This window comes from Haemaphysalis longicornis, unplaced genomic scaffold (assembly GCF_048455015.1).
Source record: "Haemaphysalis longicornis isolate Haplotype H1 unplaced genomic scaffold, Haemaphysalis longicornis Haplotype H1 scaffold_2, whole genome shotgun sequence".
Taxonomy (NCBI): Eukaryota; Metazoa; Arthropoda; class Arachnida; order Ixodida; family Ixodidae; genus Haemaphysalis; species Haemaphysalis longicornis.
In genome coordinates this window covers 266,604,662-266,660,416 of record NW_027526295.1, presented here as the reverse complement: position 1 = coordinate 266,660,416, position 55,755 = coordinate 266,604,662, and the positions used below count along the sequence as shown (strand labels likewise).

The 55,755-nt window shown below is 46.6% G+C and overlaps 1 protein-coding gene across 2 annotated transcripts; it reads left to right on the top strand.

Annotated features, from left to right (window-relative positions):
• The first annotated feature begins 4,925 nt into the window (after positions 1-4,925).
• On the top strand, positions 4,926-44,205 carry LOC144167773 (polypeptide N-acetylgalactosaminyltransferase 13-like). 2 transcript variants are annotated; one of them, XM_077696953.1, is made up of 9 exons: positions 4,926-5,036; positions 10,368-11,150; positions 12,038-12,207; positions 19,811-19,991; positions 24,664-24,991; positions 28,819-29,004; positions 36,606-36,740; positions 40,407-40,523; positions 43,222-44,205. In XM_077696953.1, exons 2-9 carry the CDS (start codon positions 10,696-10,698, stop codon positions 43,543-43,545), a joined length of 1,896 nt encoding a protein of 631 aa, XP_077553079.1. In that variant the 5' UTR covers positions 4,926-5,036; positions 10,368-10,695; the 3' UTR covers positions 43,546-44,205. The 2 variants fall into 2 exon arrangements, with proteins under 2 accessions (XP_077553079.1, XP_077553080.1); XM_077696954.1 differs by lacking the exon at positions 4,926-5,036 and adding an exon at positions 8,420-8,621 and having other exon boundaries at positions 10,873-11,150.
• Positions 44,206-55,755: the final 11,550 nt, after the last annotated feature.

The following is a 55,755-nucleotide window of genomic DNA, read 5'->3' as shown; positions in this document are numbered from 1 at the left end:
GAGGGGGACTGTCGTGGAGGTAACTAATACCCCTGTCACACGGGCACTTTCAATCGCGATTGAAGTGAATCGCGATCGAGTTTTCGAGCGCGCTCGACGCACTGCCGCTGCTACACGGTCCGTTTCAATCGCGATCGAAAAGTTGCACCGGTTGCACTCGTGTACGCTAGATGGCGCTAACATTGTACTTGCGGCCGGCGTCTGGTAAATTCTCGCGGTCGTAGGTATACGTAACTATGTAAATGTTACCTCACGCTTATTTGTGTCAAGTTATTTGACACAGTTTGTGGCGTTCGTTGAATTTGTCACCTTCTGTGGCAATACTGAGCGGGGACGAGAGTATCGCCGCTTTCTTTCGATCGCTCTTGGAAGCCTCGTTCGCGCTTGAGAAACCAGGATTGAGTTCGAGCGGGATCGAGCTCGATCGCGATTGAAACTGCCTTGTAGCATGCGCCCGATCCGGATTGAGCTCGATCCGGATCGACTCAATCGCGATTGAAAGTGCCCGTGTGACAGGGGTATAAGCAACCCGAAAAACATGGCGCTGTTCTCAGCAGCAGCGAACCAAGTTAAAAGAAGAGATGGAGTTTGATTTTTTTAAAGACGATAGTCTTTCTTGGGCTACTTCAACCCAGAAATTTTGGTCTGTCTCTATGTCTGTCCGTCTGTCTGTCTGTGACCCGATTCAGCCACCCGGCCAAACTGAAACAAGGCCTGCGCAATAGTCTTATATAGTCACAGCTAAATGTGCCCGTCTAAGTCCGGTGTAATGTTCATACTTGTCAACATTGTTGAAGAAGAACAAGACATTACGCAAATGTAAGACAACAAATAAATACAGGAGTGATATTTGCAGTGTTCCTTTATAAAAAATCACACATGCTTGATTTCTTCGAAATTAAATACTTAATCAACTGCAGAAAAAAAATTCACTCCGCCGTCGCCTGCTGTCGCCCGCGCCACTATAGCTTCTGGCGCCATTTTAAGAAATCAACCGGCAACACTTACGAAAGGTTCCACTAGATAGATTCCACGCTCTGCTTGCAACGCACATGGAGTAGAGAAACGCGGTTCTATAAACGTTGAAGTAGGGCGCCTCGATTCACGCGCGTCTTCACAGTACGGCAGCGTTGGCATCGGGACACCCGGTTTGGAGCAGTGGAACGCGGGAAATTTAAAATGATTTCAGCAAACCTTTAGCGTCTTTACCTTGGGAGGAGCGCGACGCAAGAGGAACAACATGAGGTGAGCGGGAAAGCGAATGGAGGCATTTACTTGACAAAAGTCGATAAAGACTATCGTCTTTTGACGACATTTGCAACGAAAGGAGCAGATACGCGGCCAATTTTTTTTTACAGGGAGACGAAGCAGTCGCACAAGAGAATATGTGGGCCAACAAACCACGTGCCTTTGTCGGAATTCCTCGCCTAAAATCGAAATACAGCGATAAGGTTTTTTTTCTTCAGTTTTGTTTCCTACCCTACGCAGTACTTCCTAAACGGACAGCACAGTCACCCTACATAAAGACTGACTTCGCTAAATTTGAAAAGAGTACATGACACCGCGGCAGCTTGAACATGTGTAATAAAGTAGGGCTAGTTTATTAAATCTGTTAGTGTTCACACTGGTGTAACATAGGTTTTAGCTCTGGGTGGGATATTCATCAGGGTGAACAGTAGGCGCGTAAAGAATAATCAGTCATGCTGGTTCCCTCTACAGGCAAATTACGGAAGGTTTCTCAAGGGTTGTCCCCTATGAGCAGGTTAAGGCATGTGGGACATAAGTGTAACCTTTGTTTCATGGCAAAGATGGGAAAAGTGGGGCAGTTGGTGAAAGCCCCCAGGGACGACCCTTACGTTCCTTATTGATTCACTGGCTGCATTCGTCTGAACGAACAAATGAACACGGTAGCGACACAATTCAGGCGAACAGGGAATCGAGCTTACCTGCTGAGCCGGCGCTCTCCAAGTGTCTTGAGCGGAACCCTATCGGAAACGTACGCGTTGAATCCGGCCCTGGAGAACTCCTTGTAAGCCGTCTCATTCTCAGCGCCAGACAAGTAGACTCCCGCACCATTCTGGCCCCAATGAGGAATGAACCTTGCGAAGATCTCGGCCTCGTCCGGGTCATCCACGTGCTCGAGCAGCGGGCTCTCATGGCCGGTGTAGGGCGGTGCATATTAAGTTTAGAAGAAACCAGCTGAACATGGAAACAGGGGACTAAATGTTAACAAAAACTGGCAGGGACAATGCTGGACTAGCAACTGAACGTTTATTACAGAGGTCAAACGTATATACGGGTTGTGAATGCTTATCACATATGCAGATATACATAACTTGCTGCGTCACACATGTCCCTTCAAGGCCGAAAAACGATATCGCGCAAATGGTTCCTTGTCGCCCGATGAACTAAGTATTGGCACATGCCTGCCTAATGTACAACTTTTCCTTTTCGGTCAGCTGTATACTGACGGGCTGCTCACGCACTCGCTGGCTTTTGCGTCTGTCATAATGGCCCGGATCGTTTCGTCTGCAGGCTTATGCATCTCTCCCAAAGTGGACCGCGTTAGCATGCGCTAGAACCCGGGGTAACTGGCTTCTCGAACTCGGCGTTTGTAGCGTGAGCTGTCCTGTGCTCCTCAGTTCGAGCGCGGACACACGTTTACTGTTTTCTTGGCATTTCTTGCGAGCTCCTCACGTGGCACAAGCCCGAAGGACGCAGGGTGCTTCTCCCGAGCCACACGTTCACGTGCTCTCGGTATTTTCTTTTGTATTCTTTATGCGCATAATTGTTAGAACGCCACCTCACCAAGCTCAAGGTTAAGAGCTCTGCTGTTAAAAGCGCAAAAAAACTAACAGTAAAAGCAGTCGATCCCAAATTCCGGAAACAGAAACAGAGTGCAGTTTTGTGTTTATATCTCTTCTCGTTCTTTGTTTTCTCTTGATGCCCAGCAAAACCAAGGTGCCAACAAATTCAGCCCCGCTTCTCAAGACGAATGGGAGGCCACCACAAGTGAAACTAAACAGAACATCGTGTTTAGCTCCAGGCACCCCGCAGGCAGCTCGGGGAGCGTGTTCGCAGTTTGCGGCGTCTGCCGTCGCGTTCCCCGCCGGACTCGTGTCCCGGCGTCCAGACTCCAGATGAGGTAGACTTCTGACGGGAGCGCGGCTACTGGAAGATATTCAAAGCCACCATCGAAATACGCCCCTTCTCATAGCTGTAGCAGGAATCATTAGAGTCAGTGAGTACCACGACGCGCCGCTTCCTCCATCTTCACCGGCCCGGCCACCGCCATCTCTTCCGCCCATAGACCCTGACGGCCGTCTCTACTGTCGCCGCCGTCACCTCGTTCCCACCTCGCTTGACTACGCTCACAGCACGCGCCCTTATTCTCAGGTACTCAGCTACATCATCGAAACTTATTCTGTCGGCATAGCTTCGACTCCTCAGGGTGGCCCTGCCCATTTCAGGGAGTTTTAGATGCTCCGTCTGGCACACCTCGTGCGCCTCCTCCAAATCCTGGCAAGTGTTGTGTACGCCCATCTGGAGCCGCTTCTTGGTCGATGAAGTCAGAGGGAGACCCGTGGCCGATTTATACGTGCTGTGGATGGGTAAACTGAGCTTTTCCTTTTCATTGTTCTTCAGCCCCAAATACGGGATGCCGTACATCATCCTAAACTCGTTATCGAGGCCTTTATCAGCGTCAGCGTGCCCTGCTCCTTTACTTGCAACCTTCTTCACCATGCAGATGGGTGACCTGCTCGACCACTTGCTGCAGCTTTTGGACGGTCCTTTCCCAACCCCGTCCTTTTGCAGCACGAGTGCCATGGCATTCATAGTGTGGACTATGGGTATTTTAGCGCCATTTTTATTTCTATCTGTGTCGTACATCTGTTCTATCTTGTTCATTGTTTTTAATGCGTAGAATTCTTTGCCGAGTACCCCCACGGTCCTGCATTTCCCCAAAAATGCAGACATTGCAGAAGTTCCACCTGTAACCTCTATAATAGCGTAAATAGAGATAACTGGTCGCACAAAATTTTGAAAAACTAAAAAATAAGAGGAATGCAAAAAAAAATTTCCGGAAAACGGCGAAACGTGTAACGGCCTACATTTCCACAATCATTCAGATTTCGAGAAAGTTCCACCTCTAATAGTTATCATAGCGTCAATGGAATTAATTAGTTGCACTGAATTTTGAAAAAGAAAAAAAAAGAAAAAAGTCAAATAAAAAAAACTGGCGAACCGTGCAACGCCCTGCATTCCACAATAATGCAGATTTCGGCAAAGTTCCAAATCTAATCGTTATAATGGCGTAAATGGAGACAATCGGTCAAACAAAATTTTGAAAAACTAAAAAATAAGAAAAATATAAAATAATTACGGAAAATATCAAAACATTTAACGCGTGGCATTTGCCCAATAAAAAAAGAATTCCTTTCACAGTCCGGCATGTACCATTCTTTATTTTCGTCTCAACTAAATTAGGGGGCACTAATCTGGGGAAAAGTGCACACCGTTACTTGTACTTTGGAGGAAACGTGTCGCGATTTAGCTAAATGTGGTTTCGTCGAACGGTTAATACTAGCGTTTTGGAAGCATTCGGCCGCACTCCAGTGCAGGACAAGGACCTTCTTTTCTTTTGATTGAGACGTCGTCACGCCGATCTCGGTTACACGTGGCTGGCAAGAACGTTTGTCTGGCAAAAGAGGCACTTACGCAGCTATTGTTTAATAAGAACAAAATAGGTTGTTATACTTTTTCTGCTCAGAAATTCACGAAGTACATTCAAATCAATAAAATACAGAAAGGAAAACCCCGACATTATCACGTTTAGTTGCTTCAAAGAGCAGCTGCACATTTATAAAGCAGCTGCTCTAGCCCATAGCTTGCCGTTGCACTTGAGTTTAGTTCAAAAATTGCGACAAATGTTCTCACACGCACACAGACTTCGCTCTTTAAGCAATATTCTTAACGTGAGAAGTTGTTCATGCTGCCGTAAAAAACTAAGCACCGATACAATGTTCTGTATGTATGTAAGTAGGATAACCTATCTTTTTCTTCTTCTGTAGCGCGAGTGCTGCGACGCTATATCCTCTTGCACTCTAAGACACCGTGTGGTTCAGCTCCACCACACTGCGCTTGAGCGTCCTATCCATGCCGCCAACAAAGCAAATTCGGCAGATGCAAAGAGCACTCATACGATTTGAATGAATAACGTAATCTGCGCTTTCGCAGCATGATCGGTGTGCTCGCATTGTGTGATGCCACAGCGCGGACGGAACTCTTGAGTCAACTTATGTGCTCGAAATCTTCATTCGGTGAAATTTTATTGTTAGCTGTATGTGTTGGTAAATCGAACGCATTGTGGTGAAGGTGAACCATAGCATTGTTTTTTTGTTGATTGAAAAGCGTGAGATTTGCAAACACACGTGCGAAAATAACGTGGCATGAATCATAAAATGTGAAAGTATGCGAAAGACTACTAAATACCGAAACTCAGACCCACAATCACGGACTTCCCGGTCACTTTGGAGGTGCACGTAACCCATTCAATGCTCATTGGAGAGAACCTCTCTTGTCAAAAGCGGATATTCCTACAGCCGAGCCTTAGGTAGATTTTTCGTGTTTCGGTCAGAAAACTTGCGAGCGCCAATATCACTTCTTCGGATGGCTTTCAGGGAATATTTCGGACGGCGTCTATCACTTCTAAGCACGCGCACATGACCGGTTGCCGGTTTATGCGTGCGCAGGTTTGTAGCGGAGAATAGTGGGGGGGAGGAGGAGAGCCTTGCCCGCGCAGCCATAGGTTTCATGCCCGTACTGACGGATGGAATGTTCGTTGTGCTGGTGCGAGGTTTCGCTTGGCTGAGACGTGAAATGACGTCATTCTTTAAAGTTATTACGACAGTTGCGGCAGCAGTCTGAACCCGGCCTTAAACAAACAGTAAGATGCTTTCGACGCGGGAGGGACAAAGGCAGTTCCATCTTTATCCACAAGAACAAAGCTTGGATCCTTAAGAGGTTCATTTAGCTAATTGGCTAGGAAGTATGCTGCATCGCAAATTACGATAAACGTGTTTTGTTTCGTGCATTCCGTGGACTGCGTCCAGCTTTGCAGGTCATCCATCTTCGCAGAGGAAGGGCACTAATATTTTTGTCTGCGTTCCAACGACTTCCGGAAAGCTGATTATGTCAAGGTGATGCCGTGATGGTTACTGGCTGGCCAAGCGGCGCACCTGAATGGATCAGGGAGAACGGCGTCAAGCTCGCTCCCGCAATAAGTACACGTCATTTCGCGGGCCCTGCAGGACCTTAGAAAGAAACGGCCGTACCCTGCACGAGACATCGGTAGCGGTGCTTCGCTTTTAAACGCTGTCGAACCGCATCGGCCATGGTTGAATGAGCGCAGTGGCCTTGGACGTAGGCGACGACCTTCAGCGTCATTGACCTCATATCCGAAGGCGAGACACCAAACGAAAATCGTCAGACAGTTCCCGATATTCATCTCGCCAATTGTATGGTGCGGATCGATCGATCGATCGATCGATCCGTCAGTCAGTCAGTCAGTCAGTCAGTCAGTCAGTCAGTCAGTCAGTCTGTCTGTCTGTCTGTCTGTCTACCTATCTATCTACCTATAAATCAATCAATCAAGTAACAAATAAATAAATCAATTAATCAATTAATTATTTGTCAAAAATTTAGCAAACCAATCAGGTATCTATAAATCAGCCAATAATAACGTTGTAATTTTTATTTATTTGTTTATTAATAAAATTGCTTTTGGAATTAGACAATAATCGATTATTAATTAAGTGTTGCAATAATTAAATAATTGTTATTTATTTGGACGATTATTGAAACAATCATTTAATAATGATAATGATAAATTATTCAATTAATTAATATTTCAGTAGTTCAGTCAGTCAATCAAAAAAACAATCAATCAACGTATCTAAAAGCATCCAGGCGCAGCCGAATCCATTTTTAGGCTTACCGAGAGAAACAAATTGCCGCGTATCTGCTCCTTTCGTTGCAAATGTCAGCAAAAGACGATAGTCGACTGGCGCCCCTGCCAAGTAAACGCCTCCCTTGTCTTTCCGGCTCTCCTTTCATGCTCTTCATCTTCAGTACCGTTACTCCCAAGATAACACGCTAGAGGTTTGCTCAAGTCAGCTTAAATTTACCGTGTTCGTGTGCACGACGCCGGTTGCCTCGATGCCAGCGCTGCCATACTGCGGAGACGCGCGTGAGTCGAAGCACCCTACCACAACGTTTATGGAACCACGTTGCCCTGCTCCACGAGCATTTCAAGCGGAACGTGAACACCATCTAGTGGAAGCTTTCGTTGTTGTTGGCGTTTGGTTTCTTAACAGCCGCCAGGAGCTTATAGTAGCGTGGGCAACAGCGGGCAACGGTTTTCTGCAGTTGATGTAGTATTTCAGTTGCTATGGCAAAAACCAATCATCCGTGAATTTTTTTAATAAGGCAACTCTGAAAATATTTCTTCTATATTGATTTTCTCCCTTATGTTTGCGTAATTTATTGTTTTTGTTAATCATGTAGACAAGTATGAACATTAACACCGAACTTAGATGTTTAGCTTTGACTGTGGGTATATAAGACTAATGCGTGGCTTCTGTTTTACTTTCGCCGGGTGGCTGATGAATCGAGTCACAGAACCAAAAAAAAAAAAAAAAACGTAGAATGGCCATAGAGCACCTGGCTGAGCATGCCTTTATGTACGGACATAGCCGTTAGTACTGAGTAGAACTGATGTGTGTGAACTGTTGTGGCTTTTATGTTGACTCCCACGAGTGAACTCTGGTGTCTGGACCTTGTTCCATGGATATGAATGTAAAGAGCCTTTGGTGCGGTGGACCTTTTTTTGTGAATTTATGGGATGTTCACTTCGTTTCCTCTGTAGCACATTGCGTATACCCTGTGCCCTGTCGACCCGTGTAGTAGCTAACTACAGCGGTTCCTATCTGTAACTAGTTTTAATAAATTATCTTTTCCACAGACAGAAAAACAGACAGACAGACCAAAATTTCTGCGCTTAAGTAGCCCAAGAAAGACTATCGTCTTTAAAAACAATCCACACTGAAATGCAGCATGCATCAGCAGTCAACAAAAAAATCTTTGCGAATAAACACTGACCTCGACTAGTGGCATTAAGTAGAAACTACGATTTTGATCCACCACAAAAAATCTCCTGCCTTAACTGACGAGCTCAGCTTTCCATTTCTTAGTTTGCAAGACAAGCTTCAAACTGGTGGTCTAGTTGACATGACACCCTTTTAGAATATGCCACAATACTCCTGTAGGGAGGAGCCCGCATTTGTCATAATTCTCATCAACCGCGCATGCGCACTGAGCGAAGAACAGTTTGAGCGACCGCTTCCTCATCATTCCGCGCAGGCATAATCTGAGGGTTGTTCGTGCATTTGCTGTTGGCGCATATGTTTAGAGTGGGTGGCCTTTGCCTGCAATGTGAGCATTTTGGAGTGCCTGTTAGCCCACCCACGTACTTTCGGGTGTGCTGCGTTGGAATAGCGCCTGTTCGTGCTCGACGAAAGAGTAGTAGTGTCAGGAGACGGGCGAATCATCCTGTGGGGCAGGTGAGTGTGGTTATTCGATTTCGGATGCCTAGTAAATATAGGCTGCGAGTGTCATGCATATATCTCTGCGGTGCTCATCTGACTCATATAAGTTCGCCATGGCATTGTGATTCCTGTATCCTGAAGAGCAGCTCAGACTGAAGAATAGGCCTCCGCATTCCCCTCTGCCCCCTTCCGGATCAGATTATGGGGTTTAACGCGTCGGAGCTACACCTAGGAAATGAGGCGCGCCGCAGTAAAGGGCTCCTCATTAATTTTGATCCCCTTGGGATCTTTAACCTGCGGCGGCGCCGGAATACTGACACAGGGGTGTTTTCGCTTTTCGCCTTCATCTGAAAAGCAGCAACCGTGGCCAGGATCGAGCCAGCGTCCTTTGGCTGAGCAGCCTTAGCCACAGAGCCACCGCGGCGGGTTTCGCGTCATTCCGTTTCCCGTGTAGGTAAGAGTGCGGCATTTTATGTATACACCTGGCGTCATCTACTGGTTCGTTTTGAACAATTTTGCTGTGCTGTTGAGCAACTGCTGAAAGGAGCTCGTTGAGCACGAGGTCGCGGGTTCGATTCCCGGCCACGGCGGCCGCTTTTCTGATGGAGGCGAAAAGCAACAACGCCCGTGTGTACGAGATTTCGGCGCACGATAAAGATCCCCAGGTGGTCAAAATTAATCCGTAGCCCTCCACTACAGCGCGCCTCATCGCCTGCGTTGCGTCGGCGCGTTAAACCCTACAATCAATTAAAGGAGCTCGTTCAGAATCCTTAGAATTTATACATAGTGTGTTTGGCTCCTTGCACCAACCGCATGACTCGTTCGCTCTTGTGGATAGTTGTGTGTGTTTGCCCCAACATTGACGCATTTCTTTCGTAGGCTGTTTTTCCATGTGATCTCCGCGAACTGTCCTTGTTTTTGTGTGGGTTATTTTCTTTTGCTTTAAGAGAAAAAAAATCAGTCCAGTGGTTTAAGAGGGTTTAAGGGTTCTGACGCTAATGAGGGTTCTGACGCTAAAGACCTGTCTCCGAGTCGCGGCAAATGCAATATTTCTCTTGCCAAATCCCGTAAAATTAATTATACATAATGTCCTTTTGGATGACTTTCGCGCATTCTTTTTGTATATAAGTGTGGTTTAGCAGGTGTCTGATAGGTTTACATGTGGGGATAAGCATATCATGGCGTTCGATTATCAATGTGCGTCGCACGCGACGTGCCGTAGTTGTGCTATACATGGAAATAAACGTCAACTCTGCTTCAACTTCAGCGCTTCAACTGTAGTACGAAGACTATGATACTTGGCTGTACTATTGCCTCATGTGCAAAGCATGTCGAAATACATATGGTCATTTCAGAGATAACGACGTGTTTGGGTTGACATCAAAACTGCCGAACTATGTTTATTCGCCGACCTATATTCAGGTTTTCTACTTGTATAAGCCGCTATAGAAAATAAATTACTGCCATTGGCTTTCATGCCTTTATTTCCTTTTTACGTCACCTGTGAGTTGCTTGTTTGTTTATTCTACACCACATCACGAAAAGTAGCGCCTGAAGTAGCACCTTTCTACAGTATAGGAGGAGTGTCGTCTTTGGATTCTATTATTTGTCAGGTTTTATTGAAGGCTTATTCACCGGTTTTCAATGTGTGTCTGTCTGTCTGTCACAGCGTTGCGTGCGTATTAACATTCCCTTTTTCGCGCACCCTTCTGTTCATTGTCTGTTTTTCATTTTGTTACAATAATTTCTTTATTATTTCAGATATGATTGACGGCTGGTAAGCCACTCTTCAATAATTTTTGAACTACCTGTGTAAGGGACTTCTTTTGCTGGTGAAGAAGACGAGGAACGCAGTGACATTCATTAAGAGAATCCTCGCCGTCACAACCACCCTCATCATCACTAGAAACCAATGCCCGTCCATTTATTCAGAGCGTTCCGGGTGACGAGCCCTCTCAGAATATTTCTGTGGTGTTTACCTTACGACACTAACCGTTTATGCGAGAAATAAACGGTTGTCGCCCACTTCAGCGCACCCTCCTAATGTTCAGCCTGGCTGTTTACTGTCCCATAAGTAACGGCCAAGCCAATGGCCTTTAGGTTTTTCAAGCGCAGCCGTTCCAGCGTCGCTCGCCTCTTTATCGCCTTGACAATCGCCGGAGGGATCGTGATATTTCTGCAAACTCACAGTATAACAGTGAAGAATTTGCCCTTGTGGGGGATCTTTGTACAGAAGCACAATGCCGTCGTTACCCTCGGTGACAAGTCAGCTGCAGGGGCTGCTAAAGGCGTCGTGGTCATTGGCGCCGACGCACCGCCCTACACCGGCCACGAGAGCCCGCTGCTCGAGGACGTGGATGATCCGGATGAGGCCGAGTTCTTCGCAAGGTTCATCCCTCACTGGGGCCAGAATGGTGCGGGAGTCTACTTGTCTGGCGCCGAGAATGAGACGGCTTACAAGGAGTTCTCCAGGGCCGGATTCAACGCATACGTTTCCGATAGGGTTCCGCTCAACAGGACGCTTGGAGAGCGGCGGCTCAGCAGGTAAGCTCGATTCGCTATTCGCCTTAATTGTGTCGCCACCATGTTCATTTGTTCGTTCACAGAAATGCAGCCAGTGAATCAATAAGGAACTTAAGGGTTATCCCTGGGGGCTTTCACCAACCGCCCCCCCCCTTTCCCATCTTTGCCATGAAACAAAGGTCCCAGGTCCCAGGTCCCACATGCCTTAATCTGCTCATAGGGGACAACCCTTGAGAAACCTTCTGTAATTGGCCTCTGGAGGGAACCAGCATGACCGGTTCTTCTTTACCCGCCCACTGTTCGCCCTATCCTCACTTCCCTCTTCCTGAAACGCGTTTAGCATAGGAGTGCCAGATGTTGGGGGAAGGGTGGCTGGCTTGAGTGGGATGGGTTCAAATCCTGACCACTAAAGTGCTTATGCGACAGGCGTATATGTATAGGTTCCTAGATATAAAAATATGACCACCTCCCCCTCACCCCCCTCGTAGTGTTATAACCCTCCAGATCTAATACCTCGGTTACAGCTGTGTGAACACGAACAGATTTAATAAACTAGCTTCGCTTTACTACACATGTTCAAGCTGTCGGGGTGTCATGCACTGTGTTTCAATTTTAGCGAAATCAGTCTTTCAATGGTGTGACTCTGTTGTCCTTTTAGGAAGTACTTCATAGGGTTGGAGACGCAACGGACAAACAAATCATACCGCTGTATCGCGATTTTAGGCGGTTAAGTCCGTCAAGAAAGGCACGTGGTTTGGCCACACTGATTCTCTTTTGGAACTGCTTCGTCTTTCTACAAAAGTAAAAAGAAAAATTCCAGGTCTTCGTTACCTAGCTCGTTGCTCCGCCAATTTTTTCAGCTTGCTTAGTTACCTCCGCGACAGCCCCCTCTCCCATTTCTTGTGCAGTTGCCTGAATGTGAATTACGACGTCGAGAAGCTCCCCACCGTGTCCGTGGTGATCATATACTGCGATGAAATCTTCTCGGTGATTCTGAGAACCATGTACAGCGTGATAAAGCGCTCCCCGCGTCGCCTCCTGAGGGAAATCATCCTCGTCGACGACCACAGTCAGATAGGTGAGTGCATTACATTAGACTACATGTAGCACTGGAATCGGTGACAGCATTGCTTACTGTAGTAACAGTAATAGTTGCAAGGTATTTGCTGAAAGGCTATATATAACTTATCGCGTTTTGGTGCAGGCATAGTGCAGCATGTGGGATTCCGATAAAAAATGGCTCAGGTTTGATACTCCTCAACCCAGTTATCACGAGAGAAAGCAAATACTATTCACACATTTCTTCTTGCGTAAGTTTGTTTTGCTTGAGATTTCATAACCTACCGTCTATCTATATCGACTGCATGAATGGATTCATCTTTTCGCTTGCAATGAAGGGCACACCCAGGTAACCCAGACGGCGCGCCATAGATGGCGCAACTGAGGAACCAGGAGGCGGCAATACCGCGCTTTCCTGTTCGTGCATCCCATGTTTTTCTCTTCGTTTTTGTAAACTCAGTCAGGAGAGTATCAGTCGTTAAACCCTCGCCTAGTCACGTGATGCCCTTGCGCTGAACCGCAAGAACAGGCGGCCGATCGGCCGCTGGGCGATAATGCGCAGGCGATGCACCCTTTTCACCCTCGACTAGTCCCGCGGTACCGCAGCGGGGAAGCGGCGACCAAGCTAAGGCATAACAAAGAAAGGCGCGCATTGCACATCGGTGGCTGAAGATCAATGCGACGCCATGAATGACTTTGAAAGATGTAGCGTAGTCGAAGAGCTTTTGCTCTAATAAGGCGTCGACGCACCGGCTGGTGCGTGCATGTTTAAGTGTGCTGCGTCGTTACATATTGAGATGCATGCCATGCCTGCGTTCTGTGAGAAATAAAATGTGGACAGCTGCATCATTAGCACACCCATGGTGTTGAAGCAACTGCACTAGTTATCTAAATGCGACGAACTCATTGCGTCTTGCAAATCATTGCCCGCCGTACATTTGAACCAGCCGTGGGAGAACACATAAGCAACCGTGTACATGTGCCATTATTACGTCCGGATCACTCCTGGGCCCGGATTGTCGTCGCAGCTCCTCCGCGGTCACGCTATCTAGGTACTGCAGTTACGCCGCGTAACGCACCCAAACAGCGCCCCGCTACGTCCCGGACCCCAACAGAGGATTCGAAAGGATACCCGCTTGTCCCTCGGTTCATCCTCCCACCCGAAAGTTAATAGGGTACTTGAACATGATGTTTATACATGCAGAACCGTTCGAAACTCCTGGAACTGCTGGCACTAGTAATAAATGTCCCCATTATTCAGCGCAAAAAAACTAAACGTACGTTTGAGGCAAAATATGTGCACTCAACCAGCAGTTCCCGCGTTCATGTAGTTATTAGTGCTCATTGGGTTGGTTTTTACGATAGTAAGCGTGGAAAAAGTGGCCGCGGAAGAGAAACAAAATCGACGTATTCAAAATGGCGCTGAAAGGCAGCACGTGCAAGATGTTGTTGTTGTAAAATTTATTATAAATAGGACGGCACTAGGCCTGTTGCGGTGGGAGGGGGAAAAGGGAAGGGGGTTACGTGCGTCGCGCTATGGAGGCTTCACACGCAAATGTCCACAGTGAGAGTAGAATTCTCTTGTGGTCGTGTGTTGGCCGGATCCAGTCCTCGTATGTTGATACAGATGGCGGGCGATGTTTGTCACGTGCGTCCTTCAGTCCTTCACAGTCCCACACCAGGTGACGCATGTTGGCCGGCTGGGCGGCCAAGCACACACTACACTGGGGCGGCGAGAAAGGTGGCGGGTTCGGCTGCTTGGAGTACTTCTGTGCGTGGTTCCACCTTGCCACCACGTCCTCCGTGACGGCAAAGCCACTTCGCGCTTTCACCACGAACACTTGGGCGCCCCGGGGAAGACCCTTAGGTAGGGGATCCTCAAGGGGTGGTACGTGGGTCAGGAGCTCTTTGGACCTTTCAAGCTTGTTCCTTCTTCGCTTCTCTTCAGGGCTATGACTCAGGGCTTTGAGAGGAGTGAGCTCAAGCTGCGAGTGGTGGGGAGAGCGAGCCTCACTGGCCAGCTTGTGCACAGTCTCATTGCCCGTTGTCCAGAGTGTCCGGGTACCCAGAAGACCCTGACATCAATATTTTTGTTCCGTTGTAGTTCGCGGCAAGTCTGCTTTATGGCATATTCCGTGGAGGTCACTCGCGGGGGTCCAACCAGGTTTTTGAGTGCCGTAGCACTGTCCGTTAAAACCCTGATCTGTCGTACTTGCTTGGTGCCAACTGTAGACAAGAATTCAAGCACCCAGAGGAGGCTAAGGTGAATGGCTCGGAGTTCGAGTTCTGTGGTTGAGGGGGTCTCTTCTAGAAGGAACCTTTCTGAGCGGTGGGCCCCGTCCTCTCTTCTCGCTGCCATAGCTGCGATTCGGGTCTCGGGGTCCCATGAGCAGTCTGTATGGATGCGTAGCTCCTCCGGGTCAGGTTTATGTGCGTTAAGGGCCTGTGCTATTGTTTTTCGCTGCTGGGCGTATTTCTGTACGTTTGTCTTGCGCGATAGTGGCTTGAGATCTGTTATTTGGATGTCTTGCCACGGAGGAATGTGGGGTGGAACATCTTCTAGTACGGCTTGCATCTGAGGGTCTTGATGTAGTAGGAGCCGCTGTCCTTGGAGAGTGTTCTGACGGCGGTCAGCCGCACCTTTCCGTCGATCGTTTATTAGCTCCCGCAAAGGTGGGAGTCGCGCATAACGGTACAGTTCGTCGATGCGCGTGTGCCGTGGCAGGCCGGTCACTACTCGCAGAGCAGCTCTATACATCGTTTCGAGCTTTTCAGTTTGTGCTTTCGTCAGGCGGTAGCACAGAGCACCATACGTGGCGCGTGAGACGAGCACGGCCTGAACTAGAGTGCGGGCTACCTCCGACGTGGCTCCTCCAAATTTGCTTGCGAGTCGTTTGATCAGGTGGAGGAGTTTTTTCCATGTAGGCGCCAGTTGTCTTAACCATTCGGTTGCACCTCCCCGCTCCGCGATGGGTATACCGAGGATCCTGATCCAGCCTGCGTCTGGTCGCTTGAGTGGTCTCCCCTCTAGCGAAAGGGATACCTTGGCTCGTTCTTCAGGAGTGCCTCCGATCAGGATATACTGTGTCTTCTCGACCGACAGCTGCATGCCGGTATGCTCGAGGTATCGCTCCAGGGCGGAGAGTGCCTCCTGCAGTGCGGCCACAGCCAACTCCATCTTTTTGTGGTCAGGGGCTTCAGTCCAGATGGTAATATCATCTGCGTACAGAGTAAAATGCACACCTGGAATTTTTGAGAGTTCTTGGGTGAGCCCACGCATAACCACATTGAAGAGCAAGGGCGAGAGAATCGACCCCTGTGGAACCCCAACGCAGTTCGTGAAGCTGGTTGGTTCTGTATGCCCAGAGCGAATCTCAAAGGTTCGATTTGCAAGGAAGCTTCTGATGAAGTTTAACATCCTCTTGCCGGGATACGCCTCATGAAGTTCCCGTAGAAGGGCCTGGTGAGTCACGGAATCAAACGCTTTCTTGAGGTCCACCGCAACGAGAATGCTCGGCTGGGAAAACCGGCGAGGGCTCAAGATTCTCCTTAAAAGAAAGAGGCTATCATGAGTGCAAAGATTTGGACGGAATCCAGTCTGATTTGGGTGAAAGTATTCTGACACTTCTTCCAGGTAGTGATTGAGCCTGTTTGTGCACATTCGTTCTATGAGTTTGCACACTGTGGAAGTCAAGGAAATCGGACGTAGATTAGGAGTCTCAGTGGGACGCTTACCCGACTTCGGTATTGGCGCCACTACGGCGTGTTTCATTGAAGGGGGCAGTTCACCAGTAATCCAAATTGCATTGATGTCGTCAAGTAGGGCTTCCTTTTGAGCTGCGGGTAGGTTACGGAGCATTGTCCATGTGACCCCGTCTTTACCTGGGGCACTTTGGATCCGCACCTGTTCTAGGGCGGTGTAAAGTTCGGCGAGGGTGAAGGGCGTTTCCATCTCGTTCTTTTCATCGACTGGCTCATTCTCGTATATATCGGGTGATGGAGGTTGTACGGGCTGTGGGAAAAATACGTTCGCTGCCTGTTTTTCAAACTCCTTCTGGGAGATCCCCTGAGTGAGGAGCACTGTTTCGACGACACCTTGCGTTTTACGTTTGTCACTGAGGGCGTGAAATGTACTCCAGAGTCTGCGGAGTCCCGTGTCCTTTCCGAAGGACGCACAGTGCTCCTCCCACCGTTGCCGAGTTAACTGTTTCGTGTGCCTTCTAATTTGAGCCGTTTTGTGTCTTATGCGGAGGAGGTCTTTGTATGCCTTGCCCCCTTGATTGTATTGGACTTGAAGTTGTTCTCGCGTTGCCCATAAGTTGAGTAGGTGCTTGTCTGGCGAGGGGGTCTCCACGTCCACAGTGACCGTAGTCGCTGCCGCCTTTGCTGCGTCGAGGATTCGAGTGACGAGGGAGCTCTCGTGAGCCTCCTCGACAAGCTCACGGAACTTATTCCAGTCTATGCAGGTCACTTGTCGGCGTTTCTCTCGAACGAGGCCACGAAGTTCCAGCCAAATTGGGTAGTGATCGCTGCTCCAGGGATCGCTATTGCAGCGCCACTGGCGAATCGTATTTTCAGTCGCCCACGTTAGGTCAGGGATAGTGTTTCTTTGCCTTGAGTGAAGGGCGATGCGGGTTGGGTAGTCCAAGTCGTTAATGAGGTAAAGGTCGGCTTCATTTGCTTCGTCCTCGAGGTTCTGGCCACGAACCGTAGTGTTCTTATACCCCCAGGTGGTGCTCGCAGCATTGAAGTCTCCCCCTATTACAATTTCGTCGTTTGGAAACAAGGTCCTAATTTTGCTCATCCACTCGAAGCTGACTCGGCACCGCCGCCCAGTATCAGGGCGGACGTAGACGGAGATAATCAGCAACGTGCGCCCCTGCGCTATTCGAGTGCGCACGGCCACCACTTCTATAAATTCGGTACAGAACTCTTTCGTGTCTATTTGACAGTGCCTGACATCATTTCGGACATAGACCCCTGCCTGTGCGATAATTTCCTTTCTGCCTTCAACTGGTTCGTGTACAATGCTTGGAGTGAAGTACCCTTTGTATCCACACAATCCTGGCCCTGTGCCACGCGTCTCCTGCAGGAGTATTGCGTAGGGTTTCTCTTCAGCTGTACGTAATCTTTCACTGAGTTCGGCAGCGTTAGCTTGGAGGCTTCTGCAGTTCCACTGTAACAGTTGGATATTATTCGAAGCCATGCTGAATGGAAGAGGCTGTGGAAGCAGGGCCTGTTGGCGGGGTCAGTTGAGTGAGTTGGCAATATTCGGCCATCAATGTGGGTAGTTGCGTGCGTAGTGTTTTAATCACTATCTCCTCGATTTCACTCTTGACGCCGGAAGCATCTGGGGTAGCTTGAGTTACGGGTGTGGATAGCCTTATGGACGCCGGTGACTGGGACTGACGCCGCCGCTGTGCTAGCAGTGTTTGCCTGCGCCGCCGCTGTTCTTCAGCCTGGCGTTGCCGTTGGCATGCCTCTTCCTTTTCAGCTTCTTCATTGTCTCGTAGTTCTAACTTTAGGCAGTCGAGCTCACGCTGGAGGTCCTGTATGCGCTGACGAAGCTCAGCCGATGTTGCTTTCTTCTTCTTTGACTTGACACTGTCGTTCTTTGTGGCACCTATGTCAGGTTGGTTACCACGAGGCGGCGCTTTGAAGCTAACGGTCTTGACCGGGCCGGGGCTGACGCCTCTGACGGCAGTATCAGCAGTTGCGGGTGCAGGCAACGGGGGAAATTCGTTGAGGTCGTTCAGTTGTGTGTTTATGGTGCGCTTGCGGGAACGGCTGCGTGACTTCCTTTTGACTCGTTCCTTGTTACGCTGCAGTCTTCGTTCCCGTTCTGGGCACTTCAGGTCAGTGGCGAGATGACCAACCTCTTTGCACAACGTGCAGAATGTAGCAGAGGGCACACAAGCACCCTCTGCGTGGGTCCCTCCGCAAGTCTTGCACACGCCCTCATTGGGGCAGTGGCGTTGCAGGTGTCCAACACGGTGGCATCTGTAGCACACCAGCGTTCGGGGTATGTACGGCGCCACTTTGCACAGTTCCTTGTAATTTCTCACTATTTTTGGCGCATGAGTAGTGTCAAAAGTCACAAGGGCGAAATGACTACGTCCCATTCGCTTAACATCCAATATGGTAGCAGTTTCACAGGTTAGATGTTGTTTGAGCTCGACGTCCGTGTCGCTGGGATCAACCTGGATAACACCGCGGGAGGTACCTCGGGGATGAAGTAGCTGGGCTTCAATTTCGAAGGGAGAGCCATTCAGTTGAATATGAGTAAGCTGACTTACTCGTTCAGCATGTATCTTGTCATAAAGGGTAACGGTTATGGCGTTACTCCTCACATCGAGTTTGGTTGAAACGTACGCGTTCAAGTCAGCTTGCGACGAGAGTTGGTCAAGCACGTCACTGAGAACCTTGCGAGGAATATCTTTCATCGACTTCTGCCCTCGAGGGCGGAGAAGAACAAAATACCTTTCTTTCGTGAGTCGTTCAGCAGCAGCGGCCGATCGCTTCGGTGGAGCTCGGCGAGACCGCCGAGAACGCTTCGTTGTCCAATTTTCTTGGTCGTCGTCGTTGTCACTTTCGCAGGTCGCATAGGCCGCTTCATCGTCATCTACCTGATGTTTCCGCTTCTTGGCGTCCGTTGAGGCAGTCCTCCGTGGATGGAGAGCGTCGGTCTCCATGGCCGAGGCCATGCCGGCCGGCGCGGCGGCCGTAGTCGACGTTAGGCCTAACCGGACTCCGCTAAGCCTGTGTTCACAATAGAACGTCGTAACTCGGGCAGATTCAACGCTAGCGAAACCAACTTTTCAACAGAGGTTCCCAAACCTCTTAGAAGCAATTACGTAGCATTTAAAGGCCCTACCGTGGCGCGTTCAGTCAGTGGGGATAACAAAAACGGAGCTCTGCGTACCCACGTCTGGACTCGAGGCCCCCTGGTGGCCAAGCCCCACCGAGGGAGAGAAAGCAAGCACAAAAACAACAGAACTCCCGCTCGTGTTGTTCTAGGCAGGACAAGAAACAAAAAATAAGAAAAAAATATGCAAGCTGCCTGAGGAGAAGGCGCGCGAGCACAGCGAAGGCAGGAAAATTGAAGTGCATTGAACAACTCTCTGTTCAATTCACCGAGAAAGGAGAGAGACGGAGAGGTGATGAGTGTAGCAGTAAGCGGAGAATGACGCCACAGCCCCTACGGCGAATCACTGCTCTGCAGTTCCGACAGATTTCACGTTGAATGGAACTGCTTTAATTTTCTTTTCTGCTTGTGTTCTGGACACTGCTTTTTGAAAAGGGCACAAGCTAAGCTCGTTCATTACGAAGCAGAGGGAGCAGGAAAATTATCTATAGGGAGGGAAGGAAAATGCACCTTTATTTATCTGGGTAGAAGTTTGTAATTTGCTGTATGGTATTTTTTTTTCTTCACGTCTTTCAGCTACCCGTTTTCCTAAGAACTAAAACCCGTGTTATACAAAGCTACAATATAAACTATTTTCATTTTATAAAGTTGAATTTGGTTTGAAAGCGTTCAGCTGAACTTTCACGCCTGCGGACGTGCTAATTCCATCAAATGCTGCTGAAGTTCAAGTGACGTTGTCTGATTGATATCGAAACAGACGAGATGGCCGGCGGGCGCATGGAGCGCTTCGTGAAGAGGCACTTCCGGCCGGGCTTCGTGAAGCTCATCGTGCTTCCGGTTCGCGGAGGCCTGATCCGGGCCCGGCTCACGGGAGCCAAGGTTGCGTCCGGAAACGTCCTCGTCTTCCTCGACGCCCACTGCGAGGCCGCCGACGGCTGGTGAGACTGCAGAAGCGCCCTGATTTCTCTCCTTGTTGACCATCTTGTGATTTTTAACGTGCGCCGAAATCTCACACATATGGGAGTTTTTGCTCTTGGCCTCCATCACAAAGCGGTTGCCACGGCCGCAATATTATGAGTTCTTGATTGGCCCGTTTTTATCATTTTTTTCGTTGGTGTTTCCGTTGTTCTTTTTAGGACTTCTTTATTTTTGTATTCCATTTGTGGGGCAAGTGTATAAATTATTTTATTTCATTATTTTTACAGTTTCTTAACATTTCATTCAAACAATTTTCTAAATATACGTTATCAAAACAATTTAATGATATGACTCTACAAATTCTGCATACTGGTAAATATGCCGTAATCGCAATATTTATTTGCGTTTCCGTCGTTCAGTTCAGTGCTTTTGTATTTTCTTCCGTGGTTTGGAGCAGGGATAAGGGTTGTGTTAGGATGTATATATTTTATGTTGCTTTTTCAGTAAAATATTTTATTCCTTCTATTTGTCTATTTCTTGTTTTTTGTCTGTTAAAGCAATTGCCTGCACTTACGCTGTCACAATAATTAAATACATTTACTCCGGCAATTATGAATTTTTGTACGAACGAAGGGCGTTGCACTGCTGGAGCCGTGTGTGCATGTGTGTTTGGGGAGGACGTACTTGGCAAAGAATGCTACACTTTAAAAATGCGTGCATATCTGCCAGCAAAACATCGCAGCATATGCTTCGCACTATAAACCATTTTCTCTAAGAGCCGGGAAAGCAGGAATATACTCGCAAACCAGTTCCCTCGGCGCTCCGCACGCGTTTCGTTACTGGTGAACCAGCGCTGGCTGTGTGCGGTAGGCTGTTAAACTTGCTCGGCGTGGTGTGCTCCTGGGCGTAGTTGTGCAGTGTTTGTCACCGTCTGCTCAGTTTTGGGGGAGCTTTGAACTTTTTTGGCCTATGCTGCCATGCCTTTCAATGCGCAAACTTCGCTCTGCAGGCACTGTGAAGTTGTAGGTTGTGGTAACAACCAGAGAAAACAAATCACGGAGTGCATATGCGCTGGACATGGATGGCGAAAATACATTGCGGTTGCGACATGTCTTTGCTACTTCGGTTACTTGATTGATGCTTGATTGTGGGGTTTAACGCGCCGACGCAACGCAGGCGATGAGGCGCGCCGTAGTGGAGGGCTCCGGATTAATTTTGACCACCTGGGGATCTTTATCGTGCGCCGAAATCTCGTACACACGGGCGTTTTTGCTTTTCGCCTCCATCAGAAAAGCGGCCGCCGCAGCCGGGAATCGAACCCGCGACCTCGTGCTCAGCAGCGCAACGCCTTAGCCACTGAGCCACCGCGGCGGGTACTACTTCGGTTACCTGTGGGCTCCGAGTTGAGATGTCGATCAACAAAGGCTTCGTACCAAGGACAAACTCTCGAGCCAGATCGATGCACTTGGGCGGCAGCGTACGGTGCAAAATCCATTGTTCCCACACAAAGCTGCGACAAGGGCGAAAAACTGTGGCTCCAATCCATGCTGTAAAGGTGGTTAGACTTCGCAGCTGTAAACGACACCCACAAGGATTACCCATGCGACATCACTCGATTTCTCACATGTGGCTCTCCAAAGAGTGAAACCAGAGACAAGTGAAGTGTATTTAACCACACTTTGTATTTCTGCACAACGACATTCACGACTGCTTTATGTTCTCCTCCTACTGGCGTCTCTACATACTGTGGTCTACCCAGTGTAGCCTGGAATGAACTGGAGAAGGTGCTATACCGGTCTCCCTTTTTATATATGAAAACGTGGTGAGTTAGCTTATGCGGTTAGCTTATTACGGTTAGCTTATGCAACCGTAATCTTTACCGGTGCGGCCAGCCCCTCTGGGTAGGTATTCACGACTGGTTCATGTTCTTCTTCTGGCTGGTCTTCTGCCGTCTTTACTTACCGTGGTCTACCGAAGGTAGCCTGGAATGAACTGAAGGAGACGCTATAGCTGTGTTCCGTCTTATGTATGAAAAGTTGGTGACGTCACTACGCGATTTCTATGCTGTTGGGTACTTCTGCACTCGTAGTAGCTTACGCAACCGTAATCTTTACCAATATAAACGGTCCTTCTGCTGTCAGTGAGTATGTGGACGCCTTCTTAATGATGATAGGTTTCTGCTGACATCGCTGCAACTATTTGCTTGGGTGGTAGAGGTATGGTATACCGGTCTCCCTTTTTATAAATGAAAGCCTGGTGACGTCACTACGTGATGTCTGTGCTGTTGGGTACTTTTGCACTCGCAGTAGCTTTCGCAACCATAATCTTTACCGGCATTGCCCAGTCCTCTGGGTAGGTATGTGCCTGCCATGTTAATGATGATAATTTTCTGCTGACAACACCACGAAAATTTGCTTGGATGGTGAAGGTATACTGCTTCGCAGTAAAATCTTGACCCCCTTAAAAGCTAGAAGTAACTATATGCTTAACAATGTTATGTTGTAATCACTTCTGTTTTCTTTTAACCAATTTCAAATCGCGTACATTGCTTAGTCATTACAGCCGGTTAGCCTTAAACAATCCCCTTTTTATCCGATCGAACGTTTAAAAATTACAGCGTCTTATTCACCTTTTTAGGCAAACAAGTCAAACTCAAAAATACGAATGGAAAAATTTCTCCATCGTACACTGCTGGTAGATCCAAGGAAAACCAGGCAGCACAATGTGGAAACCCAGCTCGAGATATGCGAACGTTTTATTTCCGAAATAGTTCCACCGGGACGCAAGCGAAAAAAGACAAGTTTCTCACCCTTGCGCGTTTTCACGGAATCTTGGGCACTAGAATTACAAGGCAGCCATTGCTGTCGGCTTAAAGCACTTATAGTACAAGTGAAAGGTCGACAAACATCGGCTCCGAGCGAGAGTGCGCATGCGATGCGCGGAGTTAGGCCAATCACAATCACAACCTTCCTTGGAAGAGTAGTTTACTGGTTGTGCAGTCGTGTTTTTTTTTTTTTGCCAGTCAATTTGTACTCAGCAACAGTCATGAGTCCAGTTCAGAAGTACCATATTGTATTGAGATGCCAACGGGGCGCTCATCGCCTCGACGATTGGCCATCGCGAGCGCGGGACAGCGAGACATACGCTGTGCTTTCCCCGCGTTCGCCTTCCGCGCTTCCGTAGACATGACTAATAAGTGAATATCAAGAGCAGGAAGCCATTAAAAAACGTGTTTACTCCCCAATACTGATTGTCACGTCAGTAGGTGCCATACCAGTAGCGTTCGCGTCGCGGAACTGCCGAGTGCGCCTGGCACCACCACCACCGGCTGCTCCCAAATGCCGGGGTCGTCGCCATCGCCTACGCTAGCAAAAAATTAGGACCTCAAATCAATTGTTTTGTTTTTTCACAGGTGCTAAAAGCAAAACAGAACACACAAACGAGCACTGCAACTGCTAACTTCCGCCAAACCACAACACCTAACTGAGGAACGCACAGACCCCGAACAGAGGCACGCAGCGAACGGATCACTTAAAGGGATCCTGCAACACTTTTTCAACTTTTTTTCACACTCTTAACTGCTTACAGAACGTAGTAATTAACCAACACATTCATAACATATATTACGGTGTCGCAAAGTACCTCGGCCAAACATTGGTGCTTTGTACCCAGACTCTGTACCCAGACTTACTCAAAAGAATGCTTTCTCTTACCTGGTGTTGGCGTTCTTCGACCGCTGGAGTTTGATCATTGCAGCGGTCTAGCGGCTACTGGCCGGCTTTTCTTCAGTTACAGCAATGAATGCCTTTTATAGCTACTTTAAGAAGAAAGCCACGAAAGCAAAGCAGAAACGGAGTTCGTATTCGAAGGGAAGAGTAAGAGCGTTTATCGGAAGTGTTGCAGAGTCCCTTTAGCAGCCCAACATGGCGGTAGCAGCGGTCGCTTCATAAATGCAGCTGGCATCCATTTAAAAAATGCAGAACGGAGGCGCCCACGCCTCAAAAGAAGAATGGTGTATATAGGCTTCATTCCGGTAATGTATTTCGGCAATGTCCCTTCAAGGCACCACAGCAGCTTTTCGGGCAGGGCCACCTCACTATTTCTGTACTAGTTTAGTTTGCATGCATGAATAGGGGCATCAAGATAATTGTATTGCATTTTTCAGTTCAGATGATTGATTTTTGTAACGTGAGCTATTATAACGTGCAACTTTCCACTATCGAGGTTTGGGAGACCGCCTCGGCGAGCACCGTCCTGAACGACCAGCTTCGGCTGGCACATAGGGGTATCGATACCGCCCGCGCTCTGGGCATCTTAGACTGCAGGGCGCATCCTTAAAGCTTTAGTACAAGCCCATCTCTGGCCATCAATAAAAGTTTATTATCAGTATCTCTGTCTTTCTCTTTCTCTGCCGCCGATGAGTGGACGGTCGTGCCGAGCAGTGCAGGGTGCAACCGGAGCTCTAGTGTAGTAACAAATAGACACATGCTGCACTGCTTGCACAGGGTGCAGCCGGTGCGAGAAAAAAAGCTTCTGTGCATGTACCTGAACAGTACCGCTACATTGACGTTACTCTCTTTTGCACGGCAGGAAAAAACGTAACTCAGAACTTTCGCCAGCACTTAAGAGTCCAGCAAAACGTGCTCTAATGTGATTTCGTCGCGCTTTTTCTCATTTCATTTCTCCTCACAGGCTGGAACCAATTCTCGACATAATTCGGCAGAACCGTTCAACGATGGTGTGCCCCATCATCGACGCGATCCAAGGCGAGTCGCTGGAGTTCATGGGTTCCCCCGACGACATCTTTCAGATCGGGGGCTTCAACTGGAAAGGCGACTTCATATGGTTCTACGCACCCAAGGAGTGGCAAAATTCCCGCAAGAACCCCATCGAACCGGTGCTCTCACCGACCATGGCTGGCGGACTGTTCGCCGTCGACCGGAAGTACTTCTTCGAGATTGGTGCTTACGACGATGCCATGGAAGGCTGGGGTGGTGAGAACCTGGAAATATCTTTTCGGGTAAGCCTTACGACCAGGAAGTTAAGGAATGTTAAGGTGTGCGTTAAGGTATACGCAATGCCTAATGACCGCAATGGTACCGGAATCTTGGAAGAACGCGAACATCATCCTAATCCATAAGAAAGGCGACATGAAGGACTTGAAAAATTACAGGCCGATCAGCTTACTGTCAGTCGTCTACAAGGTATTTACCAAGGTAATCGCTAACCGAATCTCTGCAACCTTAGATTTCAGTCAACCTAAAGAACAAGCAGGGTTCCGTAAAGGTTATTCAACAATGAACCATATTCACACGATCAATCAGGTGATAGAGAAGTGCGCTGAGTATACTGAACCCCTATATATAGCCTTCATAGATTATGAGAAAGCATTTGACTCGGTCGAAACCCTAGCAGTCATTCAGGCATTACGGAACCAGGGGGTAGATGAGTATTATGTAAGAATACTAGAGGATATCTACAGTGGGTCTACAGCTACCATCATCCTCCATAGGGAGAGCAGTAAAATACCTATAAGGAAGGGTGTCAGACAAGGAGACACAATCTCTCCAATGTTATTCACAGCATGCTTACAAGAAGTATTCAGAACGTTGGATTGGGAACAGGTGGGAGTAAGGGTTAATGGAGAATACCTCAGTAACCTCAGATTTGCTGATGACGTTGCCTTGCTAAGTAACTCGGTGGACGAATTGCAAAGCATGCTTTCCGCACTGGGCGAACAGAGTAGAACTGTGGGCCTGAAAATTAATATGCAGAAAACTAAAGTAATGATCAATAACCTCGGGACAGCACAGCGGTTTGAGATAGGTGGCGAGGCAGTGGAAGTGGTAAGCGAATATATCTACTTAGGCCAAGTTGTGACCCCAGATACCAACCATGAGGCAGAGATAATTAGAAGGATCAGAATGGGGTGGGGTGCATATGGCAGACATTCTCAGATAATGAATAGCAGCCTACCATTGTCGCTGAAGAAGAAAGTGTATGAGAGCTGCATCTTACCGGTACTCACTTACGGGGCAGAAACTTGGAGGCTCACTAAGAGGGTTCAACTTAAATTGAGAACGACTCAGCGGGCAATGGAGCGGAAAATTATAGGTGCAACATTAAGGGACAAGAAGAGAGCGGAATGGGTCAGAGAGCAAACTGGTGTTAAAGACATATTAGTAGAAATTAAGAAGAAGAAATGGACGTGGGCAGGGCATGTAATGCGAAGGCAAGATAACCGCTGGTCATTAAGGGTAACAGAGTGGATCCCTAGAGAAGGCAAGCGTTGCAGGGGGTGGCAGAAAGTTAGATGGGCAGATGAGATCAAGAAGTTTGCGGGGATAAATTGGTCACAGTTGGCACAGGACCGAGGTAATTGGAGAATAATGGGAGAGGCCTTTGCCCTGCAGTGGGCGTAGATAGGCTGGTGATGATGATGATGATGATGAAGGTGTGCCTCAGGAAAAAAAAATTCCTCGGAAACTTAAATCTACCCTTGTGCTTTATTAACGGAAACTCAGCGATTATCGGAGACATATTTTTGCTACATCTGGTTCGCGTTTCTTGCTCCGCTTTCGTTTCTTCGCCTTTTGACGCGAATTACTTGGGCGGGCAGACTGGGCTCCGTTTCAGGGACAGCTACCCCAGAATCAGAGCTCTCCGTTGGTGGCGTGCGACTGTTCTGCTCACGTGCTGGCACGTTCTCCTGTATCGCTGCACTCACCAGGATAAGACTTGTGTCTTGTACCCCCTCTGATAGGGCACCCAGTTGACGCAGTGGTACGCCAAACAAAGACAAGATTCAGTGCAGTGTTACAATTAAGAAACAATAAGTTCGCGCAGAGCTAACGCACACACGTTATTTTCTAGAGGCTTCGGCTTAAATCCCGCATGAACCCAAATGTTCTTTATGCAGTTTAGAGCGCCGCTAAGGCGCCTTTAGAGCGGCGGCAACTTTGGTACCATCCCTATCGACCCCGAGGACGACGACAACGACGGTCACTTTTCACCTATTTTACTACATATAAAGCTTCCTCCTTCGTAATTAAATGCCGCTCCTACGCCTCATGAGAGAAATGATCGAATAATTTGGTTTAAGAGCAGAACGTTGCGTTGTTTTTGCGGGAGAGGAAAAAGGGCCCCCTTTTCGAAATATTTTCTTTCGAGAATAATGTTGTCACAATTGTCACAAGAAGAACGTGAGAGGTGTACCTTAATGAAACTCCCCAAACATGGCGCACATGCATGTTCATAAACCCGGAAGAGGAGCGTTTTTCGGCCCACTACGCTAATTCCCTATTTTCATCCACCCGATGTCCTTGCCTTCCTATCCTAGTACAGTTTTGGAGGAACTGCAATAGGATAGGGCGCCAGGGAATCCCCCTCCTTTAAGGAAACGAGTGATTAGGGATACAGTTCTGCCTAAGCAATCTCTTCTATCCATCCTGGGCACTAAGTAACAAAAAATCAAAGCGAGCTTGCGCAACGGTGTGAGCCTTATGTCACAGCACAGCTGTGTTTGTCTCACTCAGCTAAACTCGATTAGCGCGATATAAGCCACTAAGAACCATTCAACGAGCCCTTCATTTCCCATTCCAACTCGCTATTTGTATGTATATGTATGTATGTATGTATGTATGTATATATATATATATATATATATATATATATATATATATATATATATATATATATATATATATATATATATATATATATATATATATATATATATATATATACATATAATATATGTGTACCGGGTGTTTCAACTATTTCAGCCAGAGTTTAAAAATATGTCGATGCACTATAAGGCGACGCGACCAAATGCATATTGCCCCCTTTTTGTATATAGTCTCTCGTGCTATTTTTTTGTATTTGGCTTAATTAGATAATTAGTCAATTTTAATTAGCCAACTTTCGAACTACCGAAGCTACACAAAAAATCCCAATCAGAAGTTTCGGAGCGGCTTTCAAAATGTCTGAATAGACAGTTTCTGTCTGTCTATCCATTAAGTATTAGTGTTTTTCAGCTTATTGAAGATTCCCGCGAAATACAAAAAAAAAACACCACGTTGACGAGCCGGCTTGGGCGTCTTGATTGCAGTGCTCGCAAATGTTCATCGCCGTTGTTCCCCGCACAAAGCGCGCTGCCGCTTAAAAGGCGACAGGGCAGCAACGTAGGCGTTGGCTGTGCCATTTACGCCAGCGATGCGCTTCACTCGCGACAGATCGTTAATAGCGATAAGCAGACGCAGCGGTTATCGCTTGTCCTGCCGGAATCAACACGTTCGTCATCTGCCCTGTCACTTTTTAGGCAGCAGCGCGCCTATGGCAGTTTGTGCGCGGAACGTTTGGGCGCACTGAAATCAAGATGCGCAAGACGGCAGGTAACGTGGTGTGTTTTTGAGCCATGACCTCCAGAATACCGGTCTGGTGCGATGACCACTACGCTACCGGCGGGGCTGTTTCCGCACCACTTTCTCGGGTATTTATGTTAAGGTATTTTTTTTTTTGTTTTCTGTACTTGGGGCTGGTAGCCAGCGCCACTCGGACTGCTCGGTGTGAAGGGGACCTCCTTTTTAACCCCCGGACCCCAAGGGCCATGACTCGAGTGTCTACGACATGTCAGAGAATACCGCACAACACGAGAGCTGAGTTGCAACTCCACTTCGCTTGGAATCTCTTGTCGAAATTCCAGTTACTATCACGTTTTGGTAGTAAAGCTTATGCACCACGACAGAATTCATTTTCCCTCCATTTTTTTAGAAACTGTACTGTATGAAAGTGACTTGTTTGCCTTAACCTACGCGAGTTGCATCAGCTTGTTTTCCTTTGCTGCAGGCGTGGATGTGCGGCGGCAGCGTAGTACAGGCGCCGTGCTCGCACGTGGGTCACATCTTCCGCAGCTACCACCCATTCAAGTTCCCGAGCGACAAGAACACGTTCGGCATCAACACTGCCCGGCTCGCCGAGGTCTGGATGGACAGCTACAAAAAATACATCTACGCCAACAACCCGGTCATGAAGGTGCGTTGCAACCTCGGTTCAGGCGGCATGCCCACCTGTGTGGAACGCTGCTCTCGCGGCGAAGGAAACCGGGTGGGGAGCTGGGACCTTGTTGGGCCATGATTCCTTACGTATAATATCTTACTTTAGGTTTTTGAGGGGGCAGATGAAAGTACACATTGTTGCCAACTGTCTTCAGTACTGGCCGTCAATACACACTGTCGGTTAAACGCTTGTCTATAACACAGTTTTTGCACTTCAACTGGTTAACCCGAAAACTGCGGAAACATACTCTTTTTAAACATGTTGGAGACAAAACGGCTGGGCTAAGACTTCTGAACGCCGCAGTAAGAACGAAAGCTGTGTTATGGATGACCGTTTTACCGGTTTTACAGTACGTCAAGATGTGCAGTACTGGAGACAGGTGGCAACAATGTTCCGCAAACATCAAACGCGCAGCAAAAAGTGCGCAGCTCGTGGCATAGATATAGCCTTCACAATGCTAGGATCCCCTTTTAAGGCGAATGCCTTACGCACTCCATTCTGCAAAAAAAAAAAAAAAAAAAAAGCGCCGTTGTTGTTGTCCGGTCAAGAAAACGGCCGCCGCTATTAAGAGTGAACGAATAAAAAAGGCATTTATGGTCCGGTGGAAATTTGAACCACGGCCTCCACAGTAGAAGCCCGATGCTCTATCGACTGTTCTATCCATAGCGATTCTCACTGAATGCGCTACAGAGGAATCTGGCGCTAGCGTCTATGCGGCTCTCATCAAGGCAGTCTGTGTCGTCATGGGCAGCCATTATACAGTGCACTCACCTTAGTTTCATCATTGGCTGCGACTGAAACGTTTTAATGGCCGTAAATTTAAATACAACGCCGCGAAATCGCAAACAAGAGTGTGCAATTATGTAATGATAATATAAAATAAAACACGCTTTTTCAGCAAAAAAAGAAGGCGTGTTCTTTTTACTGAAAGTCTGCCAGAACGGTTATGCCCAATATTCTGCTGATCCAGCTGGCACTAACAATTACGTAAAATTTTCGGAGAAACTTATTAAAGTCTAGTATTTTCCGAACGTTTAAGATAATACACTGTCTGAAATTCTCAAAAAGGTTTTAAAGGCGTACCTATGAAATCATCGCCTTTGCGGTGTTCTCATTCGTGTTTTCGTAACAGACCATCTGCTACAACTTTTGCGGCGGCAAATTTCCCGCCCAGTAAAGATGTCCGGGCGCTATGAACATATTTACTGCTACTGCAACAAAGAACCGAGAAGCGCACTCGCCTTACCACAGACTAACGTGTTTACATTGCGGGTTTGTACTTGTGTAAATATGTACTCATGTTCGCTTGCCTGGAGTAGTCCTCCCACGTGATTACAATGAAGCACGGCTGTCTTAGCATGAACTAACGGAGCGAATTTCGCTTTTCCAAGTGAAGTGAGAGAAGCGAAACAAGTTTCGCCATTACGTCCGGAGCGGCTATCTCGTAGACATAGCAATTCATAGTCAAGAAAGCAAACCCACGAAGACGCTTAAGAATCCGATAAACATGCCAAGCCAGCAGCTGCGGTCTTCCCATAACCCCATAACCGCCCCACGCCGACATGAATTCCCAGGCGCAGTTTCCTCTCCACTATACTTAATAAGAAACTCTATCGTGCTATGCCAACACTCCTATCACTTTATTGCATGGGAGGATGCGCTCAGATATAACGACAGTACCAGGACCTCATATAGTCAAGCGGACAAAAGTGTACACTAAGATTGGGGTGCGCAAAATACATCAGAAAAAGGGGACACACACACAAGTCTTCAAGAGAGGGAACAGCTGGTTGGTCAAGAGTACACAATATATGTACTAACGTCGCTGCTTCTCGGAAATACGACTTTGTTAGTACGATGTCTCAGCATGCCTATCACAGAATCGGCACCGCCACATACTATACAGACCAATTAAAACAAAAATGTCAGAGGGTGGCTCACCAGGACACCCTAATGGAGAAATTGGCTTTGAGAATGGCGTGATATCCAGCATGCTTCAGGCGGTGGAACAAAAGTTCTTGTCGTGGTTGTTCCATTTCTCGATGCACATACCCGCATCGAGGAGCGGCCCGGAATTGGGGTATTTGAGGGGCATTGTGCCCGCTTCCCGAAATTCAGAAAACTCGGACCTGGAAACGTAAAGTAGCAGCGTAGTGCGTGCCGGGTGCACCTGAATGTGAATGCACGTGAGTAGAACAGATGCACATCAGGCGCTCGCAATTCTGATTCTAGGTCGGCTGTAGCGTGTGCGAGAGTGCTTTCTGGCGTAACTCGAGCCCTAAGACAAAGAAATAAACGCGAAGAAACAGACTTAAACACGCGGTATGAGAAAAGAAGCCGGTCTAATCAATTGTTACCAAAAGACAAATAAACGAAAGCGAAGAAGGAGATGCAAATGCAATATAACAGTAAATAAGTTAATAAGGATTCTTTGGGATTCGCTTTCAAAGCACGTGACATGACAAGCTCTAGTGTTTATATTTTTGTATGTGTGTAAATTACTTTTGCACTAATAGAGCTGATATTTGCAGTATTATTCTATAAGGGCCTTATGTTCAAATGTTATATTCCAATCTTTCTACGTGTTGCCTGTGCAAAGTAGCATTTATCTTTTGATCCTTTTTTTTTCTTTTTGCGACCTTTTTTTCGTCTTGATCATTTTTTGGAGAAATTTCAAATGCATCTGTTGTTCGAAATTATTACTATTGGAGAGACCTATTCTTCCTCTATCATTTCGTACCTTACACTTTAGAATCGATAATTTTCTGTTGCAAGAAAAAAATATTTCGTGGAGTGCCCAAATACAATCGATCTTTCCACTGTCACGGAAGTGTTAAGTTTCCCGAAACTTTTTTGAATTGTTTGATGTCTGGTTGGTGAAAAAAAACAAAATTTTATGGCACAGTGATGGAGGAGCGCTAATATTTCATGGAGGCCAAAGCTTTTAAAATATCTCTTGATACATTTAGTTGTTATTTATTTAATGAGTAAGGACTATCTAATGTTTTTGCAATATGCAGGACGGCTAAAGTCGTGACGTCTATAGATAAATTTAAAGACCCACGATGTGCCAAACAATTTTCTGCGAAAAAAGTTATTTTTCTTTCTCACCGCCTCATTTGGTTCATTTGTGTCTTTCCACAGGCCCTAATAGGCCTTCCTTGTTCACATAAACGCGTGTGAATTAAATTCGGCAGACGAAAACCGAAACCGCACGTTTGTTAGAAATTTCGGCGTGCGTTTAAGATCCCCAGGCGGCCAAAATTAATCTGGAGCACTCCGCTACGGCCCACCGGCGTCTGTGCATTAAGACTCACAATCAATCAATCAATCAATCAATTAATCAATCAATCAATCAATCAATCAATCAATCAATCAATCAATCAATCAATCATTCAATTAATTAATTAATTAATTAATTAATTAATTAATTAATTAATTAATTAATTAAACTCGGCAGAAACTGCTGCTTCCCAGTCCTTTTTGTTCTTGGTTTGTGCTTTATGACAGAGCGCCGCCTTCCGGCGACTTCCAATGCGTTCCGCGTCTCTTTCGCTGATTGATTGATTGGTTGATTGATATTGTTGACTGTAGTATCCTGGGGTTTTCAGTTTCGGTTTCGGTTTGACGTCAACTGATTCTACCACCAGGGGGCTAGCCCTGGGTATATATTTCACGTGACTAAATAAATTGCTCTTTTAGGCGCTTTTAAAATGGTTTTCCAATACTCCCAGACGGGTATTGGAGTATTGGAAAACCATTTTAAATACGCCTAATCAATTCAAACGCTACTGGGCATCACAGTACGCGCTCATATTTTTTGAGGGCGGATGATGATGATTATTATGATAACGGCCTTCTAAGCGGCTCGCTATAAAGTAAGTTAGCCTTGTTGTAGGCGATCCCCGGCGTTCAAGATTAAGACTTCTGGCTTTTTCGCGCTGTATCACTTCCCACGTAGACTGCTGCAACATCTAAAAATGCAAAGGTGCGCTGCCTGACACGAAAACGTGCGACGTACGGGAAATAAAAACGGGGGAGCAGACGAGGAGGGGCGCAAATTAGCACCTGTTTTTTATCATAAGAATGGAGCATATATAAAAAATTTCTGCAGATATGCAGACAATTATCTACTAATGCGTAGCATTCTTATGCCGCCTGTCTTAAGTGCGAGTTTTTACACTCCAAGTTTTTGGTTTTCCAAAATCCTGTCCGACAAATTATCTCCATTTACGCTATTATAACGATTCGAAGTGGGACATTCGCTAAATCTGCATTATTGTGGGAATGCAGGGCGTTATACGGATTGCCATTTTCCGTAATTACTTGATATTTTTCTTATTTTTTTAAGTTTTAAAAATTTTGTTTCACCACTTACCTCCATCTACGCTGTTATAACGATTACATTGGTAACTTTCGGTAAATCTGCATTATTGTGGAAATGCTGGGCTTTGCATGTTTAGCCATTTTCAGTAATTTTTCTTATTTTTGTAGTGTTTCAAACTTTCTTTGAACCAGTTATCTAATTTACGCTAAAATAACGACTATAGGTGGAACTTCCGCAAAATTTGCATTATTGTTGAAATGCATGTTATACGTTTTACCATTTTCCGTATTTTTTCATATTTTTGTTTTTTATTATTTTTTCAATTTTTCTTTCGACTGATTATACCCATTTACGTTATTATAATGGCTACAGGCGGAAATTTCAGGAATCTGCATTATTTCGGAAATGCAGGGCGTTACACGGTTGGCCATTTTCAAGAATTATTTTATATTTTTCTTAATATTTATTTCTTCAAAACTTTGTTCGACCAATTATCTCCATTTACGCTATTATAACGATGGCAGGGGAAACTCGCGAAGTCTGCATTATTTTGTAAATGCCATGGGTTATACGTTGTGCTATTTTCCGTAATTTTTCAATTTCCTCTTTTTTTGAGTTTCTTAAAATTTTGTCCGAAAAAATAACTCCATTTACGTTACTATAACGATTACATTGGGAACTTTGCCGAAATCTGCATTATTGTGGAAATGCAGGGCGTTACATGGTTCGGCAGTTTTCGTATTTATTTGATATTTTTCTTGTTTTTTAGTTCTTAAAAATTTTGTTCGAATAATTGTCAGCATTCACGCTATTATAATGATTACAGGTGGAACTATCGCGAAATCTGCATTATTGTGGAAATGCAGGGCGTTACACGTTTCACCATTTCCCGTATTTTTTTTTATTTCTCTTATTTTTAGTTTGCAAAAATTTCTTGAGACCAGTTATCTCTACGCCATTATAGCGATTGCTGGTGGAACTTCCGCGATATCTGCATTTTTTTGAAATGCAGGGCATTACGCGGTCCTGGCGGGGGGAGGGGGGGGGGTAACCGGCAGAGAATGGTACGCATTAAAACCTAAACAACGCAATCTAAAAAAAAACGGACCATCTCCACTTACGTGAAACCTGGGGATTGGCGATGCATGCAGCATATAAGTGTATTTAAAGATTCTAAGTCTCTCTCTCTTGCTATACGGCGCGCGCTAATTGGGCTCCGGAGAAGCGCCGTTGGGAGGAGCGCTCGCGCGCTTGCTAAGGCGGTGGCGCCCTCTCTAGCGTTGAACCGGATTTAAGCATTTTTCATGCTCCATCTGCCTTAGTTTGGGCTCGGGGCAGGGGTCAGTGCAAGCGCAGGGCAATGCCCGTCCTGGAGGCTCATCCTTTGTGTGCCCGACCCGATCAGGACTAGCGTCGAGCTGCTGTGGGTACCTGTGTGTAACATAAATTATAACCCGTCTACAAAGAGCTTCTGCTTGTCCTTGACCATTGATGAAGCGGACAGGGAGCGCTCCACAAATCTTTATATATTACTAGTTTATTTGTAACCGCTTTTATTCTTTATACACTTTTCATTTAGTACTTGTTACGTTCTAGCGCGAGGCGATGGAAAACGAGTGTCGCGGTGTTTTAGTACCGTGACTACGGGAGACGCCGACAGGAGACGGGGATAACCCGAGCCCCTAAGGTGCTTCGCTCTTAGAATACAACTTTTTGATAATTGCAAGACGTTAAAGGATATCTATTCCTTATGCATGAAACCTACTCACGTGTCCAAACTTGTGCGCAACTGGAGATAAATGGAAATTTTGCCGCCAATCTGAACGCTTGTGTTAAGGGTTGTTCGCCAGATTTTAAAATGACAACTATCTTGTTCCGCGCTAAAGACAAGATACCTGTGAAGTCTTCTAAGCATTCGCAATGTTGTCAGGGGCGGAATGGGTTTGCGTTAGGGACCCTTCAATCTGGTTTTCGACACGTGATATAGGTTTCATGCATAAGCAATAAATACCATGTCATGGCTTGCGTTTATCAATAAGTTGCATTGTTTTGAGGGTGCGTTGTTAGGTTTTGCATATATGCTCCCCCCCCCCCCCCCTTCTCGTGACAAAAAACAGTTGTTAGTTTGGGCCTCACCTCGTCTTTTCATGTGTTTTTCTTTCTTGTTCGCTGCACATTTTTGTGTCAGGTAGCGCACCTCTGCGCCGTGTTGAAATATCACCAACTAGCCCACTTCCAAGCCTTAGTGTACTGCTGCAAATTTGCACGTAAATAATTCCGAGAACAAAATTCCTTGAAGGGACATGAATTCTTTACAGCTGCAATACACTTTTTCTTATTTTTCTTAAGAAACAAGAATGAGAAATCCTATACCAAAAATGCAGAATACATACAGTGCTTCAGTGCGCTCGAAAGCGACCGACCCAAAACGACAAAAAGGGGTTTAAAACGGCTTTAACGTATTCCCCGTGGTGTGGTGGTGTGGCTTTGTTGCCTGCAGCAAATGAATGTTAAAAACACATGCACTGTGAAGAAGGTTTCAACTGGCAATACCGAGTTTGAAGTGATGGGTAGGATAATGCACATAGTTCCTCTACTGTCATCCTAGCAATGGCTGAAGTGTCTGGGGGATGAAAAGGTTTAACGTCGAACGAACAGTTGCTTCTAGCATCTCCAGCGCCTCCCCACCTCTTCCCCCCTGCCAACATATCCGCACGGCACTGCACAAACTGAAGGGAGGAGTTTGTAGAGGAATGCGTAAATTGAGCTTTCAATTCCTAACTCCATAACCCCGAGCCTTCTTGGATCATCTGCTGCCATCTCTCCTATTGGGATGCTGTGGGACCCAGCTGTCCCCGGCGCTTTGCGGCGTCTCTATTGGTACGTCGACATGGCCCATGTCCAATACAGCTGATGAACACGTGTTAAATCAATTGGCCCCTATTCGGAAAGACCCCAGAAATCGGTTGAGCGTTGGCATACTGCAAAGCATTTTTATGTTTGGAGCGGTCTAGGCAAGGACAGATGCAATGCAGCTGAGATATGAAGCCGGAGGGAAATGGTTAACTTTTTTTTTACTTATGCGAAAATGTTCTGTTTGTCTGTAATGAAGCGCAAAATGCGAGCATTTAAATATGGGCGTAATAGACGCTTGTTATTACAAGTAAAGTAAATCAGTTATTCTCTAAACAGCGTCATTTTATTGTTATGTCTCTGCGGTGAAACGTTCCTTGCTTCACACTTCACGCAGAACATATCATACGGCGATGTCTCGGAGCGGAAGGCACTGCGTGAAAAGCTGAACTGCAAGTCTTTCAAGTGGTACCTGGATAACGTCTACCCGAAGAAGTTCATCCCAGATGAGAAAGTGTTCGCCTACGGATACGTGAGTGTATTAAAATGTTGATGACTCGACGGCATGGAGACACTATGCATAGAACGTCTTGCGATGAAATAATTTTTAGTAGCTGTTTTAAAGATGACCGTCTTTCTTGGGCTGTCTTCGCCGGAATTCGCCTGTCTGTCTGTCTGTCTGTCTGTCTGTCTGTCTGTCTGTCTGTCTGTCTGTCTGTCTGTCTGTCTGTCTGTCTGTCTGTCTGTTGTCTGTCTGTCTGTCTCTCCCTCGATGAGCCTGCCGGCCAAAGTTGAAAGAATTCTTGAACAAACCTTAATATAGTCAAAACATTTTAATCTAATAAATCCAGAATTATGCTCCGTATTTATAAACACTGCTCACCAAAAGCATAATATTAGGCTTGGTTGAGGAATAACGTCAATGCATAATTAGTATTTGTAGTGTTCTTTTTATATAAAATTACACGCGTGCTGAATTTTTCGGAAAGGAAATGTAGAAACGCGCTGTAAAACGTTTTATACTCATGATACAATTAATTCTGGCGACTGATTCTTGCACTTGATGCTCAAGGGCTAAATCCCAACAGTCCCAAAAGATGTCGCACCAGGTGTTCGGACACAGCAAAAACTAAACTCTGCAAACCTACAATCGGTGAGCTGAAACAGGAGTTTAACAGCGTGAGAGGTGCGCGGATCAGACAGGAAAGGACGGCAGAAGACTAACTTCCTTCCACTGGATGTGCAGCGACGCGAGCAAATGCTGGGCTAATTTTTCACTCCGAGGTGTTGGAGCACTGTCGGCTACTACTACAAAGCGTAAAGTGAGTCTAATAAAAATACATGCCCCAGAGAATGGAAGACCGTGCAGGCAACCAGGTAGCGGAGATCCGGAAGCCGTGTGTGTGGTCTTCTCCTGGGCACGTTGTAATAAGAAGGCACCAATTGTACGTGTTAGTAAAAAATCTGTCTTCCATGGCAGACAAAATATGGACAATGGTTGGAAGGGAAAATTTCCGAAGCACCACACACAAAATACGGCCGACTGCTGAAATGAAGAAAAACGAGTGAATAACTGCTCGAAGTGTCATGCAGAAAACCCCAAACAAGATCATGGGTGAGAAGCCGATCGTAAGCAGACCGGAACGACGGGCAAGACAAGAGGACAACACGCCCTTCCAAACAGGCAGCGTTGCAAAAAAGAGACACAGGTATACCAAACATTATTGCATCAAACGCAGAGTTGTAACGTCAGCAATGAATTCATACGCATTTTTAGCACGCTTGATCGTTCCGGCTACGTGAGGGTCTAGTCCGGGATTGCAAATGTGAAAGACGCTGAATACAGAAGTGGCTTTGGGAGTATCCTGCAGGACGCATTTCCAAACCATTAAGTTATGAGGTGCTTGTTCTCTGCATGCACTGAGCGGTCAAATTCATCTGGTCCAGTGCACAAATTTCAACGTCATCCGTATTGTCTGGACCCCGGCTCGCACCCCGGGGACCACAGGTACCCAGCTGGCGTACACTGCTGCATGAAGGTAAATCTCCAACCCTCCTATGGTATAGGTACCCCTTCGTGCTCAGCAAGTGAAGAGCCTGCCACTCCACATACGTCTCCCTCACGCCATTTACTACATCATTCAAGCTGGTCCCGACAACTTGATTTATGAATAATGTAGTAAATGGCGTGACCGAGCTGTTTGTCAGCTCTACTGAATCGATTAGGTTTACATGGGAGCTGCCAAGCGATAAGTCTGCGGTTCCTAGATTTGAGGCTGAGCTTTCAGAACAGACACGTGGGTTGAAAATACCAGGAACGCGCCAATGAGCAGCTGATTCCCTTTGATAGCGCTCACGAAAAAGTTAATTAAACGGGGTGCAGCAAAGACGTGCATCAAGGCAGCCGTAAATAAGTCGTGAGCACTGCCAGAATTCAGCGCGCCGTTGTGCTGCGAGTTTCGTGAAGTTCTCTTGTGCTTTGTGGCACAGACTACCACTAAGTGCGCCTTACATGTGGGCGCCTCTGTCGGTGACTCAAGCTTGCAGCGACAGCCAACAGATCCCATAATTTCGCAGAACGGAAGGCATAAGGGCGCCTCATTGTCGGCGTGATTTAAGCTCCGGCGGCGGCCGCAGACGCGGCGAGTTGAGAACTGTCCAAAGGACGCACACGCCGTATCGATATCTCCTATCTCCCCTCACTCGGACTCGGCGTGCGCCACTACTACCGACCTCTCACGAACTCTGTAAAGAGCTGTTTGTGTCTGTACCATGGTCGAGCCGTGTGCAAAAAGCAGGGGGAGACCTTGTTTGACCGTTAGCGCTTTGACGTTAGCGTCTTCGGCTTCTGGTCGCCATCTTCAAGGCAGCAATATTTGCTGGCCGCCCACCACCACGCTACCTCACTCATGATGGAGGCGACTGAGCTCGGTGTTGGTACGCCTGCCCGAATGCAACTGGTTGCCAGCGGGGGGATAGCTACTTCGGCATTCACACACAACAGCACACATGTTGCAAGATATGATTTCAACGAGCGGATAGCCTGACTAAGCAAGGCAGGATTTCCTTCTGAGTTGTTTCTGGTGAAGAACTGCGGCAAAAATTAAACAAAACCCGAAGAAACATGATGTTAAAAAAAACAAAATCAAACTTCATGTTATTCCGTATTGCACAGAACCTCAAAAAAGTTGCAAAAATGGCTAAGGTACGATATTGTTTTCAGCGCGCCCTGCAAATTGACGAAAGTTTGTGATAGGACGAAGAAAAGGACGCCGCAATCTTAATACAAGAAGCCCGCTGAATTTTACGCAGATCGCACCATGGGAGTTGTGTATGAGATTCCCATGAGTTATAATATAATGACCAGGCAGGTAGATGTTTTAATGTCAGGGTGCACGAGTATGGTTCGCCAGTGAAGAACAACGCCGGTGGCCAAATGGCTGAACATTGAAAAAGGTGCGTCCTGCAAGGTGCCAACTGCACTTTAATCTTTAAACGTGCCAGATTCTTGAAATGTCCCAGAGATACGCAAGGAATACATTGTAAAGGTGTACTTCATTCATAAGGCGGGAGTTAAGTGCATCAGTGCTCGGTCAGTTGCATTGTCGGTCAAGGAAATCGCGTTCTCAGATGGTCACGTGTAGGTTTGCACACGTTGTTGGTGTGACAACTTGATGAGGCAAAGGGTTTTCACAAATAAAGTTTTGTTGAAAGTGCACCTTGTCTATTTCTACGTGTTTCTTCTGGCCCCGTTGTTTAGCGTCTTAGTCTACAGTTTCCTCAGTGTGTTTTTATGAACTCAAGCACGGCGTACAATGGCAGAATATGGCTTTTCAATCATCAATTAGTTTTTCCCCACGCCCTTTTACTTCCCCTTTCCCATTCTTTTCTCACCAGGGCGTCTTGTTTCTTTCTCATTAAAGCCTACCAATCCACCTGCGGCAAACACCAACTTTCTCACGCTTACTTGTACCCCGACGGGCCGCTCACTTGCCCACGCTCAATATGGTGCGAAAGCGGCTAGTCATGCCGTGCACTTCCGAAAATAGATGGCATGTTAGATGTACGGGAGGCCAAAGATCCGTGGTTCTCCGTAGTCAAACCGGTTCCCGGAGCGGGAGCCTCGTGCGTAGACGCATCCTTTTCCGTTCCCATGTTTCGCCATCCAGGGGATGTTGTCGACGTACTCTGTTTGCAGGTGAAAAATACGGCTACGGGCATGTGCATTGACTCCATGCATCACAACCTAGAAAAGCACAGGGAGTCTCTTGGAATCTATCCATGCCACCCGGAAAACGACGTTGGATTCACCCAGGCGAGTTCAAACGACAATGTGGGCAACTGTTCCTTTTTTGATTATTGATAAAAAATGGCGACATTTCTACCCAGTGTTTGTGTGACAATTTGAACAAAGCAAGTTTTCGGTTCTTTTTTTATACGTGGAGCATTTATAAGAAAAGTTATTGCGTTTGGTGGAGGTTGACCGGTCAGTTCGCAAACAATATCCCCGGATTGCGCGTCGGTACAATATTGGAAAGAAAAAATATAATAGAAAGAGCAAAGGAGAACTACAATAATAAGTAAAGAAACGTCTTTGTAGTTATAACTAAAAAGGAGAAAATGACAGCTAAAAGAGAATAGAAACAGGAATGAATGAATGAATGAATGAATGAATGAATGAATGAATGAATGAATGAATGAAGTGTTTACTCTACAACAAGGGCTGCGGTTAGGGCACCCGCATGGTGGAGGGGATATTCAGCCCGGGATCCCCTGGCAGTCGCTGGCTGCGCGGGTCCATTAGCATGCATGAAGCAAAAGTTAGGCAACCACTGCGAGCCGACCGGTGATGTCTACCAAGATCAACCGCATTTCATTGGCAGAGTGCCCATGAGTACGACCTGGAACCCACTGTCACTTTTGTGGACACCTCACATCGATATAGCACCCCTCCTGCCTTTATGTTTGCTTACATCTACTGTTGGTGGAGCCACCTAGCACCCCTCCCTGCTCATTGTCAAGTCGCATCTTGGCATTCGTCTATATATGCTTCATCTTACCTGTAAGGCATGTCTAACTCGACCGTCTAAAGCTTTGGCGCGCTCCATTTATTCAAAAAGAAGCGTTGTTCCCGGTTGCCACCATTCTGTACTACTAGGCGTTCACTCAGTGCCCACACTTGCACGCTGTTTTGGAACGAATGGATACGCTTCCACGAATATATCATGCCATAACCCAACGTCGCACTATATACATGGTGACGACAATGGGCGACTTGCTTTCCGTAAGTCATTGCTACAATCTTTGCTGCAATCATATTTGCACAGAAGAACACAGTTTGTTTCTATAGGCAGCCGTATGTCAACTCCTTATCCGGTTCCATGTGGCGTACCGCAGGGCAGCTTCTTAGGGCCCTTGCTTTTTAACATCTATATCAAGACATCATTAGAATCGAGAAAACGGTGAAGTTTATCATATATGCTGACGATAGCTCTCTATTGCTCTCAGGACCTGACCCAGACGTCCTAATTCAAAGTTGTAATGACATTCTTCATAATCTCTTTGTATGGTCAAACTCAAATCTGATCAGGATCAACCCCTCAAAAACAAAAGTAATTATTTTTCGTGCAAAAAATAAGGCGTGTCAAATACAAAATGTCATTACGTATGAAGGACGGGACATGGCAATTGTTGAATCACATAAAATTTCGGGTGTGACATTTTCGTCAAGTCTCAGCTAGGACTCACATTTCAATCTTCTGTAAAAACGTTTCTCGGCAACCGCAGCGTTATCAAGACTTCAGTCATTTGTTCCTATTCAAGTTAAACTTCACGTATATCACGCTGTTTGCTTCGCATCTTGATTATTGCAGCTTAGTTTGGTCAACAACTTCTCAAGAAAATCTGACAAATTATCACGTTGCAGAAAAAAATTTATCCGCCACATTGCAAAAGTTCCATATTTATTCCCAACACTAAATTTATTTCGCACTTTTAATGTTATTGCTGCTTATAAAGTGTACTATTTCCGCTTACTACGCTGATAGTATTTCTGATCTGGCATATCGCGGGATTTTGTGACTATGAGATCCTTAAAATAACACACTCATCCTGTACACACACGAAAGGCAGATTTCTGTTGATACCTCGCTTTCGAACAAACTATAAATTATAAAAGCTTCAGTATAATCTTCCGTTCATTTTAAATGCATACAAGTGCGTTGATAATTTTGAACTTAGGAGTCTGCGCGAATAATTTGTGAACTTGTCGGACTTCATTCGTTGAGGCCTGTGCTGTCGTGTTTGTACAAATGTATCGCGTGTATGTTTACTCGTGCGAAATTGTGATTACTTTCAACATGTTTTGTATTGTTACAATGTAGGTGTTTGGTTCAACTGGAGTATCAGTATTAATTGCTGTGTTTCGTGCTGTATCAATCTCTATCGTCGCGTACATGCCTTGTAATGTCAGGCTGCGTAACGCAGCTTTTATCCCTGGAAGCTTTTCCACTTTGTTTCTAGAATAAAGATTTTTTGATCGATTGAAAAAAAATAGAGTTCCAGTATCAGGAACCAGCAACAAGTGTTCCTGCATATCGTTAAAGTAAGTTTGGGATTTCGAACAGGGATGAAATTAGTAAGTGGTGCATGATGTAAATCGGTTTGGCGCGACATGCAGGAGCACGAAGCCAGGTCCTCCACCGATGCAAACAATTTTCCTTTTGTTAACATGACAACACCTTGTAGGGAGGGCCCGTATTTTCCTCTCACAATATAAATTATAGAGTCTAGCATAATATAGGCTAGTATTATAGAGGCTAGTATTATAGAGGCTCACAGTATATATATAGAGGCTTGCCATTTACAATTTTACGCACTCCACAAAATCAAAACTTTTGAATATTATAAGCTGCCACGTTCATTCTTCAAGAAACGATGTGCCTGTTAGAAAAACATAGCACAATCTCCGATAGCACAGGCAGAACTGTAACGGGGTTTATTTTCATACGCAGTTCACGTCGTACACTTGGGGGAGCGAGATACGCAAGGAGGACCAGTGCGCGGAGCTGGGCCCCCAGTCAACTGTGGATGGCAAAGTCCAGGCGAAAGTGATGACGGCAGCTTGCGGCGAAGTTTTGGTTTCCCACGAGCATCACCGCTGGGATCACACTCGAGGCGGACCCATCCGGCACCGGGTGTCGGGGCTGTGCATTGAATCCAACGACACCGAACAGGAAGCCGTGCTCGTCGTACCCTGCACCGGCGCCCAAAACCAGATGTGGACGTTCCAGCACTATATTGAAGCCCGGCCACCAGACGCCCCGGAAAAAAAATAGGCCTGGGCCCTGGACTCATTCAGCCGCTCCGGGAAGCGTATTACAAACCTGGCCGCCTGGACTCACTCCACGCGCTCCTCTTTTTCGCGTCTTACTAGACAAATGGAACAGCTAATTAAAGTGGTAATAGGCTCACCTCACCTTAAAGATACCAAATTTTTGCTATTTTAAAAAATTAAGGCCTAAAATTAGCCCAAGGGAATATGTGACAGTAAAAAACTGCTTACATTTCAACATCTCAGCACCTCAGGCTGGCTATGTGGACATTTCCCATGACCTGACATCATAATGCACCGTCCTTGTCGCTCTCAACTCTGCAGGGCAAATTTAAACTGCGGCTACACACCGCTCATGCAAAGTCTACACTGCCGAAGCCCTACCAATCGCCAACACGCCATAACTCATTCAAGCCTTCCCTTCGTAACCATCACCTCCGACTCCCAGCAGGCTTGCCAGCTCTACCAAGCAGGCATCGCCCCATTTCAGGCAATCTACTCCTGCAACAACTGTCCGAAGGTCTCACCATAACACTTATCTGGACACCTGGCCTCGCCGGAGCCCCAGGGAATGAAGCGCCGCATGTTGCTACCCGAGGCCTCCACTCTCGGGCAGTCTCATCCGAGGAACCGGCGAGCTGGACGCCTCAGTTACCCCCTCCGACCCCCCCCCCCCCCCCCCTTCTGACTCTCTAGCGCCCCTCGACACCAGTTCCAATGCCCTTCCATCTCACTACTCCTGCACATGAAGAGCATACCCTTCCGCTCGTCACACCCTCACCAACTATGGATCTTACGTCTACCGCCGACTGCAAACGGCCACATTAGCTACGTTTACATTGACCCGACGAGGGCGCGTTGAGTTGAAATAAACAGGTTTTTTGGGCTCGACGCACTCATGTATAAGCGGAAGCGGTGAGTCGAAAAGCCGTTGGGGCGAGTCCGTTCGACTCGCAGGCAGGGGCTGGGTTGACGCGGGCTGAGTGGCGGGCCGAGTCCGCAGGCAGGGGCTGGGTTGTCGGGCTGAGTCGGCGACCGTGGGGAGCTGAATACCGTATTTTCACGATTATAACGCGCCACTGATTGTACCGCACGGGTATGTTCGCGCAGGAAAATCCGAAAAATTATTTGGACGTCGGCTTTACCGCGCAGGTGTAAAATACATGACACTACTTACCTAGAAGGAGATTTTATTTTACGCGTGCAACTGTGGCAGCAAAAAATAAATTGTGCTTCGTAAACTTGCTTATCTAGCTCCTGCAGGGAATAAAACTATAGTGGGAAACATTGAAGCTGTTAGCGATTTCAAGTGTCTTGACCTCTATAATTCTACGTGTGACAGGCTAATTGCAATAGTAGAAAAATGTGTAACAGCTGACCAAGGTATGTCATTCAGGAATGAGTGCGCCGAAATTCACTCACGTGATATTGACGATTTTTTTTTATTGGATTGAGTTAGAGTTTGGGAGGACCTCGTGCCTATGGCAGTGTTGTTGGACGATTTAAAACCTGTTTCGGTTTTGAGGCCGATTGTAACACGCACACAAATTTTAAGGTTAGCTTTTAGCAAAAGAAGGTGCACGCTAGAATCGTAAAAATACGGTAGCTCCTTCTCCCGCAATTCCCGGCCCCCTCGCCTCAACTTTTTGAATGGAGCTCATATATACGCGTCAGGGGTCGAGGTATAGCTGAACCCGCCAGTCGACTCGACCCTCCCTCGTCGGGTCCATGTATCCGGGGCTACTGTTCAAACACGCCATCCCGGATCCATCGCCCCCACAGCATACCCTTTTCGCTGCGAGTACTTCTACACTCCTCTTATCGCTTGCCATCTATTTTCCTTCTGCTCATACTCACCTAACCCCCTTTACTTCCCCTCCCTGAAGCTGTGGGAGACTCAGCTGACCAGCGCAGCCTAGCTTGCCAGCAGGCTCTGGTCTTTCGCGCTCTCGCGTCAGCGCGATCTCACTAGGCCTCCTGGATTAAGGAGGCTCCCCCTTCTCTTTCCTACTGTTTTTACTCCAATAACATTTGCCCTTTTTTTTTTTTCTACAGTGTTCTTTTCTCTACCGGTGAGACCTGTGCCCTCTGTCGAGAGGCAAACTTCGCCTTGTAAATATTTTCAGTTTAATAAACACACACTCTCTCTCTCTCTCTCTCTCTCTCTCTGTCACCACCACCACTGATGTTTCCGAAAAAAGTTAGAACAGCTGGGGCTCGAACCAATGCTGTTTGCCTGAAAACCCATGACTGTTCCCCTCAGGTCACTGAGGTCGAACAGAAAAGCCGTATTATCATTGCTCAAGAGAGTAAAACGAGTGCTGCAAACGAACCAGTAGATGGCGCTAGGGGGGTGCGTCTAGGCGGCCAGGTTCGTCAAACACTTATCCGGGAACGCGTTTTAGATCCTCGAAACTATGCCTTGGCATGTTCAATAACGGTGCCCATGCACTTGATTCATTATTCATCACCCTAGACAAAAAAATGACCATCTGTAATGCAGGGATGGCTTTATAGATAGCGCCCTGTCCATGCTTGGCGATTCGGCGCGCCGAATTTGTTTTGGTTGTTTGCTTCTTTATCTCTTTGTGAACCCACTGCACCGGCCTGCACTGCATTTGATCCTGGCTGAAGAAGTTGATCGTCCTTTGTAGTCGGCTATTAGACTGGTATATATGCGCAGCTTTGGCCTGTCGTCGTTGTTATTTCGTTTTTTTTTTTATTTTTGGGCTCATTGTGCTTGGCCTTTGCCGATTTACCCTGGGGAAGTGAGCATCTGCTTTGGGCTCGATGGTGCGGTTATGTGAAGATCGTTTCTTTATTAAAGCGACAGCATTACTTGCTGTGCTCACCCTTCTGGCGTCCACAAAATGCGCACCCGCCTGCCGGGCGCAAAAAACGTCCACACGGATAACCCCCAGCGCTTGCTCGATTACCATAGGCTGCGATACGTTTCACAACGGCGCGTAGAATCAATCAAAGAGTTTCTTACAGTATACACTAGAGAGGAGTCTGGCGCTAGCGTCTATGCGGCTCACATCAAGGTCGTCTGTGTCCTCATGGGCCGCCATTATACATCGCGCTCGCCTTAGTTTCATCATTGTTTAAATTTGCGGTCACTAAAACGTTTAAATCCCAGCCAAAGTGCCACAAAAACGCGAAGAATAGTGTGCAATTATGTAAGTGGAAAATAAAAACAGCCTGTTTTAAAACTAAGAAAAAAAAGAAGTAAAGCGTATTTTTGCCGGAACGGTTGTGCCTGCTATTCCGCAGGCCAAAGTTGTAGTTACGAACAATGTTAATATTTTAGGGGTAACTCATTAGAGACTGTTATTTTATTAATTTTACCATTATCTCAAATAATAAGTTGTTTGATTACGAACAATGTTAATATTTTAGGGGTAACTCATTAGAGACTGTTATTTTATTAATTTTACCATTATCTCAAATAATAAGTTGTTTGAAGAGTTTCGCAAGTTTTTTGAGCATGCCTATGAAAACGTTGCCTTCATGGTGAACCGGTGCACCGCGACCGCCAGCTAGTTTAACAAGAAAATAGAAAACGTGGTGTTAAACAGTCGTGGACGATGACAAGATAGGACGCATACAAGCACCCGTATCTGCCGTATCTCGTCTTCGTCGAAGTACGTTTTGTTTCTTCTTTTCGTCGGCTACAAATTTCGCGGCGGCATATTACCTGCTCAGTCATACGTCATTCGACTGCGGCATGAGCAACGTCAGGTGCGATCACGCATTGCCTGCTGTTTCACTGAACACGGCTACCGTAAAAACGGGAGGATTTCGGCTTCCTTGTAGCTCGTAAACGTGTTAATGCACAGTGAAGAAAGCAAATCCTAAAAACCGCTTAAAAATCCAATTGTCATGCCAAGACCAAGCCAAAAAGGGGGTCTTCCCATGAACCCCCATGATGACATGGCTTACGAGGCGCAGTTTCCTCTCTAGTATACTAAGAAACTCTATGGAATCAATAAAGCGCCAAGAAATATTTAGCGCGTTGTTCCATGGCGTCGAACAGGAAAAAAACGGAATGAGAACTTTGCGCATGGTCCCTAAACTGCATAAAAAAGTCAATTCCAAGCGAATTGCGCCGCGTTTCATAGCGCACGTGCGTGTGTCCCAAAAAACACAAAGGAACGCGCGCTTAACAAATCTCTCCTGTAATCTTGGTTTGCCTTCAACGTCTGTGGAGGCGGTGTCGGCGTAGCATAGGTAGTTATTATACAACAAGTGCACAGCGAGGCTGATGTATAGATTGTATACGCAAAAGTCGCGCAATATACGCACAAATCTTGTCAAAAGAATCACTTTCGCGGTATCGTCGCTACGAGTATGCCGAGGAAACCTCCGCAGTTTTTGCGGGCTATTTTCAGAGAACGCATTACAGCATACGATGGCATATTGGCAAGGGCACACGGCAAGGGCAATTCATTTCATCAGGTTCCCGTGGAGTCGGTACATGGACAGTGGCTTAAAAAGATATCCCGAAAATGACAATGATTCTCGTTGCAGGCATTGACCAGGGTGCGCTTTCATAGCCATATTTCTCATTTGTTGGGTTCATAAGCCAACTCGAAAGAATTTCTATAAGGGCGGCAGAAATTATTGTGAAAGACCCGCAGCCGCTGAAGCAGTAGTGTACGAAGGAAAGTTTGAAAGTTTGGCGTATTGTGCTCCCTTCCCTTAGAGGGGCCATTATGACAAAATGCAAGTTTCGTTCATTCGAAAGATTGCGTCGTCAGAATAACACTGATAGAACTTTTCCACGAACTCCCCCAAAAATAAGCTATATAATGAGGAAAACAGAGAATAGGTATGGGACACGCTAGCCACTTTTCCCGCACTGAAGTTTGACATATTATGGGCAGCTATGCGATTGGCTGAGGCCGGCAAATGCAAACGCTAGTTAAGCTGGGCTCATAAGCTTGTAGAACGAGGTAATTGTGCTTAATTATAATTCCAATTCTATTGACAGTAGGAAGAATGGTTGGGTAAGCGTTACGAACGCACACGTAAACGTACAAGCACCAGTTGGTACTGAGGCCACTACGCTTGCTATAGCTGCACAGCAGACCGGCGCTTCGGTCTCGCCTCACATGGCATAAGCGACATTGTCTTACGTGACCCTGGTTGTTGAGCATACCCGGGGCCCTATTCTCGACTGCACAAATTGCCGGCAATTCGCCCATGTTTTTTAGGGGCGAAGCTCCTTAGGGCGTGGGTCTGTCCATCCTCGACGTATGTATGTAGCCACCTCTAGTTTAGCTCTTGGATTGTTTACTAGATGGCGTGGCTACCTCTAGTTTAGTTCTTGGATTGTTTACTAGATGGCGGTACTTGTATATGATGAAAAGATGCGCTTGGATTGTTTACTAGATGGCGTGGCTACCTCTAGTTTAGTTCTTGGATTGTTTACTAGATGGCGGGGAGCGCTGTAATAAAATCCGTTCGCTGTTGGCGCGCGCTCGGAGTCGCCCGATGGATAAGGCTGCAGATGTGCGAGCCCGCGAAACAGAAGCGCTCCGTGAAGCTGCGCGACGCCGCCGCCAAGATCCTGCCGTACGAGAGCGGGAGGCCGAAGCGTGTCGTCTGGCTGCGCGACGACGCCGCCAAGATCCCAGCGTTCGAGAACGAGAGGCCCAAGCGTCACGGCAACGGCGCGAGGACCCTGCCGTACGCGAAGCGGCACGGCTGCGGCGCGAAGAAGATCTCCAAAACGTCAGAGAACGGGAAGCGGCGAGAAAGCGCGCGTATCGGCAGGCAGACCCCGATGCAGTGAGAGCTCGTGAGGCGTCTGCAAAACGCATCAGGCGAGCTCAGCCCCAAGGTGCCGACGCGCGGTTTAAGCGAGACTTTCTAGACGTTACGTTCGGACACAGATGTAGTGGGCGAACTTTCACTGAAGAGTCACGGTTTTACCGATGATTTCCCCTCAGGAGCTTCGCCCACTCATCATCATTCACCCCGTGGATATGCTGTGAATTTTTTTTGCGTAAGCACGACGTAAGCAATCAGTGACGTACTGCACCTATAGCTATGACGACATGCAGTGTAATTCGACGATTCACTCATAAAGATCACAACCAAGGTATCATAAAATATTGTACATAAAAGATATAAAAACACTTGGCATGTACTATAAAAATTAAGACGGTAGCTGAGGCTGGCAAGAAAAACACATTTCTGGAGTTCAAAATTGGCGTCAACACCACAAGACGAACGAGTAACGTTGATCCAAAAGCGAGCGAAAGGCGGATGTCGAGCTAAAGAACATCACACATTTTTTTACCGTATCTATTTATTTATTTCAATCGCTTTTATTAACATAGCTGGGCTCTCTGCTTCAATGCAAGCTTTGTTGCGTTATCACCTTCCCTGCCGCCACCGCCGCCACGCCATCGTCTGCTGCTATGTCACAAGTTTATGGCGTGATCACAGAAAAAGACGGCCGCGACCATCGCTTCTATGACACATAAGAGCAGCGAAGCGCTACCCCTGATAACCGCGGAGCGCACCGATGTCGCCGATTCACTCATTCGTCAAGCTCGACTTCAATCAACGCTGTAATGAACCAAATAGTCACTTTTCATTGTTATTTTTCTCTTGAGTTCGATCATGTGACCCTACAGCTTACTGGGACAAGTATGGACAAATGCCATGCATTGGGTTTTCTTTGTCATGGAGAGGCTTGTACTGCCCTCTTATGTTGCGGTTACGCCAAACAAATAATTTTTATTTTATTTCCAAACATAAAAGCAAAATACTGCATGTTATTTGTATGTGCCGTGATCGCTGACTTGGAAGCAGTTTAAACTATAATTTGTTTCGGTTGGAAACATGCTTTAAACAGCGCGCATGCGAAACTGCGCCTGCTGCAAATTGCCGCACATTTCGCGGCGCCGTAAGCCGGGGCAATTTCTTGCTCCATTTTGCTTGTATTTTGCGACAAAAACAGCCGCCATTTTCAAGCTGTTACGGAGCATTACGTCACTTTTACGCTGGCTGAAGTTGCCAATGCATGACGTAATCGTTCCCGCCAACTGTTTAAATTACGTCACGCCTTCTCAGCCAATCACAGAGGGGGTGTGTATTACAAGCAGTATTGTTGTTGAATAGCAAAGACAGGCTTACTTTGTCATGTCCGCTGAATTTAGACTGGTTTTTCATTGCCGGCCAAGAATTATGCGCCTTCAGTAACGAGAAATAAGGCAAACTTTGGAACTGGTGTCCGTAAACGACATGAAACGTCAAAATGACGACAGCACACACAACCGCTTTGTCAGCCGGAAGCACGTGACCAAAATTAAAAGCCAATCAGAAAAGACTTCCGGCAAATGGCCAGAATTGCCGGCAATTTGTGCAGTCGAGAATAGGGCCCCCGATGTTTAACCAAGCGATTACTCCCAGCCGTACAAAAACAAGCCAGGTGCAAATCCGGTCAAAATCAAAGCATGTGTAGACAATGGGCCTGAGCGGTATTGTGGACCATGCGTTTCAGATACCAGCCCTGAAAACGTCATCGCTGACGTCACGAGACGCAATTTCGCGGGAGAATTGAATTTTGGCTTAAATTGTGTAATTTATCATGGCCTAAAACGTCTTTTGCTGCCTGACAAGCGATAGGTGGGGGGGTTATAAAACCCCTAATCTTTAGAATAATACCGACTTGCGTATTGTCTTCATGGGCACCTTAAGGAAATAGTTTAGCCCAAGAACGTTAGTGTTAGCCTTATGCCGTCTGTGTTGTAGTTACTGCTACAGTTACTACTACAGCGTTACTACTATGTTGCTATTTTGTACAAAACGATGCTCTTCCTGTGAAATTTTGCACATGCAAGACAAGCTTCACGCAAAAAGAAAGTCCTGAATGTAAAGCCGAAATCGATATGCAAAGGTTCTGAGTGTTTGTCTAGATGAAATTCTCAAAAATAAAGCATGTTAATCGAGCAGGCAGACATGGTACCAATGTGATTTACTTGTGTACATTGACGTTTGGGTTGCTAAGGTGCGGTTCTGGACTGTCCAGTAAATTGTCTGGGCTGGCCGGTATTTATAGATTGGTACGGTCGGTATCGAATGGTACAACCGCTGCATTCCATGCCAGCAATCGCAGGTCACCATGCGTGCGAAGCGAAGCTGGTGAGGTTGAGGATTAAATTTACATCACGTGAGGGAGCGCGGCGTCCCTACCCTGTCATTCTTTTGTGCCTTAGCTCCCGCTGTTGCCAGTTGGCAGATGGTATATTGTCACGGGAGAGAAGGATTGGTTGTAGAAAAGAGACCTCTGTTTTATCAGCCAGCCCCACACACGGAGGAGAGAGCCCAGAGCGAAGAACTTTCCCCTCTTCACATAAAGGTACTCCGAGCTACTTGGTGTCCAATTAGTCATGAATAGCGCTGCGGATAATTACATACCTAGTGTGGCAATATCAAAGCAGTCATACTGGAATGCTCCTTGAGTTACTGTGTTTACCGTGAACTCCTGTTAAGACGAACTCGGCTGAGACAAATTCTCGCTTATGCCGAACAACGCTTATGCCGAGATGGAAGGGGTTGTTTTCCGGAGAATGGGCAGGTTGTCATTTGTTGACTATAATAGGAACGGCCTTCTGCTTCCTTTTTTCGTACGAGGGGAAATACTGCAAAGCAGTAAACCCCATTTGCTCAGTGGGAAAAAAAAATCATTCCTATTAACGCGGAGCATTCTTTGCCGAGTGCTATGCCCTGAGTTTGCGAAAAATGCGTAATTATCGGAGTTAAAACGTTTCTTCGCTATAAATTTTAATAACGTAAACGGATATAACTGGTCGAACGTAGTGTTAAAAAATCAAGAAATACAGAAAACAATAAGTAAAAATTATAAAAGTGAATGTACGAAATCAAAACATGGACGTTATGCACATCGTTCAAGAAGCAAAAACGACAATAAAAACACCAGAAAAAGGAAGATGGAAACACAAATAGAAGCACCGTTAAAGCGTACCAACTGTTCATTTACAAAAAAATAATTGGTGGAGTTATCACATTTAATCGTTATAATAACATAAATGGGGATAATTCGCACGGAATATCGAACAAATAAAATACGAAAGATAGGAGGAGGAATAAATTTATTTAATTGAGCAGTCAATGTTGTTGGGTTGACCGCCAGGTGGGGGACCTCCTTAATCCAGGAAGCCCTGGGTCTTGGCAGCCTGTCTCGCCCGGTCCACCAGATGTTGTTGGTGATCCGGGTTGGAGCTGGTCAACCGACCCTCCCACTGCTCAAATGAGGGATTGGGATTTGGGGCAAGGGATGGTTTGTGGCGTCACTCCCATACCATGTGGTAGAGTGCATGGCTCTACGCAGAATTTACAAGTGTATGTGTACAATGTCGGATGCATTGAGTGTAGTAATATGTTGAAATGTGTTAGTTTGTAACTGTCTGTAGATGACCGTGTCTTCGCGACACATGTTGGGATGTGGAGGCGGAAAGGTTCTTCCTCCCAAGCGGTAGTGGGCCAGGGTGTCAGTGTATACCTTCTGGGGAATATTTCTCGTGTTGGGCTTTAGGAAGGACTGGCTGGCATCCTAGAAGGAGGAGCCCAGTGTGTATGAGCTCGGGCTGCGGCATGAGCCGCCTCATTCCCTTAAAGTGATGAATGAGTCGGTGTCCATATGATAAACATTTCGGGTAAATCAGGGTGGGCCGATGGAATTTTTTCTGCTGTTGATGAAATGCGTCCAATTTGGAAGTTTCGACAGGCTGTCTGGGAGTGCGATATGATGGTGAAATGTTGTTTGCCAGTGGTAGCTGCAAGGGCAATTAATGCTTCTTCGGCGGTGTCGATGTCGTTTGTATGTATAGAAGCAGAAGCTAGCTCCAGTCCTTGATTATTGGCTATGCTGACGGCGTGGGCTGATCGACTGGTGTATAGTGATGCGTCTGCGTACCTAAAGTCAGGCCGTTTCCCTTATGCAGTTCGAAGAGCTTGAACTCTTGCCTTGCGTCGTGCTTTGTTGTGGATCGGATGCATATTTCTTGGTATTGGGGCGACAGTGATTTTCTCTCTAACTTGTAGAGGAATGCGTTGTTTAGCGCTGTTGTCTTTCGGGACTTCGTAACCCAGTTTTAGTTGGGTGTCTTCTCGTCTTTGTGAGTTTTAGGCGTTCCAGTTGGCTAGTTTTGTGGGCTTCAGCCAATTCCCCCCAAGTGTTGTACAGGCCTAATTGCAATAATTTGTCTGTAGAAGCAGTGAGGGGTAAACCGAGAGAAAACTTGTAGGCTTTTCGGATCAAGATATTACGTTTTTCTTTTTCATTATTTTCAGGGCTAGATATGGCGTTCCATACGTAATTCTACTCGTTATTAATGCTTGCACAATTTTAATGGTGTCCTGTTCTTTGAGGCTATGTCGGCGATTTGTGATACGGCTATGAGATGTAGAACTTGATGAATTGTGGTTTGCAGTTTATGTAGCGTTGCCATGCCCGCTCCGTCTTGCTGTAGCGTACGTCCTAGTAGGTGGAGAGTTTTAACCTGTGGGATTGGAGCGTTGTTGATTTGAAATTCTATATCAAGAATTGGTGGGGGGGGTCGACCTCTGGTTCGTTTTTTAAGGAGCAGTAATTCGGATTTTTGGAGAGCAGTACAGGCCACGTCGGCGAAGGTACTGTTCAGTGGTTTGAATCGCTTCTTGCAAGGCGTCCTGCTGCGTGTCGGCAGAGCCCGTGCGTGCCCATATTGTGATATCATCGGCGTAGATACCGTGACTGATGCCTGGGATATTATTCAATTGTGCTGGAAGGTCTTTCATTGCCAAATTGAAAATTAGTGGTGATATGACAGAGTCCTGGGGTGTTCCTTTCGGTGGTGTCGGGAGTTTGTCTGTTCCAAGGTTCCCTATGCCAATTGTCGCTGTGCGGTCTGTCAAGAAATTTTGAACAAAGTTGTGTGTCCGCTTGCCGCAGTGGGTTGACTGTAGGCCTTCTAATATGGCATGGTGCGTGACGTTGTCGAAGGCCCCTTTGACGTCAAGGGCCAAGATGGCGCTTTTGTGTTGACTGCTTAGATTTTCCAGGATGTCTTCTTTGACTTGCAGGAGTATATCTTGAGTAGAAAGGTGCGAGTGGAAGCCGTACATGCTGTCAGGCCAGTGATCGTTCTCTTTGAGGTAAGGGCAAGCCTATTGTGCACCATGTGTTCATACACCTTTCCTCCGCATGATGTCAGGGAAATCGGACGTAGGTTTGCGAAATTTAAGGGTTTTCGAAGTTTGGAAATTAAGCTGATGTCGGATGTTTCCAGAAAGCGGGTACTTGACGCCTTTCCCATTTCTCGTTGATGTATTGCAGTAACCATTCTATAGCATCAGACTCCAGGTTCCTAAGTGTCTTTCTTTTGATTTTGTAGTGACCTGGCGTTGCGTTTATAATCAGGCCCTGAAGAGCTGCGGTTATTTCTGCCTCCGTAAAGGGGATGTCAAGGTCTGGGTTGGGGTTACCGGCATAAGCGGGGATACAAAAATAAAAATACAGTCGAACCTAGTTTTAACGAAGTAGTATCGGGACACCAAATTAGTTCATTATTGTTGTAGAGGTAAAAATCGGCTATAACAAATCGACAATCTGGCTCGCGCAAATATACTTGATACAAAAATGCATTTTTGGGGGCTTCGAACCCACCATACACAAGGTAACCCTTACCTGTCTCCTTGTTGCATTTCAAGCGCAGTAAACCGGAACATGAGTACGTGAAATTACGACAGAACAGAGTTCACTTGACAAAACAGGACTCCGTCCTTATTGATTTAATGAAGGATGCGATCTTCTTTTGGTGGATACTCACAGCGCTGAGCAGTATGAAGTTTTCTACAGTGCCCACGTTCAAAAGGGCCTTTATACTTCTGCAGTTTAGGAATACGTGTTTTTTTTTTTTTTTTCAATTGACATCTCAGCCTTCTAGTCAAATATTTCTTCGTTTTTTCCAATATCGCGCAGCCCTCACAGTTTCAGTTTCGTTATAAAAGAATACGTGTCGTTGAAATAAAGCGTCACCAACCAAAACCTGTATTTAGTTCGCTGTAGCCGATAATTCGCTATATCAGTGTTCGTTATAACAAGGTTCAACAGTATAATAACGGCAGACATACAAAATCCAAAATAGGCATCTTGTACACGCCCCCCCCCCCCCCCCCTGAAACCCTGAAAACGAAG

Bases quoted from the DNA above. Each gene is read 5' to 3' on its own strand.
- LOC144167773 (XM_077696953.1), top strand. From the start codon at position 10,696: ATGGCCTTTAGGTTTTTCAAGCGCAGCCGTTCCAGCGTCGCTCGCCTC. The intron at 11,151-12,037 runs GTAAGCTCGATT...TTTCTTGTGCAG, and splicing joins GGAGAGCGGCGGCTCAGCAG to TTGCCTGAATGTGAATTACG. The intron at 40,524-43,221 runs GCGAGTTCAAAC...TTTCATACGCAG, and splicing joins ACGACGTTGGATTCACCCAG to TTCACGTCGTACACTTGGGG.